This window comes from Triticum urartu, chromosome 6A, assembly GCF_056163025.1.
Source record: "Triticum urartu cultivar PI428250 chromosome 6A, HENAU_Tu73, whole genome shotgun sequence".
Lineage (NCBI taxonomy): Eukaryota > Viridiplantae > Streptophyta > Magnoliopsida > Poales > Poaceae > Triticum > Triticum urartu.
The window spans coordinates 12,680,639-12,752,727 of record NC_141878.1 but is presented as its reverse complement, the minus strand read 5'-3'; the positions used below and the strand labels follow the sequence as shown (position 1 = coordinate 12,752,727).

The 72,089-nt window shown below is 48.2% G+C and overlaps 1 protein-coding gene and 1 pseudogene across 1 annotated transcript; one reads left to right on the top strand and one right to left on the bottom strand.

Annotated features, from left to right (window-relative positions):
* Positions 1-39,360: 39,360 nt before the first annotated feature.
* LOC125531949 (protein FAR1-RELATED SEQUENCE 5-like) lies at positions 39,361-44,177 on the bottom strand. The gene is made up of 7 exons (XM_087529494.1): positions 43,741-44,177; positions 42,377-42,487; positions 41,813-42,077; positions 41,022-41,712; positions 40,487-40,938; positions 40,128-40,406; positions 39,361-40,029 (listed from the first exon to the last, which is right to left on the bottom strand). Exons 1-7 carry the CDS (start codon positions 44,175-44,177, stop codon positions 39,361-39,363), a joined length of 2,904 nt encoding a protein of 967 aa, XP_087385620.1.
* Positions 44,178-46,544: 2,367 nt separating this feature from the next.
* On the top strand, positions 46,545-48,797 carry LOC147963174 (uncharacterized; annotated as a pseudogene).
* Positions 48,798-72,089: the final 23,292 nt, after the last annotated feature.

The window sequence follows — 72,089 nt, the reverse complement described above, 5'->3', positions numbered from 1 at the left end:
GCCGATTAGTTTAGGTCTGCATAATCTGAAGTTCTGTACGTGTGATTACAACATCATGATGCTGGCCGCACACTATTTTACTCCTGTGACACAAGTTTCCGAAACGAATATATCGATCTCGAAAAACAAATCAACTGTGTATGTTCGTCAAAGGGGAGTATTTTGTACTACAAATATAATGCAGGGTTATCCAAGATTTATGTGGCAAAGTTAATCCTATGTTGATTCAAATGAATTAGTTCTTTGCGGGATTCGAATCACTAGAATTTTTTCTACACAACTTTTTCTAATTCTAAAGATTAAGACCTCGTGATCTTTTCTAAAGATTTCTTCGCATTTGATTTTGAAGGGCAATTTTCATCAGCTCAAACTTCTTACACGGCCATTTACTTTTCCCTGTCACATCAAACGTTTATTTAACGAATCTGGAGTAGCTACATGTCACTTTAATTGTGTGTTTTCCTAGGTTCTGACAATGTTACAAATCAACAATTTTCTATTTCTCTTGTATGACAAACAAATAAACCTGGTCTAACCACTTGGTATGAGCCTGTTTGCTATCTCAAAGAACTATCAACTGTCCTCGCAAAAAAAGAAAGAAAAACTATGAACTGAAAAAAAAAATAAGCCTGGTCTTGATCAGGGAAGACACCATTTTTTCAAATATATAAAATAATGTAGGAAACATACATGGGCAGGTGGCGCTGCCTACCCCCGACCTCGCCCACTTGGCCATGTGGGGCCCTGGTGGCTCCCCTCCCGATGTCCTTTGGCCGTACATTCCTATTTGAACTAGAAAAATAATATAAGAAATTATATTTCTCTCGTATATGACAAACAAATAACAACCACTTGGTATGTGTTGTTCTCTATCTAAAAAAATCAACTGAAAAAATAAGCCTGGTCTTGATCAGTGAGAACAAAGATGTGTTTTGTGCATAGTAATACATGTCTCATTCACATCATAAAGGTCAAAGTACAAGTCAAGTAACGACCGACATAACAAACCGAAAAACATAATAGAACATCTCTGAGCTTGACACCACGCCTGTCACCTGCCTCCGGTACCACCACAGCAGCCACCAAAGAAAAGAATAACGGATCACCTCCTCACCCGAGCTCGACGCGGCTCCATGCTGATATGCAGCTTTGCGGACCTTCAAGGTGGCTCACCAAAAGTGATGCCCTTGCCATTAAACGAATCAGACCGGGGCAACACCCCGGACATGCCACCAAACTCCAGATCTGGCACCTTAACACGACGAAGACGTGGAAGAAGAAAATCATGCCTACCATCCACGAACCACGAACCCAGTACACGTTCCGTCTTCCAGATGTCGTTGATGCATACCACAATCTGCATCCGCTCCTGAAATACCTCCCAAGCTCCGCGTCGGTGCTGAAGCAAACGTCGTCGCAATGGCGGAGCCCGAGGATACAGGTCGACCACGAGGATGCCATCGTCGCCACGTCATCCTTGCTGAAAGATTGGTTTTTAAATCAATTCCCAACCATAGGACCGATGGCCTCGTCGGGGAAGGATCCGTAAAATCTTTATGCAGTGTCGTCATCGTCGCCGCCAAAGCCAAGACGATGAACAACCTGAAAATTTAGACTACGAGAAAGTAAAAATGATCCACACGCATGGATCCGAATACCCCCTCACCACCGACGAGCCGGTGGAGGGGAGCCGCCGGAAGACGGCATTGGAAGATTGGCCTCTCCTGGTGGCGGATAGGGTTCCAGCCGCCAGGGATGAGAGGAAAAACAAGGCTTGCCGACACGGGGTTAAGATCCACGGTAGTTAGAACAAAGATGTATATGCTGCATACATGTGCCAGTTTCCCTGGACGAATGACGTGTGCACGTACAGTACATGTACACACGTAAAGCTGCGTTCGGCCGCCTGTAATGTGCATGCATGCATGCATTTGGGAAGAGTCTCGAGACACGTGCCTCATCGATGAAACTATTTCTTTCTCTGACGTCCTCCTTTGCACCGGGCGCTTCACCAACCAACACGCATGGCACGATCCATCAACTAGACGTGTCGGGGCCGTCCAAAAACAATCAGGTGCGGCCCCGGGCCAAAGTCGGCGTGCCTACAGTGAGCCACTTGTACATATTGAATATGCGCAACTAGATGTGATCTTTTCTAATCCAGTTTTCTTTTTCTAATAAATTTTCTATGCGCAACATATTGAATATCCCACCACTTTTCTGAAGAACAACAAGCAAGAAAATAAAGGTTTCACCCACGATGGGAATATACTACTACTATAAGTGTCGAGTGCACAAGTGAGACGAGAGGATGGACAGTGATGGGGACTTGTCGTTGGAGCGGCTGCTATCAAGTAATGTTGCCTCGTCGTGATCATGGGGTGCACCTCCACGGGCAAGCAGGCAACGCCACCACTGAAATGCATGCACGGTGTCCTGCTCCCGCCCATGGCCCAGCGCCATGCATGCATTATTGCAAATGTTCGTGTGGGTAAAAGAATGACAACATCGTTGGTCTAGTCAAATTGCAGCCTCTTTACTGTAGTCTTTGGAGTTTTTTCCTTCAAGTAGGGATTGACATCATGAAGAAGGTGTTTTCAAGAGATTTTTTCTTCAAGTCATAGTAGTTACTTTGTATTTTCTAGGATTTTAGGTGCAAATCAGTGTACCGTAATGGTTATGAGTATAAATAAAGTTACAGATGTTTTCTAATAAAATAACTAGTATTTCAGTGATCCATCGATGTCTCCAAATTCTCAAAAAAGAAAAACGATGTCTCCATGACAAAAAAAAAATCAGTGTACCGTCTGCAGCAGGCTATCGTGACCTCCTCTGTGCTAGCGCCTGCAGCTACATGTATTTGTCTTTTTTGTATACATCACATATTAACATATATGTTTATGAAAATTTACACATGTATACTACAAACATATGTCTATGTGTATATTTTTTTTCAAAATTTTTTGAAGTGTGAAAAAGTATTTTCGCTGAAAGAAAAATAAAGAGCTCTGGAGCGGTGTTGCTGCTTCCACTTTTCGGCCATCGTGACCTCTTCTGTACTAGCTCCTGCAGCTACCTTGCTTTCTTCATCAGTACATATAGGAATAGATAGCTCTAGCTAGATACCTGATTCCTTGTATTCGTGTATGATTCGCGAGGCTGGCCAGGCTGGAAAGTAGAGTACTGGTACTCTACACTGATCGGTATGTACAGTGCTGCCAGTAGAGGTACGTACAGTAGGATAGGATGGGCTTGTATGCACTCCTTTTGAATGGTCGACGTGCTTGCTACGGCTGAGAACACCCATGTGTACGTTGCTCTGTACATCCATTCCTACGTACCCATTCGTGGTACGTGCATCGGTGCATGACAGCATGAGTGCATCCCTCCCGTGTACAAATCAATTCTCTGGCTCAGAGCCATCTTCTTGGGGTATTTGGACGTGCTTGCAGACTGCCATCGCACTGTGACTTTTTCCAGCAGCAACACGTATCGATGTACTTGTCAACAACAAAAAAACATATCGATGCTAGCTCATGGCTAGACGGTGATTCACGAATATGGCTACGTGTGTAGCTGGCAAGCTACACATCAGTGCTCACAAATCAATACCAGCACACATTACTCTTCACTTCGGGTTTTCTCTTCGCTTCTATCAGTAGCGTTGGCCTATTATCAAAGCGGAGGTTAGGACATCTCCCACGATGGACCATCAAACAGCCCGCAACCGTCCCGGCCGAACGGTTTGGACACAATTTGTTATTCAACAGGGTAACTTATCGGTCCGTGAACCAGTTCGGGCATCTGAAATTCCACAAACTCGACGCAAAGTATGGGGGCTTTGCGTGCGTTCAGACCGCTGCCATACGACACCCTGTCCCCACCCCAAAAACCCTCTCACTCGCCCTCTCCCGCGTGAATGCAACTCCCCGACCCACTCCACATTCATGCTGGAACAGAGCAAACACAGCCGTTCAATGAAGCCGTCATTAAAATGGCGTGCCGGCCTAGAGCGCCAACCGTGCCGCGTCCCTGTCTGGACATGTGTTTAATGTCGGAGAGACTTGACCGGACAGCAGACGAGACAACACGTTACTCTACGCATTCAAACTGGTTGCCCTTTCGTCTGTCTACTGGCATTAGACAAACATGGCGCCCAAGAAACCCATTACTATGCCAGCATTGAAACAACCTACCATTTGGCCCTGATCGGCTCCCGCTATTTATGTGTGGCTAGGCGCGCGCCGCACCACCTCCGCTCTGGATCCTCCTATATGCACCATTTCCGCCATGACCGTGAGCTGCAGAACGATGTGGGAGAGCCTCTCGACGGAGCACAAGCAAAAGCTGGTCATCATTGCGGCCAGCTTCACAGGCCCGTCCTACTCAGAGGATGGCTTGCCGGCAAACTTGCCAGAGGTCAGCAACAGCGATGAGACGATGGTTGAGGAACCCGAGGATGAGCCCACGCCACCACCCGTGCAGGTCCATGTTGGTTTCACCTTGGAGTAGGCGCGGGCGCACATTCGTCATGGCCGAAGACTAGTCGGCACTGTCAGTGTTGTTCTTTCGCCAGGAGCAGGAGGATCATCACGACAATCTTCAGCTCCTCGACGAGCACCGGCTCATGAAGGGACAAACCATCGACGAACAGGCCAACGACAACGTCTTCAATCTGTAGCGCCCACGACATCCGCCGCGAGTGATGGCGACTGCTCGTCCTACGGGTGCAAAGGGATGCCTTGTTCACAAATATCGACACGAAGGTAGACAAAGAGGAGGCGCAAGTGCAGCACGTCGCAAGCTCCGCGTCGGTCGCGCCGCCCACGCGGTTTGAGCCGACCACGAGGCAGGCTGTTCACATGTGGTGGATCCGGGCGAGGAAGAGTACGAGGTGGCACATGGACGCGGCCATGTCTGGTGGCCCCTATGGGCGTGTTCCGCGTTCTATTCTTCCCCTCCCCTAACTTCACTTCCTGGGGCTCACGATCATTGAGCTTGCCACATACGGCGACGACAGGATGCGGCACTCAGACGCTCCACTGCCGACGAAGATTTATATTAGGTTAAAAAAGTGTTCTTTACTTTTGTTTAGTTAAAATATGTTAAGAAGTAATGAGGTGTGCGATTGGTCAACGTCGAACCGTTCCGACCGAGAGGCCGTCGACATGGCCGTTAACGGCCATTTGCCCGCGCCATCGCCAACTCGTCACGTGGGCACTTTGCCGTGTCAATACGGTTCAGAAAAATGTTAGTGGTTTTTGCCACTGTCATGTGCCGTGTTCGATGCAAAGTGTTGGGCAAATATGTCGCCATGGTTTTCTGCTAATGATGCATGCATTATGGTTGGTTTTTGAGGACTCTAGAATATACCAACGGTATCCCCTAAAAATAAGAGAATATACCAGCGGCAGGGTCCAGGACGAGCAGGAAGGGGACGACGGCGGATGGGCGGATGCATGGCGAGCGAGGGGACACCTGCCATTGAAGCGGCGAGCGGTCACCAAATATCTTGTAACCTTGCGTGGGCGTACTGATTCACTCAATAATGGGCTGCACGGACCGCGCCACGCGATTGCAATGTATGCATGTCCACACCATGCGTGGACCATGCATGCCTGGACCAGATCATCATTAAGTTGATGCGTAGCGGCAACAAACATTAATGTGGAGCACTGTGCGTGTCCACCTCGATGAGCTCTAGCGTAGAGCCATGGAGCTGCTGCGTGTGTGTGTGTGTGTTTGTTGGATGAGGGACCGCCGGCGTCCGGCTCTGCTCTGCTGGTCTGCTGCACGTACCACCGCGCTGGACGTACATACCAATATGTCTCGCCAGTCGGGTCCATGCGTGTGTGCATATGTACCCCTTGGCCCTGGCTGCGCTGCGCTGGCTGCATCCTGAAATATCGGATCCAGCGGAGTACACAACTTGGATGGCATGGCATGCTATGCCATGCAGCGTACTACGTGCTGGCCATACATGCTGCAGCTTGCTGCCATAGGATGGGGCGCCCGAAGATGGCCGGGGCTGCCGACACGATCCGTCGAGCTATCTATACCCTACCTACCGACCGCGCGCGAGAATGCATCCCTGCGTTAATTAACTGGTTGAGCGACGGCCCTTCCACCCAACACTTGGGATCAATCCATCATCGCCCGCAGCTTCACTTCACTTCTGTTCAGGTGTCAAGCTAGCTGGAAGCCTGCGGGTCAGTCTGTTCTAGCGCCTTATTCTTTTAATCCTTGCATTACTCTCTTCTTTTTGCTACTTGTCCTAACTTGAACGGGTTGAAACGAAGGAGGACGACCGACCAAATCACGATCTACTGAAAGTAGAAATTGTGGATCGAGTGCACGCCGTGTCAAACGATCCTACTGTGCCATCCCAAATCATGCTCTTCACCGACTTGGATTTGGTTCTCTTGCGAAAATCACAAGTTGCAGAGATGAGAATAACGCTGGCATCCGATCCAACCTAGTTGTAAGCAAGCCGCCAAAAGCAGCCAATTGTTCGTGACGCTCCCCACAAGCTTCTCTTATCTACTTGAATGCAAATCCGAAAAGAGGAAGTCACAGCGCATTTTATTTCTATAAATAATGGAAGACACGTGGATGGTATCGATCAAGAGACATTGCAGAAGGATGTTAGTGAATTAAAATTCAGACGGCTGTCAAAGAATTCCCAATAAATGGACTGTACATGCACCCAAAAGATCAACTCCGATGAAGACTACGATCGATCGAACGATGTACGCGTGAGTGGATGAGGTGCAAAGTTAGCTAATTTGGAAGACATGGCTAACGAACTGGCCATGCATAGTTTGACAGCCGACATAACACCAGTATGCGATTGCTATAGCACTAGCAATAGTACAAGGTGACGTTACTAGCTCGATGTGACTCGTTTGCCAGAGAAACATACAAACGATGAATTGACGCTGGGTCGTGGGGCCATACACAGATCGATTACATTCTCTCTTTTTTTTTTTGAGGATCGACATATCGATTCCAATCGGGGGGCGTGGCGTGGGGCCGCGTAAATGGGCCGTAGGTGGCTAGGGGCTGACGGCAACCGCTCAGGGGCTCCCTCGCAGTCTGTGGGCCGACGCGTAGACCCGACGCGTCCGTTTCCCCCCTCCAGGTGCCGGCGGCGGCGCCGTCCGTGAGGGGGGGCGCACCCCGGAAACGTGTGCCGGGCGTTTGCAACCGCCACAACACTTTCAGACTTGTGAGAGGCCGCCCACGCAAGATTTGGCGGCATGCTATCCCCGGAGGCCGCCGGCCACAGTCATAGACGCGCGAAGAGCAATCCGCGTAGAGGGAATTTTTCGGAAACTTCTGCATCACCAAAAAATATGAAAAATTATCATCATTCCTATAGCACATGTGCCCACGTCGTGCAAAAAAACTCATGATTTTATCGCGCTCCGAGTATTTAATAATATTCACGCCGCATCATTACCGCAAAACGTCTACTACCATGTCATCGCCGTCCGTGAGGGGGGGGGGCACACCCCGGAGATGCGTGCCGCCTCTTCGAACATGCCACCACACAACCCCGCATGTATGAGGGCCCGGTGCGACGCTCCGGTGGCATTGCTACCCCCCAGGGCCCCCGTCCCGCCTAACCCTGTAGCGTTTGACCACGGGATCTAGCCCTTTAACTTTACACGGACGGGCTTTGAGCAGTGGACCTCCCCACCCGGTTGTGTTAGGTCAGCCCATAGGAACACTTTGGAGCAACATCCGGGCCAGACCCGCAGCAATATCCCCTCCGTGTAGACCCGACGCGTCCGTTTCCCCCCTCTAGGTGCCGGCGGCGACGCCGTCCGTGAGGGGGGGGGCACACCCCGGAGACGCGTGCCGGGCGTTTGTAACCGCCACAACACTTCCAGACTTGTGAGAGGCCGCCCACGCAAGATTTGGCGGCATGCTAGCCCCCGGAGGCCGCCGGCCACAGTCGTAGACGCGCGAAGAGCAATCCGCGTAGAGGGAATATTTCGGATACTTCTCCATCACCAAAAATTATGAAAAATTACCATCGTTCCTATAGCACATGTGCCCACATCGTGCAAAAAAACTCATGATTTTATCGCGCTCCGAGTATTTAATAATATCCATGCCGCATCATTACCGCAGAACGTCTAATACCGTGTCATCACCGTCCGTGAGGGGGGCCACACCCCGGAGACGCGTGCCGCCTCTTCGGACATGCCACCACACCACCCCGCATGTATGAGGGCCCGGTGCGACGCTCCGGTGGCATTGCTACCCCCCAGGGCCCCCGTCCCGCCTAACCCTGTAGCGTTTGACCACGGGATCTAACCCTTTGACTTTGCACGGACGGGCTTTGAGCAGTGGACCTCCCTACCCGGTTGTGTTAGGTCAGCCCATAGGAACACTTTGGAGCAACATCCGGGCCAGTACCACAGCAATATCCCCTCCGTGTAGACCCGACGCGTCCGTTTCCCCCCTCCAGGTGCCGGCGGCGGCGCCGTCCGTGAGGGGGGGCACACCCCGGAGACGCGTGCCGGGCGTTTGCAACCGCCACAACACTTCCAGACTTGTGAGAGGGCGCCCACGCAAGATTTGGCGGCATGCTAGCCCCCGGAGGCCGCCGGCCACAGTCGTAGACGCGCGAAGAGCAATCCGCGTAGAGGGAATTTTTCGGAAACTTCTGCATCACCAAAAAATATGAAAAATTACCATCGTTCCTATAGCACATGTGCCCACGTCGTGCAAAAAAACTCATGATTTTATCGCGCTCCGAGTATTTAATAATATTCACGCCGCATCGTTACCGCAAAACGTCTACTACCGTGTCATCGCCGTCCGTGAGGGGGGCCATGTTGGGGAACGTAGCAGAAATTCAAAATTTTCCTACGTGTCACCAAGATCTATCTATGGAGAGACTAGCAACGAGGGGAAGGAGAGTGCATCTACATACCTTTGTAGATCGCTAAGCGGAAGCGTTCAAGTGAATGGGGTTGATGGAGTCGTACTCGTCGTGATCCAAATCACCGATGATCAAGTGCCGAACGCACGGCACCTCCGCGTTCAACACACGTACAGCCCGGTGACGTCTCCCACGCCTTGATCCAGCAAGGAGAGAGGGAGAGGTTGAGGAAGACTCCATCCAGCAGCAGCACAACGGCGTGGTGGTGATGGAGGAGCGTGGCAATCCTGCAGGGCTTCGCCAAGCACCACGGGAGAGGAGAAGGACTTGGGAGAGAGGGAGGGCTGCACCAAAGGCAAAAAGGGGTGTCTCAAGAGGCCCTCCTACCCTCACTATATATAGGGAGCCCAAGGGGGGGGGGGGGTGCGCCAGCCCTAGGAGATCCAATCTCCTAGGGGGCGGCGGCCAGGGGAGGTTTCCCTCCCCCCCAAGGCACCTAGGAGGTGCCTTCCCTCCTTGGGACTCTTCCTTAGGGTTCCCCCTTCACCCTAGGCGCATGGGCCACAAGGGAAGTGGCGCCCCAGCCCACTTTGGGCTGGATCCCTTCCCACTTCAGCCCATGGGACCCTCCGGGATAGGTGGCCCCACCCGGTGGGCCCCCGGGACCCTTCCGGTGGTCCCGGTACAATACCGATGACCCCGAAACTCGTCCCGATGGCCGAAATAGGACTTCCTATATATAAATCTTTACCTTCGGACCATTCCGGAACTCCTCGTGACGTCCGAGATCTCATCCGGGACTCTGAACAACATTCGTTAACCACATACAAACTTCCTTTACAACCCTAGCGTCATCGAACCTTAAGTGTGTAGACCCTACGGGTTCGGGAGACATGCAGACATGACCGAGACGTTCTCCGGTCAATAACCAACAACGGGATCTGGATACCCATGTTGGCTCCCACATGTTCCACGATGATCTCATCGGATGAACCACGATGTCAAGGACTCAATCAATCCCGTATACAATTCCCTTTGTCTAGCGGTATTGTACTTGCCCGAGATTCGATCGTCGGAATCCAATACATAGTTCAATCTCGTTACCGGCAAGTCTCTTTACTCGTTCCGTAACACATCATCCCGTGATCAACTCTTTGGTCACATTGCGCATATGATGATGTCCTACCGAGTGGGCCCAGAGATACCTCTCCGCTTACACGGAATGACAAATCCCAGTCTCGATTCGTGCCAACCCAACAGACACTTTCGGAGATACCTGTAATGCACCTTTATAGTCACCCAGTTACGTTGTGACGTTTGATACACCCAAAGCATTCCTACGGTATCCGGGAGTTGCACAATCTCATGGTCTAAGGAAATGATACTTGACATTAGAAAAGCTATAGCATACGAACTACACGATCTAGTGCTATGCTTAGGATTGGGTCTTGTCCATCACATCATTCTCCTAATGATGTGATCCCGTTATCAACGACATCCAATGTCCATGGTCAGGAAACCGTAACCATCTATTGATCAACGAGCTAGTCAACTAGAGGCTCACTAGGGACATGATGTTGTCTATGTATCCACACATGTATCTGAGTTTCCTATCAATACAATTATAGCATGGATAATAAACGATTATCATGAACAAGGAAATATAATAATAACCAATTTATTATTGCCTCTAGGGCATATTTCCAACAGTCTCCCACTTGCACTAGAGTCAATAATCTAGTTCACATCGCCATGTGATTAACACTCACAGGTCGCATCGCCATGTGACCAACATCCAAAGAGTTTACTAGAGTCAATAATCTAGTTCACATCACTATGTGATTAACACTCAATGAGTTCTGGGTTTGATCATGTTGCTTGTGAGAGAGGTTTCAGTCAATGGGTCTGAACCTTTCAGATCCGTGTGTGCTTTACAAATCTCTATGTCATCTCCTAGATGTAGCTACCACGTTCTATTTGGAGCTATTACAAATAACTGTTCTACTTGGAGCTATTCTAAATTGTTGCTCCATTATACATATCCGGTATCTCTACTCAGAGCTATCCGGATAGGTGTTAAGCTTGCATCGACGCAACCCTTTACGACGAACTCTTTTACCACCTCCATAATCGAGAAAATTCCTTAGTCCACTAGTTACTAAGGATAACTTTGACCGCTGTCCTGTGATCCATTCTTGGATCACACTTGTACCCCTTGACTGACTCATGGCAAGGCACACTTCAGGTGCGGTACACAGCATAGCATACTGTAGAGCCTATGTCTTAAGCATAGGGGACGACCTTCGTCCTTCCTCTCTATTCTGCCGTGGTCGAGCTTTAAGTCTTAACTTCATACCTTACAACTCAGGCAAGAACTCCTTCTTTGACTGATCCATCTTGAACACCTTCAAGATCACGTCAAGGCATGTGCTCATTTGAAAGTACTATTAAGCGTCTTGATCTATCCTTATAGATCTTGATGCTCAATGCTCAAGTAGCTTAATCCAGGCTTTCCATTGAAAAACACTTTCCAAATAACCCTATATGCTTTCCAGAAATTCTACGTCATTTCCGATCAACAATATATTCATCAGAAATTCTATAGTGCTCCCACTCACTTCTTTGGAAATACCAGTTTCTCATAAACTTTGTATACACCCAAAATCTTTGATCATCTCATCAAAGCATACATTCCAACTCCGAGATGCTTAATCCAGTCCTCAGAAGGATTGCTGGAGCTTTGCATACTTATTAGCATCTTTCAGGATTGACAAAATCTTCCGGTTGTATCACATACAACCTTTCCTCAAGAAAATCGTCGAGGAAACAATGTTTTGACATCCTATCTGCAAGATTTCATAAATAATGCAGTAATCGCTAATATAATTCCAACAGACTCTTAGCATCGCTACGAGTGAGAAAGTCTCACCGTAGTCAACTCCTTGAACTTGTCGGAAAACATCTTAACGACAAGTCGAGCTTTCTTAACGGTGACATTTACCATCATTGTCCGTCTTCCTTTTAAAATCCATCTACACTCAACAGCCTTACGACCATCAAGTAGTTCTTCCAAAGTCTACACTTTGTTTTCATACATGGATCCTCTCTCGGATTATATGGCCTCAAGCCATTTATCGGAATCCAGGCCCACCATCGCTTCTCCATAGCTCGTAGGTTCATTGTTGTCTAGCAACATGACTTCCAAGACAGGGTTACGTACCACTCTGAAGTAGTACGCATCCTTGTCATCCTGCGATGTTTGGTAGTGACTTGATCTGAAGTCTCATGATCAATATCATAAGCTTCCACTTCAATTGGTGTAGGTGCCACAGGAACAAGTCTTTGTGCCCTGCTATACACAAGTTGAAGTAACGGTTCAATAACCTCATCAAGTCTCCACCATCCTCCCACTCAATTCTTTCGAGAGAAACTTTTCCTCGAGAAAGGACCCGATTCTAGAAAAAATCCCTTATTGCTTTCGGATCTGAGACAGGAGGTATACCCAACTGTTTTGGGTGTCCTATGAAGATGCATTTATCCGCTTTGGGTTCGAGCTTATCAGCCTGAAATTTTTTCACACAAGCGTCGCAGCCCCAAACTTTTAAGAAATGACAGCTTAGGTTTCTCTAAACCATAGTTCATACGGTGTCATATCATCGGAATTACGTGGTGCCCTATTTAAAGTGAATGTGGTTGTCTCTAATGCCTAACCCATAAACTATTGTGGTAATTCGATAAGAGACATCATGGTATGCATCATATCCAAATAGGGTGCAGTTATGATGTTCGGACACACCATCACACTATGGTATTCCAGGCTGTATTAGTTGTGAAACAATTTCCACAATGTCTTAATTTTGTGCCAAACTTGTAACTCAGATATTCATCTCTATGATCATATCATAGATCTTTTATCCTCTTGCCACGACGATCTTTCAACTTCACCCTGAAATTACTTGAACCTTACAATAATTCAGACTCGTGATTCATCAAGTAAATATACTCAATATCTACTCAAATCATCTGTGAAGTAAGAACATAACGATATCCACTACATGCCTCAGCATTCATTGGACTGCACACATCAAAATGTATTACTTCCAACAAGTTGCTTTCCAGTTCCATTTTACTGAAGCCGGGGCTTTCAGTCATCTTGCCCATGTGGTATGATTTGCATGTCTCAAGTGATTCAAAATCAAGTGAGTTCAAACGGTCCATTTGCATACATACCAATAGACATGGTTCGCATGTCTCAAACTTTTCAAAAACGAGTGAGCCCAAAGATCCATCAACATGGAGCTTCTTCATGCGTTTTATACCGATATGACTTAAGTGGCAGTGCCACAAGTAGGTGGTACTATCATTACTATCTTTTGGCATGAACATGTGTATCACTATGATTGAGATTCAATAAACCATTCATTTTAGGTGTAAGACCATTGAAGGTATTATTCAAATAAACAGAGTAACCATTATTCTCCTTAAATGAATAACCGTATTGCGATAGACATAATCCAATCATGTCTATGCTCAACGCAAACACCAAATAACAATTATTTAGGTTTTAATACCAATCTCGATGGTAGAGGGAGCGTGCGATGCTTGATCATATCAACATTGGAAACACTTCCAACACATATCGTCAGCTCACCTTTAGCTAGTCTCCGTTTATTCCGTAGCTTTTATTTCGAGTTACTAACACTTAGCAACCGAACCGGTATCTAATACCCTGGTGCTACTAGGAGTACTAGTAAAGTACACATTAACATAATGTATATCCAATATACTTCTATCGACCTTGCCAGCCTTCTAATCTACCAAGTATCTAGGGTAATTCTGCTCCAGTGGCTGTTCCCTTTATTATAGAAGCACTTAGTCTCGGGTTTGGGTTCAACCTTGGGTTTCTTCACTGGAGCAGCAGCTGAATTGCCGTTTTATGAAGTATCCCTTCGTGCCCTTGCCCTTCTTGAAACTAGTGGTTTCACCAACCATCAACAATTGATGCTCCTTCTTGATTTCTACTTTTGTGGTGTCAAACATCACGAACATCTCAAGGATGATCATACATGTCCCCGATATATTATAGTTCATCACGAAGCTCTAGCAGCTTGGTGGTAATGACTTCGGAGAAACATCACTATCTTATCTGGAAGATTAACTCCCACTCGATTCAAATGATTGTTGTACTCAGACAATCTGAGCACAAGGTCAACAATTGAGCTTTTCTCCCTTAGTTTGCAGGCTAAGAAAATCGTCGGAGGTCTTATACCTCTTGACGTGGGCACGAGCTTGAAATCCCAATTTCAGCCCTCAAAACATCTCATATGTTTCGCGACGTTTCAAAACGTCTTTGGTGCCTCAACTCTAAACCGTTTAACTGAACTATCATGTAGTTATCAAAATGTGTATGTCAGATGTTCGCAACATCCACAGACAACGTTCGAGGTTCAGCACACTGAGCGGTGCATTAAGGTCATAAGCCTACTATGAAGCAATGAGGACAATCCTCAGTTTACGGACCTAGTCCGCATAATTGCTACTATCAACTTTCAACTAATTTTTTTTCTAGGAACATAACTAAACAGTAGAACTAAAGCGCGAGCTACGACATAATTTGCAAAATCCTTTTGACTATGTTCAGGATAATTAAGTTCATCTTTATGAACTCCCACTCAGATAGACATCCCTCTAGTCATCTAAGTGATTACATGATCTGAGTCAACTAGGCCGTGTCCGATCAACACGTGAGACGGACTAGTCAACGTCGGTGAACATCTTCATGTTGATCGTATCTTCTATACGACTCATGCTCGACCTTTCGGTCTTCTGTGTTCCGAGGCCATGTCTGTACATGCTAGGCTCGTCAAGTTAACCCTAAGTGTTTTTGCATGTGTAAAACTGTCTTACACCCGTTGTATGTGAACATAAGGATCCATCACACCTGATTAACACGTGGTGCTTAGAAACGACGAACTGTAGCAACGGTGCACAGTTAGGGGAGAACACTTCTTGAAATTGTTGTAAGGGATCATCTTATTTACTACCGTCGTTCTAAGCAAATAAGATGTATAAATATGATAAACATCATATGCAATCAAATAATAGTGACATGATATGGCCAATATCATATAGCTCCTTTGATCTCCATCTTGGGGCTCCATGATCATCTTGTCACCGGTATGACACCATGATCTCCATCATCGTGTCTTCTTGAAGTTGTCTCGTCATCGACATGCAAGTCGTGATTCCCTTGACAAGAACATGATCAATCTCATACATCACATATATCATTCATCACATCCTTTTGGCCATATCACATCACATAGCATACCCTGCAAAAACAAGTTAGACGTCCTCTAATTGTTGTTTGCATGTTTTACGTGGCTGCTATGGGTTTCTAGCAAGAACGTTTCTTACCTACACAAAACCACAACGTGATATGCCAATTGCTATTTACCCTTCATAAGGACCCTTTTCATCGAATCCGATCCGACTAAAGTGGGAGAGACAGGCACCCGCTAGCCACCTTATGCAACTAGTGCATGTCAGTCGGTGGAACCAGTCTCACATAAGAGTACGTGTAAGGTCGGTCCGGGCCGCTTCATCCCACGATGCCACCGAATCAAGATAAGACTAGTAACGGCAAGCATATTGAACAAAATCAACGCCCACAACTACTTTGTGTTCTACTCGTGCATAGAATCTACGCAATAAACCTAGCTCATGATGCCACTGTTGGGGAACGTAGCAGAAATTCAAAATTTTCCTACGTGTCACCAAGATCTATCTATGGAGAGACTAGCAACGAGGGGAAGGAGAGTGCATCTACATACCTTTGTAGATCGCTAAGCGGAAGCGTTCAAGTGAATGGGGTTGATGGAGTCGTACTCGTCGTGATCCAAATCACCGATGATCAAGTGCCGAACGCACGGCACCTCCGCGTTCAACACACATACAGCCCGGTGACGTCTCCCACGCCTTGATCCAGCAAGGAGAGAGGGAGAGGTTGAGTAAGACTCCATCCAGCAGCAGCACAACGGCGTGGTGGTGATGGAGGAGCGTGGCAATCCTGCAGGGCTTCGCCAAGCACCACGGGAGAGGAGAAGGACTTGGGAGAGAGGGAGGGCTGCACCAAAGGCAAAAAGGGGTGTCTCAAGAGGCCCTCCTACCCTCACTATATATAGGGAGCCCAAGGGGGGGGGGTGCGCCAGCCCTAGGAGATCCAATCTCCTAGGGGGCGGCGGCCAGGGGAGGTTTCCCTCCCCCCCAAGGCACCTAGGAGGTGCCTTCCCTCCTTGGGACTCTTCCTTAGGGTTCCCCCTTCACCCTAGGCGCATGGGCCATAAGGGAAGTGGCGCCCCAGCCCACTTTGGGCTGGATCCCTTCCCACTTCAGCCCATGGGACCCTCCGGGATAGGTGGCCCCACCCGGTGGGCCCCCGGGACCCTTCCGGTGGTCCCGGTACAATACCGATGACCCCGAAACTCGTCCCGATGGCCGAAATAGGACTTCCTATATATAAATCTTTACCTCCGGACCATTCCGGAACTCCTCGTGACGACCGAGATCTCATCCGGGACTCCGAACAACATTCGGTAACCACATACAAACTTCCTTTACAACCCTAGCGTCATCGAACCTTAAGTGTGTAGACCCTACGGGTTCGGGAGACATGCAGACATGACCGAGACGTTCTCCGGTTAATAACCAACAGCGGGATCTGGATACCCATGTTGGCTCCCACATGTTCCACGATGATCTCATCGGATGAACCACGATGTCAAGGACTCAATCAATCCCGTATACAATTCCCTTTGTCTAGCGGTATTGTACTTGCCCGAGATTCGATCGTCGGAATCCAATACCTAGTTCAATCTCGTTACCGGCAAGTCTCTTTACTCGTTCCGTAACACATCATCCCGTGATCAACTCTTTGGTCACATTGCGCATATGATGATGTCCTACCGAGTGGGCCCAGAGATACCTCTCCGCTTACACGGAGTGACAAATCCCAGTCTCGATTCGTGCCAACCCAATAGACACTTTTGGAGATACCTGTAATGCACCTTTATAGTCACCCAGTTACGTTGTGACGTTTGATACACCCAAAGCATTCCTACGGTATCCGGGAGTTGCACAATCTCATGGTCTAAGGAAATGATACTTGACATTAGAAAAGCTATAGCATACGAACTACACGATCTAGTGCTATGCTTAGGATTGGGTCTTGTCCATCACATCATTCTCCTAATGATGTGATCCCGTTATCAACGACATCCAATGTCCATGGTCAGGAAACCGTAACCATCTATTGATCAACGAGCTAGTCAACTAGAGGCTCACTAGGGACATGGTGTTGTCTATGTATCCACACATGTATCTGAGTTTCCTATCAATACAATTATAGCATGGATAATAAACGATTATCATGAACAAGGAAATATAATAATAACCAATTTATTATTGCCTCTAGGGAATATTTCCAACAGGCCACACCCCAGAGACGCATGCCGCCTCTTCGGACATGCCACCACACCACCCTGCATGTATGAGGGCCCGGTGCGACGCTCCGGTGGCATTGCTCCCCCCAGGGCCCCCGTCCCGCCTAACCCTGTAGCGTTTGACCACGGGATCTAGCCCTTTGACTTTGCACGGACGGGCTTTGAGCAGTGGACCTCCCCACCCGGTTGTGTTAGGTCAGCCCATAGGAACACTTTGGAGCAACATCCGGGCCAGACCCACAGCAATATCCCCTCCATGTAGACCCGACGCGTCCGTTTCCCCCCTCCAGGTGCCGGCGGCGGCGCCGTCTGTGGTGGGGCACACCCCGGAGACGCGTGCCGGGCGTTTGTAACCGCCACAACACTTCCAGACTTGTGAGAGGCCGCCCACGCAAGATTTGGCGGCATGCTAGCCCCCGGAGGCCGCCGGCCACGGTCGTAGACGCGCGAAGAGCAATCCGCGTAGAGGGAATTTTTCGGAAACTTCTGCATCACCAAAAAAAATGAAAAATTACCATCGTTCCTATAGCACATGTTCCCACGTCGTGCAAAAAAACTCATGATTTTATCGCGCTCCGAGTATTTAATAATATTCACGCCGCATCGTTACCGCAAAACGTCTACTACCGTGTCATCGCCGTCCGTGAGGGGGGCCACACCCCGGAGACGCGTGCCGCCTCTTCGGACATGCCACCACACCACCCCGCATGTATGAGGGCCCGGTGCGACGCTCCGGTGGCATTGCTACCCCCCAGGGCCCCCGTCCCGCCTAACCCTGTAGCGTTTGACCACGGGATCTAGCCCTTTGACTTTGCACGGACGGGCTTTGAGAAGTGGACCTCCCCACCCGGTTGTGTTAGGTCAGCCCATAGGAACACTTTGGAGCAACATCCGGGCCAGACCCACAGCAATATCCCCTCCGTGTAGACCCGACGCGTCCGTTTCCCCCCTCCAGGTGCCGGCGGCGGCGCCGTCCGTGGGGGGGGCACACCCCGGAGACGCGTGCCGGGCGTTTGCAACCGCCACAACACTTCCAGACTTGTGAGAGGCCGCCCACGCAAGATTTGGCGGCATGCTAGGCCCCGGAGGCCGCCGGCCAGGGTCGTAGACGCGCGAAGAGCAATCCGCGTAGAGGGAATTTTTCGGAAACTTCTGCATCACCAAAAAATATGAAAAATTACCATCGTTCCTATAGCACATGTGCCCACGTCGTGCAAAAAAACTCATGATTTTATCGCGCTCCGAGTATTTAATATTATTCACGCCGCATCGTTACCGCAAAACGCCTACTACCGTGTCATCGCCGTCCGTGAGGGGGGCCACACCCCGGAGACGCGTGCCGCCTCTTCGGACATGCCACCACACCACCCCGCATGTATGAGGGCCCGGTGCGACGCTCCGGTGGCATTGCTACCCCCAGGGCCCCCGTCCCGCCTAACCCTGTAGTGTTTGACCACGGGATCTAGCCCTTTGACTTTGCACGGACGGGCTTTGAGCAGTGGACCTCCCCATCCGGTTGTGGTAGGTCAGCCCATAGGAACACTTTGGAGCAACATCCGGGCTAGACCCACAGCAATATCCCCTCCGTGTAGACCCGACGCGTCCGTTTCCCCCCTCCAGGTGCCGGCGGCGGCGCCGTCCGTGAGGGGGGCACACCCCGGAGATGCGTGCCGGGAGTTTGCAACCGCCACAACACTTCCAGACTTGTGAGAGGCCGCCCACGCAAGATTTGGCGGCATGCTAGCCCCCGGAGGCCGCCGGCCACAGTCGTAGACGCGCGAAGAGCAATCCGCGTAGAGGGAATTTTTCGGATACTTCTCCATCACCAAAAATTATGAAAAATTACCATCGTTCCTATAGCACATGTGCCCACGTCGTGCAAGAAAACTCATGATTTTATCGCGTTCCGAGTATTTAATAATATCCACGCCGCATCGTTACCGCAGAACGTCTAATACCGTGTCATCACCGTCCGTGAGGGGGGGCACACCCCGGAGACGCGTGCCGCCTCTTCAGACATGCCACCACACCACCCCGCATGTATGAGGGCCCGGTGCGACGCTCCGGTGGCATTGCTACCCCCCAGGGCCCCCGTCCGGCCTAACCCTGTAGCGTTTCACCACGGGATCTAGCCCTTTGACTTTGCACGGACGGGCTTGGAGCAGTGGACCTCCCCACCCGGTTGTGTTAGGTCAGCCCATAGGAACACTTTGGAGCAACATTCGGGCCAGACCCACGGCAATATCCCTCCGTGTAGACCCGACGCGCCCGTTTCCCCCCTCCAGGTGCCGGTGGCGGCGCCGTCCGTGAGAGGGGGCACACCCCGGAGACGCGTGTCGGGCGTTTGCAACCGCCAAAACACTTCCAGACTTGTGAGAGGCCGCCTACACAAGATTTGGCGGCATGCCCGTCCGGTGAAAGTCAAAGTGCTAGATCATCGGGTCAACTGGGCTTCGTGGTGGCCTTCCGGGTGTAGCTATGCCACTGAAACACCGTAACGGGTCCTGATGCGTGTGTCAAAGTGATGTTGCATGCGTAGACGCCCGTCTTGGGTCACCGGGGTGTTGCCTCCCTCCACGGACGGCAGTACCGCCATCACTTAGATCATCGGTCAACTGGGCTTCGTGGTGGCCTTCCGGGTGTAGCAATGCCACCGAAACACCGTACCGGGTCCTGATGCATGTGTGAAAGTGATGTTGCATGCGTAGACGCCCGTCTTGGGGCTCCGGGGTTTGGCCCCCCTCCCCGGGGGCTAGATCACCGCGTCAACGGTGCTAGGATATAGTCCGGTCGGGTGGCGTGCAGGTACGACCGAATATATTTTTAATTTTTTACTGTACTTTAGAATGGTGCCGAACTTGTCACATGGATAGCTAGTTTATGTATAAATAATAATTAATTTAGTAAGGATATTCCTAAAATAAATTAAATTTAATGTAAAACAGGTATGCCGACGGTATAACCGTCGGCATAGTTCAGCCCCACCTATGCTGACGGTTACACCGTCGGCATACCGCCCATCTTATCCAACCGGCGTCTCACACTAAAAAACCAAAAAAACCTTATCCAATCGTCCACCTTATCCACCCTTGATCCAGCCCCGCCGCCGCGCGCTCGATCCACCGCATCACGTCGTCCCCGCCCCGCACCCACTCGGCCCCCGTTCCTCCCTGCCCCGCACCGCGTGCCCCCGCTCTGCTCCGCCGCCGGCCGTCCCCGCCCCGCACCGCCTCCGGCCGTCCCCGCCCACCCCGCATCGCCACCGTCCGTCCCCGCCCGCCAACGCCCCCGTCCCCGCAGCGGCCCCGTCGTCCTCGTCCCCTCCTGCTGCTGGTGAGCTGGGCACGCTCGCGGCCGCGACCGCTGCTCCGGCGGTCCGGCGCCCCCTCCACGGCCCTCCTCTTTGCTGGTCCGGCGCCCCCTCCCCAACTTGAGCAGCAGCTCGCCCCGTCCCCACCCCGACCAGCCGGCCCTCTCTAAAAGTGAGGATTTTTTCTTTTTTCTTAGTTTTGTACCTCCCTATGATTGTTGCTGTGTTCTAGTTCGATTTGTGATCGAGTTAGTGACGACCTCTTGTTGAAAGAAGTTAGTGGCAAGATGCAAATGCAATATTATTGACTGTCCTAATAAGAGAAAATGATGCAAATGTGATTGTGTGTGGTATATTATGTGTTTTAGTAGAGCTTGCAAACAGTGAAATTAGCATTCGAATTTTGTCCCACATGCAGGTGGATAGTTTGCAAAATGTTGTTTGCAGGTGGATAGTTTGCAAAATACTGATCAATGGATGACATTAGCACTATGATTGTTTTTCCAACTCTTAAGTGTCAAAGTTGTATGTGATGCGATGATATATATAATTTTTGCACGGTGGAATTAGCATTCTTTGTTGTGTCGCATCTCCATGATAAAGTGGTTTTTTCTTCATGATGGTCTTGCAAAATAATGATGAAATATTTTTTGACACTTCATGGTCTTGCTAAAAAAATAGTAATTTGTGCAAAATTCGTAAGTTGTTCATCAGGATTTAACATTTCTAATACTTTGAATGTGAAACTTGAAGTGGATGAATTTATTTTGTATTGCTCATCTAGTAAATAAAGCGATGAAGGTATTGGTCCGTGATCTATGTTTTTGACACTTTATGATCTAAGTTTATTTGTCGGTAAAATTTACAGGCTTTGGTGGTGTTGCATATCTTTGGAGTCATCGTCATCTAAGGCATTGATCCGTGATCTCGTCGCTGTTTGACTGCTTCCTCTACAGTCGAGGGTGAGCTGCGAATCCATCTTAATAATCATGTCACTTGATTTACTTTTCTTGTCAAGTCGCGTAACCTAGGCGTCTCCCGTCCGAAATGCTTGCATCGATAAATATGCATTCAATTGCATATTTATCGCCGCAGCTGTTTCGGATTGTCCAGCATTTTCCACGGACAGCCCGAGGATCTGTAGATTGGGTACGTTGTCCATGCTCTACCTTGTTCCGAGACAGGATTTCGGCGGCACCTCCCTGTTGTTCTCCGGAGCATATTCTCTCGGCTATTAGCCGAGACGTGTATCTGGAGAACAGCGGGTAGGTGCTGCCGAAATTTTGTCTTGGAACAAGGTAGAGCATGGACAACGTACCCAATCTACACATCCTCGGGTGGGATTAGGACCCATCTTTACCTATTAGAGATGTAGGTGGATTCAGTGCCGTTTCTCGTCAACCCGGTAGAAAATAAAAATTGTATGTACTTAAAATTAACGAATCCTTAATTTTGTTTCCTGGCTCGTAACAAAGCAGAGGATGGAAGATAATCAGTGGATGTACAGTGGTTTTATCCGTCGGAATCGAGTAACAACAGAGTGGGTCGAGAAAACCGATGTGTTTTTGAAGGATATTTTCCGTCGTCCAATGAGAATTATTCCACCATGCCCCTATGCAAAATGTGCCAGGCGTCACAATAGAGATAAGGGAGAAATGACTAAGCACCTTCGCACGTACGGATATATGAAAGACTTTATCATGCCAATAAACTTTGCCGAGCGGGACCGTGGTAGAGAGGAGGTGATGCGACAACGCATCGGTGGTTTTGAGGACGACGGGGTTAGAGACATGCTAGATGATGTCTTTGCTGCAGAGGCGACACATGCAACAGCTTCAGAGAATGAACCAGAGGAGCCGGAGGCAACCACAAAGGCCTTCTTGGAGGTCTTGGCCTCGTCAAAGAAACCTCTTTATGCGGGTGCCAAAATCTCTCAGCTAGATGCCATCTCGCAACTGATGGCAGTCAAGGCTGAGTACGGTTGTACCCAAGCTTGCTTCGAAGCATTTCTGGGAGTATGGGCTAACAGCCTTCCTGAGGGTCATGAACTGCCGAAAAGCATGTACGCTACGAAGAAAATCATGAAGGCACTATCAATGAATTATGAGAAAATAGATGTTTGTCCGAAGAATTGCCTTTTGTTTAGGCACGAGTATGCGAATGACAAGTACTATAGGAAGTGCGGTTCCTCTCGGTACCTTGAGGTGGTCGATGAGCATGGTGAGAAGAAGCAACTAGACATCCCCGCAAAGATTCTTCGGTATCTCCATTTCATAGAAAGACTACAACGCCTTTTCATCACGGAGGAGTCTGCCAAAATGATGAAGTGGCACAAGAAAGGGATAAGGTACCATAAAAAAATCGTACATCCATCGGAAGCTGAAGCATGGAAGTCATTTGATGAATAATACCCCGGGGAAGCAGCTGAGGCTGGGAATGTCAGAATTGCGATAACATGTGATGGGTTCAATCCATATGGAATGTCTACCAATCCATACAGCTGCTGGCCCGTGTTTGTTATTCCGCTCAATCTCCCTCCCGGTGTCCTAATGCAATGCAAGACAATGTTTTGTCGCTGATCATTCCAGGGCCTGAATACCCGGGAAAGAATTTGGGAGTGTTTATGCAGACGCTGGTGGATGATTTGCTCCATTCCTGGTACTTCCCGAGGTTGACATATGATCGACATCTACAAAAAAATTTCTTGATGAAAGTTTGGCTGATGTATTGCATGCATGACTTTCCTGGCTATGCCCTATTCTGCGGATGGTGTACAAGTGGGAAGATTCCATGCCCAGTGTGCATGCAGGCTCTACGTTTAATTTGGCTGCAAAAGGGTGGCAAGTATGTAGCATTTGACCTGCATCGACAGTTCCTCCCTCCAGACCATCCAGACAGGGAAGACAAGAAGAACTTCACAAAAGGCCGGGTTGTCCATGAAGTAAACGAGATTCCAACATTTTCTGGGGTAGATGTTCTTGCTCAGCTAAAAGCTCTCAAGCCTAAAGGTGAAGACAAAGGCAAAGGCAAAGGCAAAGGGGAAAGCGAAGGCCAAAGCAAAGGCCAAGGCCAAGACAAATGCAAAGGCAAACGCTTTGAGGGATATGGTGAGACGCACAACTGGACTCACATTACCCCATTCACGAAGCTTCCCTATTTCAAGGACCTCAAACTTCCTTATAACATCGATGTGATGCACACCGAAAAGAATGTCGCAGAGTCCCTTTTTGCCACGATCCTCAACATTCCTGATAAGACAAAGGATAACGTTAAAGCTAGAGCCGATCAACAGAAAATTTATGATAGACCACGTCTGAACATGCGGCCTCCTTCAAGCGGTCGAAGAAACTGGTTCAAGCCAGATGCTAACTTCGTCCTTAAACCGCCAGACAAGAAGGAAGTACTTATGTGGCTCAAACACATTGTGAAGTTCACTGATGGTTATGCATCAAATATAAGTAAGGGAGTCAATCTTTTAACAGGCAAAGTGACCGGGCTCAAGAGCCATGACTATCATGTATGGATTGAGCGGATAATGCCGGTGATGGTTCGAGGCTATGTCCCAGAGCGTGTCTGGCGAGTGCTTGCGGAACTAAGCTATTTCTTCCGCACGCTATGTGCTAAAGAAGTATGTTCGGAGGTGATTGAAAAATTGCATAAGAAGGCACCGGAGTTGATATGCAATCTAGAGAAGATCTTTTCGCCAGGCTTCTTTACTCCGATGATACATCTCATTTTGCACCTAGCGAAGGAGGTATTGTTGGGGGGGGGCCTGTGCAGAATCATTGGCAGTACGGCCCTGAGAGACAGAACAAGCATCTCCGATCCAAATGTGGAAACAAAGCTAAGATTGAAGCTTCCATAGCTGAGGCAGTTATCCTAGAGGAGGTGTCAGACCTCAGGACATCATACTACCTAGACCACATTCCCACTCTGCATAATAAGGTGTCTCGATACAATACAGAAGAGCCCAAGTATAAACCCAAGCTCGATCTATTCGGTAGGCAATGTGGCAGGGCTGGGGGCTCGAAACCTTATAACATGCCAGCACAAGAGTGGGAGGACATAATGTTCTATGTCTTGCACAACATCATGGAAGTTGAGGAAGAGTGGATGAAGTAATACTGTTGCACCATTCCTTTATGCAGTTCGTTATGTTCACTTAGTCTTGGTCTAACACCGATTTTCTTATTTTAGTCAATTCCTACTGGAGGAGTGGACGGGAATGATTCCTCCTACTGAAGCGGAGGCACTTACTCTTCTCCGGAATGGTGCCCCTGGAAGGAAAATTTTTGTTGCTTGGTTCATGGAGAAAGTAAATTTTCACATTCCCCTAGTTCAACTTCTAGTTCAACATTTATTAGTTAATAGAACTAATGCACCCATGAATTTAAATAAACTTGTAGGGGAAAGATCCGAACACCTCTATGGATGAAGAATTGAGATGGGTGTCCATGGGTTTTAACGCTCGGGTCATGAAATGTGAAAAGTATGATGTGAATGGGTATCGCTTCCATACAAAGGAGCACCAGAACAGCCGGCCTGATCCCAAAACTATAAACACAGGAGTGTACACCCCAGGACAAAATGGACTTGAGTACTACGGAAGGGTAGGAAAAATATACGAGCTTACATTCGACCTTGGGCGCGAGGACCTAAGGCTAGCTGTGTTCAAATGCCGATGGTTCGACCCATATGAGGGGCTGAGACATACGCCTTCCCTTGGTTTGGTCGAAGTTAGACCATCCACTGTCTATGCAGGAGCTGATCTCTTTATTACGGCTACCCAGGCCACACAAGTTTATTATCTACCCTACCCATGCCAGAAAGAGTACCTAAAGGGTTGGGAAGTTGTGTTCAAGGTGGCGCCACATGGTAAGCTACCGGACCCGAACGATGAGGATTATTACTACATTAACCCCATGACATACGAGGGAGTGTTCTATCAAGAGCAACCTGATGATGTTGATGTGGCCCGATCCGATGTCGCTGCCCCGTTGGGTGTTGTTGATGTGGATCCAAACGATAATGATGCACGGAATGATGGCGAGGCCATTGTGAATGACCAAGACATACTTATGCTAGAGAAATTAAATGAAGACGTCGAAGATGATGAAGAACCTCCACCTACGTCAGACAACGAAGATGATATGCGTGATAGTGACAATGAGACCGATCGAGGCACCGGTTACAATAGTGATGATTCGTATGGGTTCTAGTAGATGTATGTTTCATGTCTTTTCTTATATGGTTTATTTATGAATGTCCTTTTTTATTCCTTTTTGTTATATCTTTTTCTTCATTGTTGATATACTAACTTTTTATTCTCTTTTCAATGCAGGTTCGCTAAGCATGGGAAAGGGCAAGGCCGATGGTAGTGGTTTGCTAAGCAAACTCGCCGCGAGGGTTAGTCGGAGTGGTCGACCCCGTAGTCTCCCCCCGACTAATTGACGATGAGTCCTCACAGGGAGGTCGAGGGAGAGGTGCCCCTAGAGGAGGAGGGGGTGGGGGAGAGGCCCAAAAGGACGGTTTCGGGGCCAAAAACTGCGCTTTGTGGCAGACATAGGGGGGTCGTCTTCGCGGCCCTCCTCTAGTGAGGTACCCTCTGAGGAGGAGGAGGAGGAGGAGGAGGAGGAGGAGGAGGTCCGGGAGGAGGAGTAGGAGGTCCGGGAGGAGGATGAGGAGGAGGCACGCGGGGAGGATGGTTGTGGTGGGGAGGATGGTGGTGGCAGGGAGGATGGTGGTGGCGAGGAGGATGGTGGTGGCGGGGAGGTGGGTGGCAAGAAGAAGGCTTGGCTGCGTGGTGGTGCACGACTCCCGGATCCTCCTGCTACCGAGGAGATGAAGTGGCTCATTGAGCCCACGGGGAAAAAGTAAGTGCCCCTTAATAATATTTTAAACACATACTATCATTTTTATTGTGCACATACTAATATTTTTCATTCTTTTGCAGCTCCTGGAAATATCCTAATGGTGCTCGTCTTCCAAACGGCATCATCACTATCCTGTTGAAGAAATATTGGCCGGGGATGTTCACTCCGGACCCAGTCAACCACCCGGAGCGCAAGATTTTGGCCACGTGCTGGGATCACTACGAAGCAGCATTCCACCCGGCCCATGAGACGGCTGCTAAGGCCGTGATATCAAACTTTTGGGTAAGTCCTCTTCAGAAGCACTAGTCTTGAGTTTCTTTCATAGTTTATCATCGAATCGTTTAACTCATCGCTTGTTCCATTCTGGTTTTATGATTGCCTCTAGAAATTCTATAGAGTTCTTGAGGAGCACAAGGCCATGGCCGATGAGTATGTGCTGCGGGCTGCGAGGAAGCAGACCCGTCAGATACAGTACGAGGTGCGCTGGGTGGCCATCTCACGGTATTATCACGACAAACATGGCGTGAAGGTGACCAAGGAAGAAGCTAAGGCACATGACCTTACCTTGGAACGGGAGCAGTACATGTTGGTAAGCATAACGGACTTTTCATTCCGACGTTTGTGGTAAATTTCATTGTTTCATGTTCACATGCCATTATGCTTCATTATGTAGGTGGCTCCTGATTGGTGCTATCGCCACCCTGAGGGATGGGCGGGATTGGTGGATATGTGGGTCGGCGCGGACACAGAGTTTGCTGCCAAGAGCAGCATAAACAAGGCTAATCGAGGACGTGACAGAACACACGGTCAGGGAAACCGAAACCACTGGCACACCAAGAAAATTCAGGTATATCTATGTACTTGAAACATTCTTGATCTTCTATTTGCCGTATGTTCTTATGTATGACTAACCTTTGTTTGGCGGTGCAGGAGAGAAATTGAAGCGGCCGCTCTCAGACATCGAGTCCTGGAGGCTCGCCCGTGTGCGGCCTAATCGCAAGGATGACGAGAGTGAGTACTATGGCAAGGCCGGGGAGAACCTGGAGTCCTACAAGAAGGAGTTTAAGAAGTGGAATCCTGACAAAGAAGACCCCATGTCTGCGGATTCCGACGAGAGGGCGGTGGTGAGCATAGGGCCGAGGAGTCATGGTCGGTCGGCGGTTCTGGATTCGGTGATCACCCCTTCTATCTCCTACAGACGGATCCGAGCTACCAACCCGAGGCCGAGCCCGCGCCCGAGCATGTCCACTGCACAAGCCATCCTAGCCCAGCGCAACTCTGTAAGTATTTTCCCTCTTATCTTCTTTCTTTCTACTTTTATTTTCCGCTTTGTTATGTATTATGAGTTGCATCATGTCATATTGTAGGCCTACATGGAGTTCCAACGTCAGCAGCTCTACGACTGGAACCAGAGAGTTGCAGCAGTCATGGAGCACAACAGTCGCATGACGCAGCTTATGTTTGCGTCTATGGCAACCGGGCAGATTCCTACAATGGAACCACCACCACCACCTCCTGGACCACAACCAGTGGTGCCTACGTTTGAACAATTTCTGGCAGACCACTACAATGTCACTCCGGTTAGTACATCACCAACCTATTCAACCACAACTTCTCGTTTATTCAATACAATCATATATTGCTTTACCATCTCTTTCCAAACATGCAGGGAACCGATGGTGGTGCTACTGATGGTTCCACTCCTGAGTCACGGAGCCCAGTCACTCCGGTCTGGCTTGGCGGCGGCGGTGGCGCTAGCGCTAGCGGTAGTGGTGACGACCTCGGCTTTGGCGGCCTCGGCTTTGGCAGTGGAAGTGGTGCCGCTTAAGCCTTTTATTGTGATCATGTTGGACTTGCGATGATGATGCTTCTATGTTGGACTTGCGATGATGATGCTTCTATGTTGGACTTGCTATTATGTTTATCATGTGGGACTTGTGATGATGATACTTTTATGTTGGACTTGTGAGGATGTTTATCATGTTGGACTTGCGATGATGATGAACTTGTGATAATTATCTTCTCTTTCCTGTTGTGATGATGATGATATATATATATATATATGTTGTTATTTGAATTGAAATGTAACAAAAACAGAAAAAAAGAAAATAGTGCATAACTACGCTGACGGTTAAACCGTCGGCATAGCCCCCGGCGTGTTACCAGCAGGCGACACGTGGCTGTTTCTGGGAAGCCTGGCGTGAGCTACGCCGACGGTTGGGCCGTCGGCATAGACCCACAAGCTATGCCGACGGGCCAACCGTCGGCGTAGTTGACACGTGGCAGCTTCTGGGCGACCGTGGCCTGGCGATACGCCGACGGTTAGGCCGTCGGCATAGCTTTTGAGCTATGGCGACGGCCTAACCGTCGGCGTATCGCCAGGCCACGGTCCCAGGTGTCAGGTGGCGCCGTCAACGTCCGTCAGGTGGAAAATGTTGCCGACGGGGTATGTATGCCGACGGTGGTACGGCCCCCGTCGGCTTAGCTCACTATGCCACGGTTTTTATATGCCGCCGGCCGACCTGAGGTACGCCGACGTACGAGTTGCCGACAGGGATATGCCGACGGGGGCCGTCGGCGTAGCACTTTGCCGACGGCTTTTGGCCCTATGCCGACGGTCATGGGCCGTCGGCAACGTATCAAATTCTGGTAGTGAAATATATCGCCATGGTTTTCTGCTAATGATGCATGTATTGTGGTTGGTTTCTGAATTTGACTCTGGAAGACCCGATGAATATACCAACGGTATCTCTACTACCTAAAAATTACGTAAGGCTCCGTTTCCCCCTTGCGTCGACCCACCCTTCCTCCTTCGTCGATTCCCCTCCCCTCGCGAGCGCTGGTTTCCCGATTTTTCTTTGAAAAAAAAAACACGAAATAACGAGCGCATGCCAGGCTGCCAGCCCAGTTTTCTGCCCCGTCGTGGCCCAGCCTTTCCCCACTCCCTTGCCACACGAGAATGCCCTAGCGGCTAGCGCTACCCTCGTCCGCCGCCGGCACCTGAGACATTGCCAACCTCCTCCCCTACGGCTGCGTCATCCGATGCGAAGGAGGATGACCGTCCTACGATCCAGCCACGGTCGCCCAAAATCTCGCTGGCATGAATCCGATCTCGGCCTCGTTCCAGGCTTCCAGCCGCCGCCTATTCTACATACGCCGAGGTGAAGATGCCCACCTTCTCACCCTCCTCCCCATACCCCCGCATGTCATACGGCGCCAACGAGGACGACTTCCTTTGATCCAGCCACGGTTGTCCCAGCAGCCGCCTGTAGAGGCTATTTTCCATAGGCCAAGGTGAGCATCCATATACGATGGCGCGAATTTAAGCTGGTCCCATGAGGACTTCGTACCTGTTCGTGCAATCTTCGTTGATTCGGAAAGATGGGGGCTGTTTGTTTTGCTAATTAAATCTGCCATTGATCATGCTAATTCTGGTTATATTTAGTTATATTGTAAACAACATGAACATGCTGCTCTTTTTTCCAATCAGAATACTTATGTGCGGACAGCTCGGGCATTGGTGGCTGTGTCGAATCAGAGCTCGGTCGTCGGCGGCAGGATGGCCGGCTGATTTGCGATTCGGCGGAGGGTGAGCTTCTCGTACCTGGGCGCATACGCTTGGGAAACACACTATCTTGACCGTGGACGAGCAACTTCACAGGTGATAAACTATGTTCATGATTTATGTGTTTACTTTCTACCACAATCGGTGAAATGTCTACAAGTTCTCAAGGCACTGTTTGGCAATTACAAGACACAGACACAAAAGAACAAGAGTATGCAAGGCAAAACTCCTTGGGAACACATGAGATATTCTAAATGTTCTCTTTTCGTTCTCAAATTTTCAGCAAAGAGGAAAGGTTGTGCTATAGACGAAGTCAGAATATTGCTAAGCTAATTCTTTGTGTATGCTATGGAGAGAAAAACATGAAGTTGATGAGTTGTATGAAGATGGAAAGGAAGCCAAGGGAATATACTGTGTTCAGCGGTGACCTTGCAGAGTGCATTTTGCTCCTGTGTAGACTTTCCTGAAAAGTTGCTATTCAATGTTTTTACTTTTGTGTTAGAGAAAAGATCACAGTGGGCACAACTGTAGAAGCAGCAATGCAATGTTTTGTACAGTTTAACCATGACTATTCTTCTCATGCAGATATGCGATGAACTAAATTATGTATCTTCTTTGCCCTTGAATTGGATAATTACCGTGGTTTCATCTTTTGACTTAGATATGCACAAGGAGTTGAATAATGCTTTTTTTATCATAATCTGTCCACTGAAAATGCATAAGAAAGTAAATATGAAGGACTATTTTATTAGTCCTTTGGTTGTAACATTAAACTAGGTTTTGTCAGTTCTTGAGTGATAATATTGTTCATGGTGGAACAAGGTGCCCCAGATTAATTAGGAAATGAGAAAGTTGCATTTTGGTGATCATTTTTTTCTCCGTAGCAATGCATGTGCATTTAACTATATACAATCTATATATGTCTATTTCAACTAATACAGATATTGTACATGTTTTATACCCTAACAGTAGGAGGGTAAAGAGGGCTTGATTGATTTATTTTTTAAAACATGACTTGAATATACACCAATGCATACATGATTGTTATTCTTCTGTTGTTGCAATGCACGGGCAATTACCTAGTCCCCTAAAAAACAGAATATTCCAACGGTAGAGTCGAGGACGAGCCGATTAGGCGGCAGGAAGGGGACGACGGATGGGCGGATACATAGCGAGTGAGGAGACACATGCCATTGAAGCGGCGGTCACCGAATGTTTTGTAACCTTGCGTGAGCGTACTCATTCAATAATGGGCTGCACGGGCCGCGCCATGCGATTGCATTGTATGCACGTCCACCATGTGTAGACCATGAGAGCAACTAGTTAACGAGCGCTTCTTTGGAAGCCTGACAACGATCAGTGTCACTTGGCGCTCTCAGTCATTCACCACATGTCGCGCTCTGAACGCTCCCTCTAGATTTTTGTTTTTATATTTTTTCGCATGGGTTTTCGGCTTTTTAAACGTTTTTTACGTTATGGTTTCCCACCGGTCTTTCTTAGCTTTTCGATTAAAAAATCAGAAAAAAAATTTGTGTGGAAAAACACGTCTTTTTTACTTTCGTGATAGTCACGGTTTTGCTTCGGCGAGAGTCACGGCTGTACTTATCGGAAATGAAAAAAAATGTGCTTTCTGTTTATTTTTCCTTTCGCGAGCATCACGGTTTTGCCTTCGCGAGAGGCACGGTTGTGCTTTAGCGAGAGTCACGGCCGTACCTCTCGGAAACGAACGAAAATGCGTTTTCTGTCTTTTTTTTCCTTTCGCGATAGTTACAGTTTTGCTTCTGCGAGAGGCATGGTTGTGCTTTTGCGATTGTCACGGCCGTGCCTCTCGGAAACGAAAAAAAACGTCTTTTCTGTTTTTTTTTCTTTTGCGAGAGGCACGGTTGTACTTTCGCGACAGTCATGGCCGTGCCTCCCCGGAAACGAAAAAAAACGCGTTTTCTCTTCTTTTTTTCCTTCCGCAAGAGTCTCGGTTTTTCTTTCGCGAGAGGCGCAGTTATGATTTCGTGAGAGGTACCGGCGTGCCTCTTTCGAATAGGGAAAAAAACTCGTGCTTCCAGTTCGATTTTTTTGTCCGGTTTTTTTCGTGCAAAAAGTTTGTCAAAACCTATCAACATGGTATCTAGTTTTGAAGATCTTGACGCAAGGAATCCAACGATAAAAGCGGTTCGATATTTGAACACACGATTTAAGAGATAAAATGTTTTGAATAAACGAATCTATAAAAAAAAACTCTCAGGTTGCGACAAGTGACACACATGCAGCACGCCAATTGTCGCAAGCCGGTGAGGTTGGGATTATCTTAGAACGAGTAATCCTCAACTAGTGATTTCGCCGTTGCGTGGACCAGATCATTAAGTTGATGCGTAGCGGCAACTAATAACAATAATGCGGAGCACTGTGGCGTGTCCACCTGTTTGTATGTGCTCTGGCGTAGAGCCATGGAGCTGCTGCGTGTGCGTTGGATGAGGGACCGGCGGCGTCGGGTTTTGTTTGTGCCGCCGTCCGGCTCTGCTCTGCTCCGCTGGGCTGCTGCACGTACCACCACACAGCACATACATACATGTATCGCCAGTCGGATCCATGCATGAGTGCGTGCATGTACCCCTGGGCTCTGGCTGCGTGGACGCTAGTACGTAACTTGGACAGGCCATGCAGCGTACTAGCTGCACCCTGAAATATGGGATCCAGAGGAGTACATAACTTGGACAGGCCATGCAGCGTACTAGTACGTCCTAGCCTCCATGCTGCAGCTTGCTGCCATATATAGCGTGGGGCGTGCCAAGAAGATGGCTTTCGAAAAGATCAACTCCGATGAAGACTACGATCTATCGAACGGTGAAGGTAGCTAAACTAGAAACACTTCAAAAGACATAGCTAACGAACTGGCCAAGCATAGTGTGACCGACGACATGGCACCAGTAGGCGATTACTATAAGCACTAGTACAAGGTGACGTTGCTAGCTCGATGGCGACTCGTCTGGCAGAGGAACATTACAAACGATGAATTGACACTGGGTCTTGGGGCCAAAGGACAGGCAGAGAGACAGATCGATTCCAATCGGGGTCGTGGCGTGGCATGGCGCGGGGCCGCGTCAATGGGCCGTGACGGCAACTGCTCGGGGGCCCCCTTCCTATCTGTGGGCCTCAAGCAGGCCCAGTGGGCCCCATTCACCTCTCGCACCTCACGTTGTTCCTCTCTCTGAAAAAGAAAAAGAAAAAGAAAGGAGAAAGATAAACATGTGCCATCTGCCTCCCCCGTGTCCTATCTATCTCGATCAATCGTCGTCCTCCTGCTTAACTATCGTGAGTGGGCCAGTAGAGTACTGGTGTCTGCATGCAGTCGTCTCTCGTGTTGTACGGGCATCCAGCTCCTTGATTGCTACACTCAGTACTACTAATCATGAACTTGCATGCATCGTTTGGCAATAACATAATCACGTGCGTGCGTGCGTACGTGCATGATTAGCCCATGCAATGAACTATGCGTCTATCCAGGGTCGTACCTCAGAAATTTTGGCCCCGGTGCGAAATGATAATCTAGGCCCCATATACAGGAAAACTAATCGAAATATTTTTCATTAACCATTGAGAAATATCAAAGATAAATCATGTCAAAAAAATATTTATTACTTTGAAATATTAAATTATCTTGTATTCTTAGAATCGTGCCTACGTCTATTAGACATCTTAGAAAATTATAAGCCAGCCGGATGCATACATTCATGAAAGAGCAGCAAATTAACTTAAGAACAGAGGAGTTCAAAACAAAAAGGGACAAACAACCTACAGTTGTTGAGTGTTGATGGATGCAGACCATGAAGCAACAACGGCGTATAGCGCTCCGATTGCTTTGCTCCTCGACCAAGAGAAACAAAGGAAACTCCGATTGCTCTGCTGAGGGATGAAAGAGAGAATGAAGAATCAAACTAAATCCACCCAATTTATAAGTGCGAGGTAGCACCGTGGCAGCCGAATAAATCAGCAGTTGTAGCCATTTTTTTTTTGAAACAATGTGAATCTATTGGAGAAAAATCAGAAAGAGGAGATCAGGAGACGAAGCATTAAGTTGCAGCGATTTGATTTGTGCCTGTCGCTGAGCAGAATTTTATGTGTTTGCGTACGCGACTGCTTCGACCGCCGTGAAGATGAGAAAGGAACATGACTGAGCCGGGGTTAAGGTCAGCAAGTTCGGCCGTGCCTTGTTTATTTAGTCTGCAATAATACCTGATTAGTTTTCTTAAGAACAAGTATCTGATTAGTTATAGTAATAACAATACTAATGTACTATGCTAAAAAAATTAGGGGCCCCAAGATTTTTTGGGCCCTGTGCAGCTGCTCCGGTTGCGCCTGCCCACATACGGGCCTGCGTCTATCTTCCAAGGCTGGCAAATTACTTAATCTAGTTCAGCCGCTAAACAAGATGTGGGTGGTTAATAATTAGGTAGAGTAGGATATATTTCAGCGGTAACTGCGTCTGCATGCTTGTGTACGCACGCACGGTACGATGGGTCAAATTAGGCACCTAGTACGTGACTACGTCCGTGCCGATCGTCCCCGTCAATTGACCGTGCGTCGCTCCGGTCGCTCGACCAAGAATTTAACTCCAAAGTCACGTAATGTATGTACGGCAGAAAAGTTGACCGCCTACGTCAGTGAAGTAACACGGATGCTGGGTGACAATCGTGCCGATTAATTCCTCTGGGTCTCAAGTCTGAGCGTACCGGAGGGGAGGCCGAAAGCGGCATGGAAATGGAAGCATGTACCGCAGCGACGGAGGGTGGTGTGAAGAAGACGGGGTCAGAGAATGCACGCTCTCTTGTCAGCAGATTGATTCTTTGAAACTCAACTTATGCGTCTACCTAAAAGATCGGTACAGCACTACTAGTACGCCTGTTTTGTATGTTATAATTCTATCCAGTTGGAGTATACGGTCTGAGTTTACCGGTCTTCCGTGGTACCTATATTCAGAGTCAAATTTGCCTTTATGTCACATAGCCATTTGAGGTTAGACGACTCTGCCAACAATGCCTTGCTACTCCCTTCTTTCCGGTTTTATAAGGCTCAATTCAAAAATCTCACCAACCAAAATAGATGATGAGTGGTGGAATATTTTTTTAGTTTACAAAAACACTCAATTAATGCTCTTGTTTTTCTTAAAAAATTATGTTTACGAATGCATTAATTGCAATGCATGCATAAAGTGCATGCATTGGTCAGTTTTCTCTTAATACTTGCACGCAATGATTTAATGCAACTTAAAGTCTGCACGTGTGATGGGGAACAACCAAATTAAGCCTTATAAAATGGAAAAACTAAAATTTTAAGATAAACCTTATAAACTAAAAAGGAGGGAGTAGCTAGCTTGCTCTAGCGCGCGATACTTGCATAAGTAGTAGTCCCATAATTATTTGCATGCATGCGGCACTAGCAAGCACGAGAGATTTTAGAACCAAACCGAGAGCCGTGCATGCCCCCGCCTCATAATTATTTACATGCATGCGGCAGTAAACAGTAGAGAATGCACTCGTTCCCACATTCATGAACGGATGAAAAGTTCAGAACATGTACTCCCTCCATCATATTTTAAAGGACGTATCTTCAAAACCAATTTTTTTACAATTAAAGGGAAATAGGGCGTAGGTTATTAATTAGCCCGCTGAAATTATTAATTAGCCCGCTGAAATTACTCCTTCCGCTTGCCTTCCTGGTGCGCATGCATGATGTGAACTGAAACTTTAGGTGAAGGTGTGAATCGGTTTTGTTTGCATTCATGGCTGTGCGAGGCCTTTTATTGGACGGGGAGATTACTATGCGTTTGTTTAGTGATTAATTAGGCACATATCCTTAACTACCGTAGCTCCAGCGCACCATTTATTCCTGCCGATACTGTGATGGAGAGAGTACATCTTTAAAGTAAATCTGTAATATTCCATTTATTCGTGGTACAATACCAGTATGTTTTAAACGAGGCCTGGTAAATTACAAAGATCAGGGAATCTTGAAGAGAATATATAGCTTTTCAAAGTACGTAACTGGTTTGTTGACAGCGTGAGCAGGCGAGTGGGTAGCCGGTGCTGTGACCGGAGAGCTGGAGGCCTTCCTGTCTTGCTGTGCTCTCACGGCCCATCCACCCATCTCTCTCTCTCTCTCTCTCTCTCTCTCTGACGGGACAATTAATTTTGACGTAGTATTTCTTGTGTCGCTGGACCTAGCCGACGAGATACTACAGTGTACAGTAAGTATTATATATAGTAGATCTTGGACTGGCACTACTCTGCCATTTGTGACTTTGCAGCACGTCGCAGCTCCAGAAACTAGCCGAGCCGTGGCTATCTGATCCCTCGCTGTGGATTTGTGATTCAGATTGAAGCAACGCGCGTGCCTCCGTCTGCATGCATGCAAGCTACAAATACTGTACTAGTAGTACTGTACTCTAATCTGTGAAGACTGAAGAGCCGCAGTGCGCAGATTGCTTGCTCCAAGTTGAGGAACAAAGCATGTGTGGTTGACGGAAAACTTGATCGTTGGGTTGGTCGCCTGTTGCGTTAATCCGCTATACGCATGTCACCTTTCGCTTGATGCCCGATGATGCTCGGTGTCTGTCTATACCAAACATTGCTGTGCATCCATTCGTACCAAAGCCACCTCAGCAGCAGAGCCCAAGCAGATATTTGGGTTGGATTGGGCAACTCTTGCATCGAGGATGACCTAGATTTCTTTTATGTCTCAATCACCATTATCCTCGGAAATGGTACTAAAACACCTTTTTGGGACGTCCCGTGGTTGCTTGGTCACAAACCCAAGGATGTTACCCTACTTATCTGATAGACCGCGAAAAGAAAGAGCTGGAAGCTGTGAGAAGCTACACGCGGAAACGCTTGGATGACTCACATCAAGCATGACACAGTTGTCTCCGCCGCCCACGTCCGAGAGCTTTTCTCGCGCTGGACACTTCTGCATGACTTTCACCTTGACGACCAAGTTGAGGATGACATTGTTTGGAAACATGTTGTAGATGGGATATACTCGGCGGCCACTGCTTATAAGGCGCAATTCCTTGGCCTAACGCACTCGCCGATTCACTACATGGTCTGGAAAGCTTGGTCTCTCCCAAAGGTCAAATTCTTCGCTTGGCTGGCCTTGCAAGACCGGATTTGGACTGCGGACCGGTTGGAGCGACGCGGTTGGGAAAATTGTGGGCTTTACCCACTTTGCAAGAAGGAGCAAGAATCAGGCATCCACCTTCTCGTCAAGTGTCGCTTCTCCATTCGGCTCTGGCGATCGGTCATTCACAAGTTTGGTCTTGCGCACATTGACACCTCCGATTGGCACCTTGAGGACTCTCTTATGCGTTGGAGGGATAGAAGAACCGACATGCGAAATCCAGAAAAAAGAGCGATGGCCTCCCTCACCATACTCGTCTCTTGGACTCTTTGGAATGAGAGAAGCGCGAAGGTATTTCGCCACAAAAGTTTGCCAGCTTCTATTATTCTTGAAAATATATTGCTTGAGGCCAACCTGTGGGTTACGGCGGGTGCTAAGAAACTAGGGCCGCTAAGAAACTAGGGCGTATTGTTGTACGAGAGTAATTGCCACACGTTTATTTGTAGGATCGCTTGCAACCTGCCAAACTCTATTCTTCTCTTATTTAATGGATGAAGCAAATTTTTTGCCTTCGTTTTAAAAGAAAAACATTGGTGTGCATGTTTTTACGGTGTAGGAGACCGAACTCCTCCTGGTGATGGATTTAGCGCTGTATATATATATATGTTTTGAAGGGAAACAACAGAGGCTAGCCTTGCGTCCTCGAGTAAGATGGTTTCGATGCGACGCCAACGCGCGGGTGGCAGCTAACTCTACTCGGGTCGGGTCGGGGTCAAAAGGTACAAGGTGCTGCTGCGTGCTGCACGCGACGCGGTGAGATGCGCGTACCGCATCCATCCATGCATGCTTCATGGATACATGAAACCACAAGTGAAGTACTGCATCTCTACCGTTGATTGTGATGGATGGGCGGTCCAATCCAATCCAACGGCGGAGCGGATCGCATCATTGGCATGGCACACACAGATGGAGGCTTTGTTTGGTTCATAAGTCCTAAAACTATTTTTAGTCCCAATTTATAAGTCTCAAGTCCCTAAAAATTTCTTATCTATTTGGTTCCTGGAACTTATAAGTCTCTATAAAACCATATTATAACTATAAGTCCCTCTTTAAAAGTCTTATTTCATAAATCACAAATGTCCATTTTAAGTCCCTATAAATCGTTTTTGTTTGGTTTAGATGAGATTTATAGAGACTTTTTTAAGTCCCTGTAAACAAACACCCGCAGAGTATAATAGCGATGGAACAGGCACGCAGCGCAGGTGGCAGCGAATCCATCCATCAGGAGGGAGGCCATCGCGTCGCGTCGGACGTGACCCACGTAGGCACGCAGGCACGCAGGCGTGCGGGCGCCCCCGCTGTACACGCAGTCAACTCTCCTAGCCACTTGCGTCTCTACGCGTGGCTCTGCATGGACTGGACCGACCCCCGCAGCGCCTCTCGGACCGGACCGACGGCGGCACGCTCCCGTCTACCCGATAAAACGATACGGAGGCCGGTCTGCAGGCAGCTCAGTATCACGCCCGCGGAGACAGCATCGTGATATGTGTTGTCAGTCGTATTTGATTAGCTAGGACCGAACGCGCACCCATATTTCACCGTATTCCTCAGCAGCCCGCAAGTGGATGGACAACACGGTACATGGGCGGAGCAGCATCTATACCCCCAACATGGGCTACTGTGTGTGGGGCTCGTGGGGTACTAGTCATTTGATGGGTTTGCAGGTTGCACTAAGAATCATGGAGGAGGTTATATGTAGAACCATCTCTTGGTAGAACTCTAATCACGGATATGCAGATAATCGTTGGTTCACAAATAGTTTAGGGTTTGAACAATTTTTTTTGGAGATGAGCTATGTGAAAAATAGAGAAACCCTGAGAAGGAAAACAGCTAATTCTTGTTCTTTTAGAACAGTCGGTCGCGTTTATTTCCATCTGGGAACTTGTATGTTGTTTTTAACTAATTTGTGAGTTTTAGAACAGCTAAATCTTCAAATATTACATTGAAGGGAAATAAGTCGTCAAGGGTACAAATTCTAATAGATAAATAATTCTAGGCTGGCCACATACACCAGCACTAATTCATAATTCGACAAAAGGACCATGGCGTCACAGGAAGCGAGGCTCGAACTGTTCCATCGCTTTGTCACATACATTCTTCCGGTGGCCCAGAACGCCGCATCTCGAACACTTTGGCAATTTCCGAGGCGCTTTCGGAACTCCAGCACGTTTAGGGCAGGTCGTGCTCTTGTGTCCCTGTAGCCTACAAATCGAGCAAAATCGCGATCTTTTGACATGAGATTCGTAGGGGGGCTTGTCCCTGCTTGTGGTTGGCCTTCCTAATTGTCGTTTGCGTGTGGGTTCCCCAACGCAAGAAGAATTTGATGGCTGAACGTTGACATCCTCATTCAGATTAGGCACGACATAGTTGATCTGTGGCGGTGCTAGCCTCTCCATTTCCTGATCTGCAACCTGGGCTGCTTCACGCTCCGCCAGTCCCATGCCATCTTTGACTAAACTCAATGGCAGTAGGGTATCACTAACTTGGTTCATCATAGCCATGAATACTTCATAGCAGTTAACATTGCTGTCATCCAACTGCACACACTCGAGGGCCTTGAAATACATCTTGGTGTGCCTGTATGTGGTCTGCTTCGGTGGGCCTTGATCTTTTTGGTACCTCAACAGATGCTCTGGAAGAACATCCCTTGCATTCTTTGTCCATCGTTTAACAATGTGCTTCTCCGGTACCTCTGCAATATCCAGGTGCACCATCACCTGCATATTGTACATGTTTTACTGAATGAAATTGACTTTCCTGATATACTTCTATATTCGGGCTGCATGTAACATTTAGGACATGCTATCGGACATACCTTAAGTGCATGGCAGCATATCATCCCAGCATGCTCGAAACTGCCACACTCGCATGCGAAGAAGGAATTGACAATGACTTTATAGTCCACCTTGCTCCACTTCTCACGCGTTGCTGTGTCCCGATATGTCAAGACATACACTTTGCCCCGTTCAAGCTCTTCAAGAACATACGTCCAGGATTTGTATAGAGCATCGCCAAACTGTTCGAACATTGTACGAGTATAAACCTTGCTAGCGTGTCTCTCCAAAGGGATGTTTAACTTCAGAACAACGCCGCCCTGCAACCAGAGTTAGACAAATTTCATTAGTAAATAAAGTGGCGTCAACATGTAACCGAGGGCGGTCATGATAGACTTACAACGGAGGTCCTTTTTTCCTGATAACTCTCCTTTGATTCCCTGTCGAACTGCAACTTCTCGAATTGCCTGAGGAATAGATGCATGGGGCACCCTGGCGGTACATACCCTTTTAGGAGATGGTTCGCACTCTCACTGTGTTGGGTGCTAGTCATCTTCGCGCACAACACGCCCATAAAATATGGTTTCGCCCACTTATGGCGCACCTCATATACCTGAGTTAGGAAAGGATGCTTTTTCAAACTATACTTGTCGAGCATGAGATGCCATCCTGATTCAAACTCATCTTTCGTTATCATGTGGTGCACTAGCTTGTGGAATTCGTTCTTGAAGTCCGACTTCTTCGACCATAGAGGCCCCATCGTTTCCTTCGCCTTCCGCAAGACATGCCATTTGCACCACCTATGTACTGTATTCGGTAGCTCCTCCTCAATTGCTATTTCCATTGACCTCGCTTGGTTTGCAAAATGAACAGAAATCGTGAGAAATTCCAAATGCCAAAACTTGCAACAGTACTACTTGTACTACGGCACTCACCTGTCAGTATAGTCCTTGGATGTTTTCCTCCAACCATGCGGACGAACTCTCTAAACACCCACTTGAATGTGTCGACTTTCTCATCTCGAACCATCACTCCACCAAATATTATGCTTTGAAAATGGTTGTTCACCCCAACAAATAAGCCAAATGGCATGTCGTATAAGTTGGTGCGGTACGTGGTGTCAAAGGTGATAACATCACCGAAGCAACGGTATTGGTCACATCCACGCCCGGTCACCCACATCAATGTCTTGATACGGCTCTCCTCGTCAACTTGCACTGCATAGTTGAATTCCGGATCATTAGCTTTCATTTCTGCCAATATCTCCATTGTTTTTGTGGCATCCCCATCTGATTGCTCCTTATTCATTTTTCTACAAAGATTTTTAAGAGACCTCTTTGTGAATGGCACATTTTCAGCAACTCCAAAGAAACTACCAATAATGTTGTACACCTTCCCCAGGCTGACATTGTTCTCACGGAGCTGCTTAATCAGATCCTTCATGTACTTGTCAATGTGTTTATGAGACTTCCAACGCATTTTCTCGCCACAGGTCAGTGACAGTTGGTGGTTATGATCTGCCTTGTGCTCACAGATGTACCATCCATGATCCGTTGGTCTCAGGAACCTGATCATAGCTGTGCATCCTGTCCTGATAGACCTGCTGTTCTCCTTGAGCGGTGCACCCTACAAAGCCAATTAACATGAAGTTATGTGCCAAACTTTTAGCCTGCAAGAAATCTACAACTGATTGTCAGCACTACAGCAATGGGGTGCAGTTACTAACCGCACAAGCACAAACTATCTCCTGCATGCACTTCCTCCGATCGACATTTAACCTGCTCTTTGCCAACCGCACGCCAAACCCAACCTCCCAAAAATACAGGTTGTAGAATTGGAATCCCTCATCAACCGAATCGAATGAAGTTCCAATAACTGGTTTGACTACAACACCGTCCTGTTTTTCAGCATAAGCTCTAAGTGCAAGTTCTAGAGCAGATTTTCTATCCGGGTTTGGCTCCCTCTCTGCTGGCGCCTTCCCAATCCGAACCCTTCATAAATTTTTTTTACCATGCACAAAATGCTTAGAGAAATTAAAAAATGTAAGTAACTGTAATGAACGTTTCGTTTTGTTGTACATTTTCAATAACTTAGAGAAATCTGAGCAACTTTATTGTCTATATAGTCAAATCTATTTTTCTCTTCCCCAGCAGTAACATCTCACATTTTTCGACTATCCTTTTCAATGAATAAATAGCACCATCTTAACCTACGTAGCTGTTATGCAAAATTCAGTTTCTGTGTGAGATTCAAGACTAATGGATTGCTGACGGAATAGATTCCAGTGTACCTTCTGGTCCACCCGGAGGTTGCCTCCGAGCACACATCATAAGCGCTGTCGCCGGTATCGTTCTCCCCCGCCGTCTTCGCACACCCATCGATTATATCTGGGCTTCTGGTCCTGGCAATGGGCAAAGCGGATACGGTTGCACTATTCCAGTGCGTGTATATTGCCACGTATAACTCGAAATAGCCTGCCATGATTGAATCGCATAGCACGTTCCCACGACGCAGATAACGAGCTACCTGATGCTCGGCCTCTGCGACGCCACTCTCCCCGTCTACCACCCTATACCCACCCTAGTAGTATATAGCACTGTATAGTGTACTGACGGAGTAGGCACAGAGGCATCGGCAGAGTTGGCAGGACACATTTCAATGCATGGAGCCCTCTCTGAGCCAAGTGGCACCTTCATCCTGCATGCATGTCACCACCACAATGAATGGCACAAGCCTATCCGCAAGACAAAACACACATACAAACACACGCGTCTGCTCCTCAGAAAAAAACGGTCCAGCCAGCACAAAAAACCATTACACAGCCACCCTTCTTCTGAGCCTATAATAAAAAAACTAAAAAAAGAAAGAAAAAAGAAGAAGAAATTCGAGAAACCCAAAGACAGGCGTACTGCTTCCCTTCCCTTGCGTTCCCGAGGCAGGCTTGCCGAGCCAAAGGCCGAGGGAAAAACGGTGGCTTGCTCCACACGTGCCATGCACGTGTGTGGTGGAGAGGGGAGGAGAGGGTCCTGTCCTGCGCCTGCCACCACATGCGTAAGGTGACGTCAACGTCTGTAGTCTGAGTACCATGGATCCAGGGAGGAGGGACCCTTTCCCACTTTCTTTTTTTCTTTTCTTTCTCCTTTTTCGTACCCTTTCTTTTTTTAAGGACGGGGCCGTTTCGCCTCCAGGCCCTTGCTCTCGACCGTTATTACTCAATCAGACAGTTAGCTTTGGGAACCAGATGAAAAGTTTCCCAACCAAGGAAAAGCAATTGGTTCCAACGAGTGTTTCTGCTGTGTTCTGCACTATTTGGAAATACAAAAAATAACGTTATTTTTGAAAGAAAAAACATTAATGATCCAACGCTGGGGCCAAACTACCCGAGCGGGTAGCGAACGCAGTGTGCAATCGGAGAATGGGCCACACAACCTGCAGCCCTGGTCGTACTTAACAGCATCTCCAGCCAGCCCCCCATGAATACCCCGACGACCATTTTTTTAGCCCCGATGGATAAAAAACGCCCCCACTCACGTCCTCAGATCCTTGTTTTTCGCAGGATTTGAGTAAAATTAGGCCCGGCGATCTCCCCCCAAACCCAGTCCCTCAGGGGCAGATGGGGACGCCGGCACTATTCTTTTGCATCTTGTGGCCCACCTGCAGCCACAACTCCTCCCCACCTTCTCTCTCCCCGTCGCTTTCTTCGCAGGGCCCCCACCTTCTCTCTCATATCCGCATCTCTTTCCTCGGCTGCTTGCCGCTGCCCGCACCCGCCGGCGCCTTATCCCCCCGACGCGGCCGTGTCCGGCATCCACCTCGTCGAGCTGTGCGGTGAGTTGCAGGTGGAGCAGCGAGCCGCGCGGCACGCAGTCCACCTCGTTGAGCGGCGGCCTGGTGTGTGTGTGGCTCGCAGCAGCGGAGGAGCCGTCCTCGTCCGAAGAAGAGGCGACTTTGATGGGGTCCCTGCGACGGAGCACAGGCGAGGCCAAGGCTCGTCGGAGCCCATGCTCCAGGGCGGCGGCCGGGGCGACGACGACATGACCAAAGATGCGGCCGAAGCGCAGACCCGTGCGGCTGCTCGAGACCGCGACCATCCCTGCTCGAAGGCGGACGACGCCGGAGGGGGTGGAGGCGGAGCCCAGGCTCGGCGGCGGCCACGGACACGACCGGGCGGAGCGCGAGCGCGGCCACGGCCTGGCGCGTGAGCCTGCGCACGCGCCGCGAGCAGGGCCTGCACCGGAGTGTAGCCTTGGTGTACGTGGCGCACCAGTGCCTAGTGTACCTGGCGCTCGCCCGCGGGGCGAGCTAGTCGGGCGGCGTCACGGCGGCGCGGCGTGAGCGCTTCTCCACCACCGCGCTGTGTGCTCCCGCGAGGGCCGCCACGATGTTGTCTGTAACCTACTCGACGAAATGCCGCTGGCCTCAACACTGCTTCTGGGGAGCCCAACGAGTGGAAAAATTTACACCCCCAGGCAAAAAGTTCGCCGGCAGCCCCTCAAGCGGCGAAAAAAATGCCTTCTAGGATGCCAAACGATTGAAGATGCTCTAAGATGGAACGTTTCAAAGACTTGGCTCATATCTCAAGGCATATTCAAATGATCGGGATGTTTATCCCTAGAAGTACACAGCGACGCTGGTGTGAAGCCGTGATCAGAGAATGCACGCTGTGTTGCCAGCTGATAGATCATAAAATGCACGCAGTTGGCCTGTTGTCTGTAGGTAGGCTAGCTAAAAGATCAGTAGATGTATGTCAACTCTAGCTGGACGTTGCGGCCATGCGTTCTCAAAGGAGTACGTATATACTAAGCACGGTAGCTTTTGCCTCAAATTTATACAGTATATATACCAATGCAAAGTAGGAAGCTGAGTTTGATTCAGCTACCAATGCGTTCCTAGCGGGCGATATCAGTAGATAGACCCAACAGAGAAGATCATTTGCGTCATTGCGTGCATGCAAGGATGGAACGTACATCACCTGCCTTGGCTCGTGATCGACGCGGCGGAATGGACGGCACGCACACAGACAGAGAAATGGAAAGAAATACTCTACTTGTAGTAAAATGATCAAGGAGCTGACATGCAGGTGCGAGCGAGTGAGTGAATCCATCAGGCCATGGCCGTCGAGTCGAACGTGACCACGTAGGTCGACTCCTAGCTAAGTAGGCGTGCGCCCTGGCCGTATATCGCGGTCAACGCTGTCGCCCACTCGGCACTCCTGCAGCTGCAGCCCCGTCCGGCCGGCAGCGCCTATCGGACCGGACCGACGACGGCCTGCTCCTGCATTCCAAATTCAATGCACAGAAGTCGATATATTTTCTACTCCCTCCGTTCCAAATTACTCGTTGCAGAAATAGATATATCTAAAACTAAAATACATATAGATACATGCATACTTGCGACAAGTAATTCGGAACAGAGGGAGTACTACTATTAAATACGGAGTAGAAATCAGTGCACGGACGAACTAGGCTTGGGCGGACACATTTCAGCTCCTCCCGGCCAAGTGGCGCGCTCATCCTGCACACATCGTGCGTGTGTGCATGCATGCATGTCAAACAAACCTATCAGCAGGACGAAACACATACAAGTCTACTAGTAGTACTAGTCTTGAATCAAATTCAACCACCAACCAAACTTTGGACAACACATGCATGCAGAAATGAAGGGAACCTTTTCTCGAAAGTGCCTTTCTGCTTCCGAGCTCATTTGAGCTCGGTGAACAGTAAAATCGAAAAAAAAAATCAAAAAATTCCAATTTTTTTTTAAAGAAACATTGACAAAAGTTCTAAGTGCTTGCAAAAATTCATCATGAGATCACATTCCTGTAAGGCGTGGCAAAAAAAAAACAAATTCAGTGCTCCGAAATGCTGTTGAAAGTAGCTTTTTCAGAGTACTGATTTTGTTTTTTTTGCCACGCCTTCTAGAAATGTGATTTCATGATGAATTTTTGCAAGCACTTAAAACTTTTGTCAATGTTTCTCCCAAAAAAAATTTGGATTTTTTGAATTTTTTTTATTTTACTGTTCACCCGGGCTCATTTGAGCTCGGTTGCAGAAACTCCGCGTCCACCTTTTCTTTCTTTCTCTCTTTCTTTCTTTTTGAGTTAAAAAAACTGCAGCAAGTTTGGAATGTGAAGAGTGGACCTTTTCTTTCTTTCCTTTTTGAGTTCAAAAACACTGAAGGAAGTATGGAATGCAAAGAGCGGATGCAGGGCGGGGAGGGACTCTTTCTCCCTTTATTTTCCTTTTTACACAGCTCTTTTTTCCTTCTTTTCCCAGGACGGCCATTCGCATCAAGGTCCTTGCCCCACTTCGTTATTGCTCATCAAACTGTGTTTGTTTTACTACTTCAAATAATCCGATGCGGCATCCCCTGTGAGGCGGCGGAGGCGTTACATGCAGGGAGGCCGAGGGCGGCAGTCAGGGCGGCGCCCCTGCTGCGCGGCGGCAATCGAAGCCTCCATGGCTGGCGGTGACCTGAGGTTGGGTGGTGGTGGCGCTTTATTCAGCAAGGGTGGCGGCTGCGAGCAAATGGGTGGCATTGATGGCTGCGGATCTAGCATCCTGCCCAGATCCGTCACGGTATGGCCTTGGCCGGCCGGTGGCGTGAGGAGGACCGGTGAGGGGCGGCTGTAGGCTCCCTGCCGTCGTGCCGACGGTGGCCCTCGTCTCCACGGCAAGGCTCCGTTCGGATCCACCCAGCTGTGAGATCGGGGGGACGCGACTTCCGGTGAAAATCTTGCCGACTAGAGTCATGGCGGACGATGGTAGCGTCTTTGACGTCGTTCCCTTCTTGAGGCATTGTTGTTACAGGTCGTGGCACCCCACTCGTGTTGTTCTGGGGGAAACCCTAGATCTAGGTCTACCAGATCGGACGATGATGCCCATTCGTTCCTTCTCTCGTGTGTCATGTGTTGCAATGTCAACTTGATATACACTTTTTTCTCTGATTTTGTTCACGATGCTTGTGTGAATGTCTAGTTATGTATCCTCGACTTGTCCTTACGCTTGTTAATGGAGATGTTTTAATTTATCGATGGCTTGTGCATAAATTCGCTTGTCCATGGAGATGCTCTTGTAACTTGTTAACTGGGCTGTGACTTGCTTGCATCTCAATAGACATTTTATGCCAACTGTTAACGTATAACTTTGTATAGCTAATCTCGCGTATTCCATTTGCATATGGTTGTACATATACACGTATAGGGTTTATTTCTTGGTCTCCAAGACTTGTAAGTTTGCTATAAATATATGAGCCGATCGCCCCTTGAGAGGCGTCCCAGGCCGTCCATGTCGCCAGCGTCAAGACGCATGTCCCCGTCATCCTCGACCTCCAGAAGTCCAACTACGCCAAGTGGCGTATGCTCATCACCGTCCTCGTTGGTAAATACGACCTCACCGGCCACATCTCCGACCTCATGCCGCCGGATGCCCGCTCGGCGGACTGGCAGCGTCAGGACTTCGTCGTGCGCTCGTGGATCTACGGCTCCATCAGCGAGGACATCCTCGACACAATCATGGCCCAAGATCAGACCGCGTACGAGGCCTACGCGCTGATTCGGAACCTCTTCCTCGACAATCAGCTCACCTGGGCCGTCTACCTCGAGGCGGAGTTCCGGGCCCTCGTCCAAGGCGACCTCACCATCACCGCCTACTGCCATCGCCTGAAGGCCCTCTCCGATGCGCTCGCGGACGTGGGGCAGCCCGTGACCGACCAAACCCTGGTCCTCACCTGTCTCCAGGGGCTCAATCCCCGCTTCTCCGACATCACCACCCTTGTCACGATGCAGGTTCCGGCCCCCACCTTTCTGCAGTCTCGCTCCATTCTTCTCCTCCGCGAGAACCAGCTCGCCAACACCGCCCCAGGCGGCCTCATGCCGTCCCAAGTCGCCCTATACGGCAACACCACCGGCTCCTCCACCGGTGGCAATTCCGGCGGCAATGGCGGCCAAGGCGGCCGCTGGTCCAAGAAGAAGAAGAACGGCGGCGGGAGCGGCGCCAACTCCAACCATGCCTACCCTGCCGCCGCGCCCGGGCCGTGGATCTGCTTCAACCCCTACACCGGGCAGACACAGCAGATGCAGCCCACCTGGCGCCCCTACGGCGCTCCGGCTGCTCCCGCCGGGGGCGCGGCCTCCTCGGGCCAGCCCCACGGTCCACCGCCCCGGCACCGCCATCCCGTCAGTCCACCTGGGTGCCCCCAGGCCAGGTCGCATACACGACCCAGCTGGCGCCCCTGCATGGCCAGGCGTGGGGCACCAACCCGCCTCCACCCGTGGTGCCCTACCACCCTGCCGGCTCCGCCCCGGCTCCTGCATGGGACTGCTCCGCCCTCGTCGCCGCCCTCAACGCCACCGCTGGGCCCTCTGCCGCCGGCTCCTCCACGCCGGGTGCTTGGGTGATGGATTCCGGCGCCACCTCGCACATGGTCTCCGACCCCGGTATACTCTCCACTTCCTCCCATCCTCCTTCCTCTCTTCGAGTCACTGTCGGCAATGGTGTTCCCCTTCCTATCACCGCCACCGGCCACGTCACTCTCCACACACCTAGTCACACATTTTATCTCAACAATGTTCTCGTTGTTCCAGATATTATCAAAAATCTCCTTTCTACTCGTCAATTTACAATCGATAATTCTGTTTCTGTGGAGTATGACCCATGTGGTTTTTCGATCGAGGATCTGCACACTCGGCGCGAGATCATTCGCTGCAGTAGCCCCGGACTGCTCTATGAGTTCAACGCCAACACCAAACCCACCACCTCCCCGTTTGGACTCGTCGCCACCACCACCACATCGGAGCTATGGCATCGTCGCTTAGGACATCCCGGTCGTGACTCTATGTCACATTTATCTTCAACATTTGCTATTCCATGTCATAAAAGTACTCAAGTGTGTCATGCATGTCAACTTGGCAAGCACGTGCATTTACCCTTTTCTAGATCATCAACAGTTTGTGTTGCTCCGTTCCAATTACTTCATTGCGATTTATGGACCTCACCTGTTGCTAGTAATTCTGGTTTCAAATATTACCTTGTCATTGTTGATGACTTCTCTCATTTTATGTGGACGTTTCCCCTTCACCGGAAATCCGACACATGTGATATTCTCATCAACTTTGTTGCATACGCACACACACAATTCAACCTCCCCGTCATATCCTTCCAGATCGATAATGGTACCGAGTTCGTTAACTCTACCTTCATCGAGTTCCTTGCATGCAATGGTATACACCTCTGCATGTCCTGCCCATACACCTCCCCTCAAAACGGCAAGGCCGAACGAGCACTTCGCACGCTCAACGACATTACCCGCACCTTGCTGTTCCAAGCTTATATGCCCCCTGCGTACTGGGCCGAGTCCCTTGCCGTTGCAACCTTCTTGCTCAACCGTCGTCCTAGCCAAGCCTTGGACTTCCGGATCCCGTATACCCTCCTCTATCAAAAACCCCCCCCTCCTTCTTCGACCTCCGTGTCTTCGGGTGCCTATGCTACCCTAACCAGTCCGCCACAGCACCTCATAAACTCGCCCCTCGCTCCACCGCATGCGTCTTTCTTGGGTACCCTACATCGCATCGCGGCTATCGGTGTCTCGACCTAACAACACGCTGCATCATCATCTCGTGACATGTCATTTTTGACGAACACACTTTTCCTTTCGCCACCACTCGAACCACTCAGTCTCTGGACGATCTCGATTTTCTTCTCGACTTGGTCGCCACGCAGCCTGCTCCCGCGGTCGTCGTGCCTCCTGCAGACCAGCCCAACATGGTGCCGGACTCCTCGGCCCAGCCCGCCATGCATGGCTCGGGGCCTTCCACCCCGACGTCGATCGCCACAGCGCCCGCCTCACCCGCACCGCTCTCGTCTGCGTCACCACCCCCGTCCCCCTCTCCACCATGTAACGCCCTCGATGCGGCTATATCTCCCACGTGTCGAGGCACAACTTAGAGGCATAACCGCATTGAACGCAATGTCGCAAGTTAGGCAATCTTCACAACATCCCATGTAATATAGATAATAAAAGGGGAGATACATAGTTGGCTTACACTCGCCACGTCAATCAAAGTACATAAATAGCATTACATCAAAGAGACACTCATGGCCCGACTACGGTGCCAAAATAAAAGATAACCCAACATGCGACACGGTCCCGATCACCCCAACTGGGCACCACTACTGATCATCAGGGAAAGACACGTAGTATCAGCGTGAGTCCTCGTCGATCTCCCACTTGAGCTCAAGTGCATCATCTGGAGCGGAATCATCAGGCCCTGCATCTGGTTTGGAAGTAATCCGTGAGCCACAGGGACTCAGCAATCTCGCACCCTCGTGATCAAGACTATTTAAGCTCATAGGTAAGGCAGGGTAAATATGTGGAGCTGCAGCAAGCGACTAGCATATATGGTGGCTATCCTGTTCGCAAAAGAGAGCGAGAAGAGGAGGCAAAGCGCGAACGAGAAACTAGAGAGCAACCTGCGCAAGCATTACTCCAACACCGTGTTCACTTCCCGAACTCCGCCGAGAAGAGACCATCACGGTAACTCACACTGTTGATTCATTTTAATTAAGTTAAGGTTCAAGTTATCTACAACCGTACATTAACAAATTCCATCTTCCCATAACCGCGGGCACGGCTTTCGAAAGTTCAAATCCCAGCAGGGGAGTCCCAACTTAGCCCATGACAAGCTCTCACGGTCAACGAAGGAATAGACCTCCTCCCGAGACATTCCGATCAGACTCGGTATCCCGGTTCTTCAAGACGCTTCGACAAGTTAAAACAAATCCAGCAACACCGCCCGAATGTGCCGACAAATCCCGATAGGAGCTGCACATATCTCTTTCTTAGGGCACACTCAGATTGTCCTAGGTACGGGTAGGCCAGCCCAGAGTTGCCCCTGGTGGCCACCAGCAGCTGACAGGTGGACCAACACTTAGAGGAGCACTGGCCCCGGGGGGGTTTAAAATAAGATGACCCTCGGGCTCCGGAAACCCAAGGGAAAAAGAGGCTAGGTGGCAAATGGTAAAACCAAGGTTGGGCATTGCTGGAAAAGCTTTAATCAAGGCGAACTATCAAGGGGTTCCCATTATCACCCAACCGCGTAAGGAACGCAAAATCCGGGAACATAACACCGATATGACGGAAACTAGGGCGGCAAGAGTGGAACAAAACACTAGGCGAGAGGCCGAGCCTTCCACCCTTTACCAAGTATATAGATGCATTAAGATAACATGGCAATATAATGATATCCCAACAAGTAAAATAGTGTTCCAACAAGGAACGGTCTCCAATCTTCACCTGCAACTAGCAACGCTATAAGAGGGGCTGAGCAAAGCGGTAACATAGTCAATCAACGGTTTGCTAGGACATGGTGGGTTAGAGGTTTGACATGGCAATTTGGGAGGCATGGTAAGCAAGTGGTAGACATCGTAGCATAGGAATAGCAAAAGAGCGAGCATCTAGCAAAGCAAAGTTAATAGTGATTTCGAGGGTATGATCATCTTGCCTGCAAAGTTGTCAGAGTTGACTGGATCCTCGAAAGCAAACTCAACGGGCTCCTCGTTAGCGAACTCGTCTCCCGGCTCTACCCAAACAAGACAAACAAGCAACAAGGACACAATCAACCACGTGCAAGGCTCAAACAATATGATGCAAAGATGGTATGCTATGCGGGATGCACGCTAGTGCAGAACCGGGCAATAGCACCGGTTCGTAAGGCCCTTTAGTGCCGGTTCCATAACCGGCACTAAAGTGTGGTCACTAAAGCCCCCCCTTTAGTACCGGTTCAGCACGAACCGGTGCTAAAGGGCAACCACGTGGCACGAGCCAGCTCCGGGGGCCGGGAGCCCTTTAGTACCGGTTGGTAACACCAACCGGTACTAAAATGTTTGGGGTTTTTTTGGTTTTATGATTTCTTTTTCATTTAATTTTGTGTTTTCCATTTTAATTCTTTTTCGTTTGTTGGTATTTTACGATACTACACATTGTACACGTTATGCATATATATATATATAGAATTTCTAGTAGAAACAATCATATATATATCATCAATGTCTCACAAACCACCATATTAATTCACACATACACACATGTATAGCTATATACAATTTCTCCTACATATGCATGTTGCCTTCGGAGCCAGTGGCATTAGCCTAATTGGTGCCTTCGGAGCACGATGACAATTGGAAGTGGTTCATGACCTGGTCAATGGGGGCGGTAGCGGGTAATAGTATTCTCCCTTCGGATTTATGACCTGGTCGAGCAAAAATCCCGCTATTTCCTCTTGAAGTGCTTCTACGCGCTCCGTTTCTAGGAGCTTGTCCCGCACCTCTTTGAACTGTTAAGAAGGAGACCAATATGCATGTGTATTAGTTGTGTGACTAGATATCGATAATGGTGTAAAAATTGTGAATAGTGTTCTGACAAGCGTACCCATTCCTGTCTTTGAGATCTGCTCCTTTCGGACGCCATCATGCGAATGTTCTCACAAACGCAGAATGCACACAGATCAGTCCCATGCGCCTGCTTCAGGGCCTTTATTACGAGAATGGAATTTAATTTGATCAGATAATAATTAATCAAGCATGATAATTAAAGAGATGGGAGCTAGCTAGCTAGCTAGTACTACTTAATTACTTACCTTGGGTCGAAACCATTTCAGCTGTCGTTTCCATTCGACTTCCGTGACGCTGATGAACCTTGCCCAAGCCCTGCCCGCCGACAAAGAAAATGAATAAAGGGGTTATTAAATAGTTCATATCATGAAATGACGAACTAAATAGGCCGAGATATATAGTTAATAATGATTGAAATTACCTGTTGACTATCCCAAACAAGATGTTATAGTCACTATTTGCTTTGAGTAGTGAGTCCAGTATTTGAACTGTTCCGGCGTCAACTTTAATGATACACAAGATCCAGTGAAATCTGCATGCACACACGTTTGCATGTCTTAATTAAGCGGGCATATGTAAGCAAAAACATGTAGCTAGCTAGTAAGCAAAAACAGAGAATTTGTAGTACAAGAAAGTGTGACTCACTGGAAGTTGTAAGGAAGTATTATATCTTCATTGTATTTGAGGCGCTTCAAGAACTCTAGCATGCTGTCCTCTACCTGCTTTTCATAATGCTTATTTATTTTCCATGTGTATTCATTAACGGTGTTTGGGTCAATGAACCCAATGCCATAACGTCCACCTTTTCTCATTTCATACATCTTCATCCTGCATAATACCACAGAAAAGAATATAGTGAGGATAATTACAGGTAATGATTGATCAAAAGGATCACTACAGCTAGCTTGAGACTTAAATTACAGAAAGAAATCACTTACAGACAATAGCAACTGACGATAGATTTGTCGAGTGCATCTTGATTGTATAACTGAAACAGTTCAGAATACTCAACGGTCACAGCATTCTCATGGTAGTAATGATCCTTCTTGACTTGCACCATGAGGGACTCTCGATCTGATCTCTTGGTAATGTCCATGTACCATTGATGCAATTCATACATTCTCGTTGGGAGCTTCTTGACCTCTTCTGGCTTGACCAAAGGTTGGCCCCGGGCATATTTCCGTTTTATTTCCTCCTCTGTAAGCACAGGAATGTCCTCGATCTCGAGGAGTTGTCCAACAGTGATGTTGGGAGTTTCAGCCTGCATTATATGCTCCTGGGTTATTACCACATCGCCCACCTCGGGAACGTAAACTGTTTGCCCACAATAATATTGGGCGCGCCTACTGTCACGTGTTGTTCGCGGCACAACAAGCGGGGGGGGGGGGGGGGTCGATTGCGCCGTCTGTTCTCCCAGCTGGGCAACAGTTTTCCCGCATTTTTTGACAGCTGCTTGTTGTTTGCTCGAGCTCGAGCTCACCTTCTTCTGTAGACGTTGTCAATGTAACTTCCTGATGTGGCGCTCATAGTCTGTGTCAACAGGCTTAGGAGCTGGTGGTTGAGCCATACGAATGAAGTGGTCAACTACTTCCACAGGCACTTTCTCCCTTGGCGGCGGTGGCGGTTTCGGTCCAAAATGGGCGTCGACTTCTGCTCGCACTATGGCATTGGTTTGCTCCTCGGTCCTGTCGTAAGCCCTCTCAGGAAGAGGAGTAGTGAGGTTTGGACCATATTTATATCGCTTGCCTCCGCCTGTACTTCCTGTACGATGACCTCGACTCGTACCGCTACACACCATAGCTGCGGGGTGTCTCTTCTGCGATTGCAGAGGCGGCGGAGATGGCTGACGGGGCTGAGTTGGACGAGGAGGAGTGGCCTGAAGCTGTGCCGGACTTGCAGTGGCCTGAGGTTGTGCTGGACTTGGAGGAGGAGTGGACGTCTGACGCTGTGTCGGACTTGGAGGAGGAGTGGCCTGACACTTTGCCGGACTTGGAGGAGGAGGAGTGGCCTCACGCGTTGGTGGACTTGGAGGAGCGGGAGTCTGCTGACTCGGTGGCGGACTTCGACGAGGAGTCGGGTGACACGGTGTCGGTGGCCTTTGAAAGATGATGCAATCCTTTCTCCATAGGATGATACGATGTTTGGCATCTCCGAGTGTGTGCTCCTCGTCACCTCCAGGAATGTCAAGCTCTAGCCCCGAATATTAGTCCACCACCTCATCAACCACGACACGAGCATAGCCTGCTGGAATCGGGTTGCAATGGAAGGTTGCATCGGGGGAATTTGTATAAGCAACGCCGTCCGCCACCTTCAAGGATATGTTCTTAATTTTGAAGTGTAGCTCACAGTTAGTGTTCTCCGCGATATCATCCATGGGGTATCTATCCAGCATTGCGTCAAACGGGGCGGAACCCACATTGCTTCTCGGCATGGATGGGGCGGTGGTATCCAATGCTGGATCATCTGCTAGCTGCTGCAGCTGCTGAGACCCCCTTTGCTGCCTAAGTGAGTCGATCTGCTCCTGCTGCCGCTGGAATTTGATTGCCAAGTCCGGGTGCGCTGATTCTAGGCCTTGAAGGCGTTCATAGTCGAGCTTCCACTGCTCCTCCTCCATCTTCCTCTTCTTCTCCTCCGCAATCTTCTTTCTCGCACGGGTTCTGTAGTCGGCGTTCCAGTCCGAAAACCCCTCATACCACGGAATAGCGCCCATGCCTCGTGTTCTTCCCGGGTGTTCAGGATTTCCCAGGGCACGCGTAAGCTCGTCGTTCTCTTTGTTGGGCTCGAACAACCCGGATCGAGCCTCTTCTATTGCAACAAGTAGCTTATCTTCGGCTCCGTCCAGACATGCCTTCTTGGAAACTTTGCCTGTCTTCGGGTCCAACTCCCCCCCATGCGCATAGAATCAAGTCCTGCACCTGGGGGGCCAGCTCAATGTTTCTGGAGTGACACTTGCATCCAGCACCTCTTTCTCAGACTTATCCCACTTAGGCATTCCCACCGCATAGCCACCTGGCCCCAGCTTATGGAACTTATCCTTTTTTGCGGCATTGGCCTTGTTTATTCTTGACCGTTCCTTAGATAATTATGAATCCTTGAATTTCACGAAATCGTCCCAATGAGCACTTTGATTCTCTAGTATTCCCTCGAATACTGGAGTCTTCCTTCCTCCCTTGACGTACTTGTCCCATTCACGATTCTTGTGGTTCTTGAATGCAACCGCCATCTTCCTAAGAGTAGCGTCCTTGACTTTCTGCACATCTGCTTCTGTGAAATGATCTGGTAGGGTGAAATGTTCCATGAGAGTATCCCAAAGCAGACTTTTTTGTTTGTCGTCAACAAAAGTAAGATCTGGACGTGGCTTTGCTGGCTTTCTCCATTCTTGAAGGGAGATCGGGAGTTGGTCCTTCACAAGAACTGCGCACTGACGAACGAACTTGTCCGCAATCTTCTTAGGCGCTAATGGTTCGCCATTAGGTTTGATTGCCTCGATATTATACTTTACGCCCTCCTTCAACTTTTTGTTCGGGCCTCGTTTTGTCCTGTTGCCTGAAGATTTGCTCGATCCGGATGGCTGAAAGAAGAAAGATCGATTCGTTAATATATCTTCAACTCATTTAAAACATGTGCCAGATGCCTGCTTATATAAATATATATACCTCTCCGGTGTTGTCATAATCGTAGTTCATGACTTCATCAATTCGGTCGTCACGATCGAATATCATATCACCCTCTCCGGTGTTGTTTAGAAATTCGGAGCCATCATAATCTTCTTCATTCTGATCATCATCTGGCCCGCGTATTATATCGAACATGGTCTGTTCTCCCTCTCTGTTGGTATTGTCCGCCATAGCTTTTATTTAACTATGCCAAAAGAAATATAAAACAATTTAGTATTCAAATTACATCGTCTCGAATAATAGATATAATCTCGAATACATCGTCTCGAATAATAGATATAATCTGGAATACATCATCTCGAATAATAGATATAATCTCAAATACATCGTCTCGAATAATAGATATAATCTCGAATACATCGTCTCGAATAATATATAATCTCGAATACATCGTCTTGAATATTATATATCGAGTATATCACTGGCTAGGTAGCTAATAAAGATCGAATACTACAGAAGAATCTAGGACACTCGCGGTTCCTGCAGCGCGGGCGGTGGACACCCAAAGAGAAGGAACCCTCACAGGATCATAGCGGAAGTGAGATCCCTGAAAAAACTGCCAGGTATTGGAGAACCTGCCGCCCTCTAACGCAACCATGTAGCGATGGACGTGCTCGTCCTCCTCCCTGACACGGCGACGTACCACCTCCGGCGGGGCCGGCTCCCTCCGCACAGAAACTGGCCCACGCTAACGCCACCAAATGAGATCAGGGTCGACGACCGGACCAGAGGCCGGGTTCCTCATCAAGCGGCGCGCCCGTCCAGGCAGCACCTCCTAGTGCCAGCCCGGTGGAGCCCTGTCCCGGACATGGGTCAGTCGGACGTCGTCGCGGACAGGTGGACGGCGAGGATGCGGGCCGGGCATCGTCGAGAACAAATACTAGCTATATGCCCGCAAAAAGTAACATTTTTTTAATGATTGGATTTTGATAACTAAAATTTCTAACATTTCTATATAACTAACATTTCTAATATTTCTAGAACTAAAAAAAAGAAAATTTTCTAACTTTTTTAAAACTATTTCTATAACTAAAAAACAGAAAAATTTCTAACAATTCTAACTTTTTTATAACTATTTCTATAACTAAAAAACAGAAAAATTTCTAACAATTCTAACATTTCTAACTATTTCTAAAAAACAGAAAAATTTCTAACAATTTCTAAAAAACAGAAAAATTTCTAACAATTCTAACTTTTTTATAACTATTTCTATAACTAAAAAACAGAAAAATTTCTAACAATTCTAACATTTCTAACAATTCTAACAATTCTAACATTTCTAACTATTCTAACATTTCTAACTATTTCTAAAAAACAGAAAATTTTCTAACAATTTCTAAAAAACAGAAAAATTTCTAACTATTTGTATAACTAAAAAGCAAAAAATGTATGTGTGTGTGTGTGCTCACCGGCGAGGCGAGAGGCGACGGGGGGCGGCGACGGGGATGGCGACGGGCGCGGCGACGGCGGGGATGACGACGACGGGGACAGGGACGGGGCGGCGATGACGGGGACGGGGACGTACGGGCCGGGGCGGCGACGACGACGGGGACGTACGGGGCGACGACGACGGGGACGGGGACGACGCGGGACGGGGCGGCGGTGACGACGGGGACGACGGGGCGGCGACGACGGGGACGGGGCGGTGACGGGGGCGGCGACGAGAGATGGAGACGTACGGGGGGCGCGGCGGGCGACGGTGCAGAGGAGAAGAAGCAGATGAGAAACTGAAATTTTCATAAGTGTTGTTTATATAGGAGGGGCCTTTAGTACCGGTTGGAGCCACCAACCGGTACTACAGGCCTGTTTTGGCCAGGCTAAGCGGCGGGAAGCGACCCCCTTTAGTACCGGGTGGTGGCTCCAACCGGTACTAAAGGCCCCCCCTTTAGTACCGGTTGGTGCCATGACCCGGTACTAAAGGGGGTGCGCTGGCGCAGGTGCGGTGCGGCAAGTTTAGTCCTACCACGCTAGCCGAGGGGCGACCGCACTGGTTTATAAACCCCAGTGCGGTAGCTCTCTCGAGCTCCTCTCCAAAGCAGGCCTACTGGGCCTACAAGTTCTGTGCTGCCCTGTTGGCCTACTAGGCCTTTGCGGGCCTGCATCCTGGCCCAACAACAGGTTGGGTTTCTAGTCGTATGCCGGCCGCTTTGGCCTAGTAGGCGGGTTTTTTTTAAATTTTTTTTGCTTTATTTATTTTTGAGTTGTTTTTTTTGTGTATTTAGAGTTTCTTTGTGAATATTTTTGCTTTAGGTACAAAAAATTACAAACTTTCTGTTAGTGCCCGTAGTTTTCAAATTTGAATAGTTTAAATTTTGAATTATTTGAAATTAGTGTGAATCACTAGTTTGTGAATAACTTAACTTTAAAAATCAGTAAAGGCATGAAAGAATTTGTTTGCACATAAAATTTCTTCGCGTTTCAAATGCCAAAACACATAATTAACTACCCTAACTATTACAGAGATTCCCTTCTCGGTGTGAAACACAGAAGAAAGTGATGATAGTGAAGTCGATCACATCCCAGATCACATCTTCGCGTGTGTCCCTTTGCGCTGTAACCATGGAAAATCTTCATCATTTAACGGGATGCTCGGGTCAATATTCACTGTGAATGGAGCAATTTCATCAAACTTTTCATAATCTTCTAACTTGTCTGTCTTGTCATCCACTCCCACGATGTTTCTCTTCCCAGAAAGAACTATGTGCCGCTTTGGCTCATCGTACGATGCATTCGCTTCCTTATCTTTTCTTTTTCTCGGCTTGGTAGACATGTCCTTCACATAGAAAACCTGTGCCACATCATTGGCTAGGACGAATGGTTCGTCTGCATACGCAAGATTGTTGAGATCCACTGTTATCATTCCGTACTTCGGGTCTTCCGTTACCCCGCCTCGTGTCATATTGACACATTTGCACCGAAATAAAGGGACCTTCAAACCACGTCGATAGTCAAGTTCCCATATGTCCTGTATATAACCATAATATATTTCCTTTCCCATCTTGGTTTCTGCATCAAAGCAGACACCACTGTTTTGGTTGGTGCTCTTCTTATCTTGGGCGATCGTGTAAAATGTATTACCATTTATCTCGTACCCTTTGAAAGTCATTATATTCGAAGATGGTAACTGGGACAGCAAGTACATGTCATCTTCAATAGAGGCGTCATGCATGGTACGTTTCTGCAACTAGCTGGCAAAACTCCTGGTTTGTTCACGTGTAATCAATTCATCAGACCGCTCCGGGTGTTTGGAGCGTAGCAAATTCTTGTGTTCATCCATATACGGAGCCACCAAGGCGGAATTCTGTAGAACTGTGTAGTGTGCTTCAGTGAGAGAATGTCCGTCCATACATATTATTTGTTCCCCTCCTAGCGTGCCTTTTCCATCCAGTCTGCCCTTATGCCGCGATTCAGGAACACCAATCGGCTTAAGGTCAGGAATAAAGTCAATACAAAACTCAATGACCTCCTCATTTTGACGGCCCGTGGAGATGCTTCCTTCTGGCCTAGCACGGTTATGAACATATTTCTTTAAGACTCCCATGAACCTCTCAAAGGGGAACATATTGTGTAGAAATACAGGACCCAAAACGTTAATCTCTTCGCATAGGTGAACTAGGATGTGCGTCATGATGTTGAAGAAGGATGGTGGGAACACCAATTCGAAACTGACAAGACATTGCACCAAATCATTCTCTAACCTTGGTATGATTTCTGGATCGATTACCTTTTGAGAGATTGCATTGAGAAATGCACATAGCTTCACAATGGCTAATCGAACGTGCCTCCTCAATGCAACCGGAAGCAGTTGCATCATAATCACGTGGCAGTCATGCGACTTTAGGTTCTGGAATTTTTTCTCTGCCATGTTTATTATTCCCTTTATATTCGACGAGAAGCCAGACGGTACCTTAATACTGAGCAGGCATTCAAAGAAGATTTCCTTCTCTTCTTTGGTAAGAGCGTAGCTTGCATGACCTTGATGTATGCCGTCTTTTCCGTGCATACGTTGCTGGTCCTCTCGTGCCTTAGGTGTATCATTTGTCTTCCCATACACGCCCAAGAAGCCAAGCAGGGTCACACAAAGATTCTTCGTCACGTGCATCACGTTGATTGCGGAGCGGACCTCTAGGTCTTTCTAATAGTGCAGGTCCCAAAATATAGATTTCTTTTTCCACATGGGTGCGCGTCCGTCAGCGTCATTTGGAACAGGTTGTCCACCAGGACCCTTTCCAAAGACCACCTTCAAATCCTTGACCATATCATCTACATGAGCACCAGTACGGTGGCGAGGCTTCGTACGGTGATCCGCCTCACCTTTGAAATGCTTGCCTTTCTTTCTTACGGGATGCCTGCTCGGAAGAAATCGACGATGTCCCAGGTACACATTCTTCTTACAATTAGCCAAATATATACTGTCGGTATCATCCAAACAGTGCGTGCATGCGCGGTATCCCTTATTTGTCTGTCCTGAAAGGTTACTGAGAGCAGGCCAATCATTGATGGTCACGAACAGCAACGCCTTTAGGTCAAATTCTTCCCCCATGTGCTCATCCCACGCACGTACACCTGTTCCATTCCACAGTTGTAAGAGTTCTTCAACTAATGTCCTTAGGTACACATCAATGTCGTTGCCGGGTTGCTTAGGGCCTTGGATGAGCACTGGCATCATAATGAACTTCCGCTTCATGCACAACCAAGGAGGAAGGTTATACAAACATAGAGTCACAGGCCAGGTGCTATGGTTGCTGCTCTGCTCCCCAAAAGGATTAATGCCGTCTGCGCTTAGACCAAACCATATGCTCCTTACGTCATCTGCAAACTCCTTCCCGTACTTTCTTTCGATTTTTCTCCACTGCGACCCGTCAGCGGGTACTCTCAACTTCCCGTCTTTCTTACGGTCTTCTCTGTGCCATCGCATCGCCTTGGCATGCTCTTTGTTTTGGAACAAACGTTTCAACTGTGGTATTATAGGAGCATACCACATCACCTTGGCAGGAATCTTCTTCCTGGGGCGCTCGCCCTCGACATCACCAGGGTCATCGCGGCTGATCTTATAGCGCAATGCACCACATACCGGGCAAGCGTTCAAATCCTCGTACTCACCGCGGTAGAGGATGCAATCATTAGGGCATGCATGTATCTTCTGCACCTCTAACCCTAGAGGGAAGACAGCCTTCTTTGCTTCGTACGTACTCTCGGGGCAATTCGTTGTCCTTTGGAAGCATATCCTTTATCTTTACCAGCAACTTTCCAAATCCCTTGTTAGATACACCATTCTCTGCCTTCCATTGCAGCAATTCCAGTGTGGTGCCCAGCTTTTTCTTGTTACCTACACAATTCGGGTACAACAATTTTTTGTGATCCTTTAACATGCGCTGCAACTTCTTCTTCTCCAAATCACTTGCACAGTTTCTCTTTGCATCGGCAATGGCCCGACCTAGATCATCAACGGGCTCATCTGATGCCTCTTCTTCAGCTTCTTCCCGCATTGCCGGCTCAGCTTCTTCCCGCATTACCGGCTCAGCTTCTTCCCCCATTGTTGTATCATCATATTCAGGGAACCCATGGCCAGGATAGCTGTCATCGTCCTCTTCTTCTTCATTGTCTTCCATCATAACCCCTCTTTCTCCGTGCTTGGTCCAAACATTATAGTGGGGCATGAAACCGGACTTAAACAGGTGGACGTGAATGGTTCTTGACGTAGAGTAATTGTGACCATTCTTACAGCGAGCCATGGACAAGGCATAAAACCATCCGCCCGCTTGTTTGCCTCAGCCGCAAGCAGAAAAGTATGCACGCCCTCAACAAACTAGGGAGAGCATCGGTCATCGTACATCCATTGCCGGCTCATCTTCATTACACAACACCGAATAGACCAAATTAATACAAGTTCATACATAAAGTTCATACAACACTTAAATGCAACAAACAAATAACTCTCTAGCTAAAGCATTTAAATGCAACAACAAATACGATCAAGATCGCAACTAAGGTAACAATGGATCCAACAGCATAATGATACCAAGCCTCACTATCGATGGCATATTTTCTAATCTTTCTAATCTTCAAGCGCATTTTCTCCATCTTGATCTTGTGATCATCGATGACATCGGCAACATGCAACTCCAATTCCATCTTCTCCCCCTCAATTCTTTTCAATTTTTCTTTCAAGTACTCGTTTTCTCTTTCAACTAAATTTAACCTCTCGACAATAGGGTCGGTTGGAGTTTCCGGTTCACATACCTCCTAGAAAAAATTTCTATGTCAACTTGATGGGCATAATTTGTCATAAACACGAAATGCAACTAGTTTTAAAAGAGAATATATATACCACATCCGAATCATAACAAGGACGAGGGCCGACGGGGACGGATATCAAAACCATGGCACTATATGTATAACAAACAACGTACGGGTAAGATAATTATACGAGTAACTATATCTCCAAATCACACAAACATCAATTATTATATAAAATTTCATGAACAAGAGGCTCACCACAAGGTGGTGCCGGCGACGGGACGGTGCGGGTGATCGACGGTGGTTACGACGGAGATTTAGAAGGCACTAAGTAAACCACACCTACATATCCAAACTAAGTGTTATTTTCGACCTCAAATTGCATATAAATCAAATACTAGCACATATATATATATATATCCTCCCAAATTACTAAACTCACAAATTAATCACTATATAAAGCATTGCAAGAGCTAATCTAGCAATGAGAGATGAAAGGACAAAGTTGCTAACCTTTGTGATCATTTGAATGGATGGGGGCCTTCAAATCTTGACAAATTTTGGGCAAAATGTGTGATGAGCTCGAGAGGAAGAGGGGAAGAACAGAGAGGAGAGGGGAAAGGGGAAGAACAGAGCGAGCTCGGGTGGACGAAGGGTTTATGTAGGACGACCTTTAGTACCGGTTCATGCCAAGAACTGGTACTAAAGGGGCTGGAGGGGCCCCAGTCTGACAACATCCTGCCACCACTCTCATTAGTACCGGTTCGTGGCACGAACCGGTGCTAAAGGTTTGCCACGAACCAGTACTAATGAAAGCGGCCCAGCTAGCCGTTGGAACCGGCACTAATGTATACATTAGTGCCGGCTCAAATACAAACCGGCACTAATGTGCTTCATGTTTGACCCTTTCTCTACTAGTGGCAATATGTGATGCATATGCAAGATTTGACAAGGAATGCATGAAACTGGCCTTAACTTGGAAATCCAAGTGTGCCACTGGAAAGATGATATGAAATCGCTTGAAAACGATATAAAGAACGCCGGAATCGGAGTTACGGTTTAGAAATGGCAAGCAATTCAAATATGTCCACGTTCTGCGATTTACAGCAAGTAGCCAACTAAATGCAACAAGATGAACATGCTACATCACCCAAACATGGCATCAACATACATGGCAGGGATCCTTACATGATGCTTAACAAAAGACTAGCACTAAGCTACGGCCAATCCATCCATTAACAGGTTCAACCAAGCATGGCAAAAATGCATTTGGTAAACAGATTTCAGACTTAGTGAAATTAACACTTGTCTGGAATTTCAGATCAGATAGCACTCTTTGGAGCATGAAAACTATATGCTACAGGACCTGAACATGGCAAAGTAAAGCATGGAATGGAGGTACTCAAAGATCTTAACAAAAGTCCCTTAGTGACCTTGAGCGAAAAGAGATCAGAAAATACAATTGAAAGCATGTGAACATGGCAAAAACATAATCAGTTCTCAGACTTGGTGAAAACTGGAGCATGCTGAAACAGATATCAAGTAGGCATGTTTACGAGCTCGATGCACTCACTACAGAGCAATTCATGACAATCTAAGCATACACCCATCAAGAATACACAAAATATAAGCTAGACATGGCAAGAACAATAACATAGCATGCATGGATCAACTACAACATCCTCGGCAAAATTGGTAACAAGTAGACAATCTGCCCAGATTCACGAAATGACAAAAGTAGAGCTCGATTGACTCAAGCTAGGGTGCTCCATAATTGCAAACAAAGGCATGGATGGATAGAGCACTACAATATTAATAAAACATCCTTACTGATCATCCTCAAAAGAGGCACGGATCATTAGGAAACAACATGAACATATGGCATAATGAGATAAACAGATCAAGGACTTAGTGGAAATGCTAAGTCCCTGAAATCAGCATTAACGAATGCTCCACTTTGCAAGATTGTGCTAGTCACCACACACATCACAAAAATGCATGGGTTGCACCTCTGGATAGATGGCAAAACATATAACAAAACTCATGTAGAGCTCAGGGGCATATCATGCACACATTAATCCTGGCAAAAATGACAAATATCTAATTGGAGCAGCAGTTCTGACAATTAACTCAAATAGCATTCTTCTAACAGCATTTCGGGCATCAAGATGAACTCAAATGAAAATGATGCAGTGAGATGAAATGAGGTGCTCTCTGAGACGAACATTTTGATATGCTATATGCCCAAAACGGAGCTACGGATGAGGAGTTACGATGCGATGAACATAGCCAAAATAATTAGAGACTTAAGGAAAAACTGAGAGGTCAACCCCTAGGGTTTCAGATCTGGATCGCCGGCGCGCGAACCGAGGTCGGCGGCGGGCTCGCTGGAGAAGGGGCAGGGTGTCGCCGGAGTAGAGGATACCGCCGGATCCGGTCCTCTCCTAGCCGGATCCGGTCGGGCGGCAAGGCGACGAGGTCGGCGGGGTCGGCGACGGCCGGGCGCGCGGTGGAGCGGCGAGGTGGCGGCTGCCGGCGCGGCGGCGCGGCGGCCGGAGTCGGGGAGGAAGCGGCGCGGGAGGATCCGAGCGACGGGGCGCGTGACTGGGCCGCGGGGGCCCGCGGCGGGCCGGCGGAGGAGGCGGCGATGTGGGCACGGGCGGCGCCATGTGGCAGCGCGGGATTGGCCCAGGTGGGGCGGCGGACGTGTCCGGCGCGGCGCGAGGTGGCGGATCTGGGGTTAGGGATGGAGGGGATCCGGGATTTTCGAGGAGGGGTCTTTAAATAGGCATAGAGGGAGCTAGGAGTGTCCAAATGAGGTGCGGTTTTCGGCCACGCGATTGTGATCGAACGCTCTAGATGATGGAGAGGGTTTTGGTGGGTTTTGGGCCAAAATGGAGGGGTGTTGGGCTGCAACACACAGGAGGCCTTTTCGGTCCCTCGGTTAACCGTTGGAGCATCAAACGAAGTCCAAATGGTACGAAACTTGACAGGCGGTCTAGCGGTAGTAAACCAAGGCCGCTTGGAAAGTCTCGGTCCAATCCGGAAATGTTTAATCCCCACACACAAAAGAAAGGTAGAATTGACCACCGGAGGAGAACGAAGCGCCGGAATACAAAACGGACAACGGGGAAAATGCTCGAATGCATGAGATGAACACGTATGCAAATGCAATGCACATGATGACATGATATGAGATGCATGACAATGACAACAACACACGGAGACAAAAACCCGAACCCGAGAAAATAAAATAACTTAAGGCCGGAAACGGCAAGAGTTGGAGTACATATTGGGAAAATCATATCCGGGGTGTTACAACACTCCACCACTACGAAAGAATCTCGTCCCGAGATCTAGGACTGAAAGAACGCCGGGTATTCTGAACGGAGGTGATCCTCGCGTTCCCAGGTAGCTTCACGGTCAGAATGGTGTGACCACTTGACTTTGAGGAATTTGATTGACTTGTTGCGAGTCTTGCGTTCAGTCTCTTCAAGAATAGCAACGGGGTGCTCACGATAAGAGAGATCTTCTTGGAGCTCAATGTCCTCGAAGTTGACGGTGCGGTCAGGAGTCTTGAAGCACTTTCGGAGCTGAGAGACATGGAACACGTCATGAACATTTGCAAAGTTTGAAGGAAGCTCGAGTTGATAGGCGAGATCGCCTCTCTTGCTGACAATCTTGAAAGGTCCCACGTATCTAGGGGCAAGCTTCCCTTTGATACCGAAGCGATGAGTACCTTTCATTGGAGAGACGCGGAGGTAAACATGATCTCCGATCTCGAAAACCAAATCACGGTGCTTACTATCATAGTAGCCCTTCTGGTGGGATTGGGCTGCTTTGAGGTTATCTCGAATGACTTTGCACATCTCTTCTGCCTCTGTGATTAAGTCACTTCCCAGAAGTTGACGTTCACCGGTTTCGGACCAGTTGAGAGGGGTACGGCACTTCCTGCCATACAGAATTTCAAATGGGGCCTTGCCCGAACTTGCTTGAAAACTGTTGTTGTAGGAGAATTCAGCATAAGGAAGACAATCCTCCCACTTCAAGCCGAAGGAGATCACACAAGCCCTGAGCATATCTTCAAGAATCTGATTGACACGCTCGACTTGACCGCTGGTTTGAGGATGGAAAGCTGTGCTGAAGCGGATGTTGGTGCCCATGGCCTTCTGAAAAGAATCCCAAAACTTGGAGGTAAAGATGTTGCCACGGTCTGAAGAGATCACTTGTGGAATACCGTGCAGAGAGACAATTCGAGAGGTATAGAGCTCCGCCAATTGAGCTGCAGTGATTGACTCTTTGATAGGCAGAAAGTGAGCCACTTTAGTGAGTTTGTCGATGACAATGAATATAGCATCATTGCCACGTTTGGACTTTGGAAACCCAGTCACGAAGTCCATCTCAATGTGGTCAAACTTCCATTCTGGAATGGCAAGAGGTTGGAGGAGACCAGCTGGCCTTTGATGTTCTGCCTTCACTCTTCTGCAGACATCACATTCATTCACGAACTGAGCAATCTCGCGCTTCATTCGAGTCCACCAATAAGCCTGCTTGAGGTCCTGATACATCTTCGTGCTCCCAGGGTGGATGGAGAGGAGAGAATTGTGAGCCTCATTCATGATCACTTTATGAAGGTCACCTTTGGGCTCAACAATACGATCCTCGAAGAAGAGAGTATCCTTGTCATCAAGGCGGTAGCACTTATACTTGGGTTGACTCTTGGCAATCCCAATCTTCACCTTTTTCACCATAGCATCAAGAAGCTGAGCTTGGCGAATCTGGTCTTCCAAGGTAGGAGAGACTTGAAGGTTGGCGAGGAAACCTTGAGGAACAACTTGCAGATTAAGTTTGCGGAAAGCTTCACAAAGCTCGGGTTGATAAGACTTGAGAATCAGACTGTTGCAATAAGCCTTCCTGCTCAATGTGTCAGCAATTACATTGGCCTTGCCTGGAGTATACTCGATACTCGGATTATACTCCTGAATCATTTCGACCCATCGAGTTTGCCTGAGGTTGAGATTAGGCTGAGTGAAGATGTACTTGAGACTCTTGTGATCAGTGAAAATGTCCACTTTTCTTCCCAATAAGAGATGTCTCCAAGTCAAAAGAGCATGCACAACTGCCGCCAACTCAAGGTCATGAGTGGGGTAGTTCTTCTCGTTGGGCTTCAACTGGCGAGAGGTATAAGCCACAAATTTTTTTCTCTTGCATCAACACTGCGCCAAGACCTTGGAGAGAGGCATCACAAAAGACCTCGTACGGCTTGGATTCATCAGGAGGAGTCAGAACTGGAGCAGTGACCAATTTCTCTTTCAAAGTGTTGAAAGCAATGTCACACTCCGGAGACCAAACGTACTTGACGTGCCTCTGGAGAAGATTTGAGAGAGGCTTCGCGATCTTAGAAAAGTTTTCCATGAATCTTCGACAGTAGCTTGTGATTCCGAGGAAGCTACGGAGTTGCTTCACGTTCTGAGGTGGTTCCCAATTCACAATTGCAGACACCTTCTCAGGATTCACCGCAATGCCCATGGCAGAGATGATATGACCAAGATAAAGAACCTCATCGAGCCAAAATTCACACTTGGAGAACTTAGCGTAGAACTTGTGTTCCTCAGCTTATCGAGTACCAAACGCAAGTGCTTGGCATGATCTTCCTTGTTCTTCGAAAAGACCAGAATGTCGTCGAGATAGACCAAAACAAAGTCATTGGTGTAGGCGTTGAAGATGAAGTTCATCATGCGAGAGAACGTCGGAGGAGCGTTAACGAGGCCAAAAGACATGACAGTGTATTCATATGAACCAAAGCTTGTCCTGAAAGCCGTCTTGGGAATATCTTGCTCACGGATTCGAATCTGATGATAACCCATACGGAGATCAAGCTTGGAGAATACTTGGGCACCTTTGAGTTGTTCGAACAGCTCGTTGACGTTGGGAAGTGGGTATTTGTTCTTGATAGTCTTCTTGTTCAATGGACGGTAATCAACACAAAGTCGGTCCGTTCCATCCTTCTGCTTCATAAAAAGAACACCACAACCCCACGGAGAAGAACTAGGTCGGATGAGGCCCATTCTCTCTTGAACATCGAGTTGCTTCTTCAGCTCCTTCAACTCTTCAGGTCCGAGCTTGTAAGGACGCTTGCACACAGGTTCCGTACCCGGCTCAAGATCGATGACGAATTCAATTGGCCGGTGCGGAGGCATTCCTGGAAGCTCTTCTGGAAAGATGTCTTGATATTCGCAAACGACTGGGATTTGCGAGATAGCATCCAGTTCACCCTTCTCATTGAGAGAAAACAGACGCATGGTATCATCACGAGCGGCAAAGACAATTACATCCTCAAACGAATGAGTCAATTGAATCTGCCTGGCTGCACAATCAAGATACGCCTTGTGCTTAGAAAGCCAATCCATTCCAAGAATAAGATCAATATCCGAGTCACCAAGAACCGTTGGAGAAGCCAGAAATTTGTAGTCACCCAAGGTGATAGTAACATCCGGAACGATGGAGTCAGCATGCATGCGCTTACCGGGAGAGACAACTGCTAACGGACTAGGCAAAACTTGCGAAATCAATTCATGCCTAGATGTAAACGGTCTCGAGATGAAACAATGCGATGCACCAGTGTCAAAAAGAACTTTAGCTGGAATATCGTTAACAGGAAGGTTACCCATGATGACATCTGACGAATCCTCTGCCTGAGCTGCATTCATCAAGTTTACCTTGGCGTGCTTGTGGTTATGCTTGACCACAGCTGTACTTGCCGATCTCACAGGAGGAGGAGGAGGGAGACGCCTCTGATTGAAGCATTTGTTGGCATAGTGACCCTTCTGTTGGCACTTGTTGCACGTGACCTTTGAAAGCGGACGGTGATACGGAGCACCTGATCTTGGAGCTTGAGATGAAGTCTTGTTCTGAAAGCCAGGGTTGGGTGGGTGGGAAGATCCACTGCGACCTTTGCTCTTCTGATACGGCTGACGAAACGGAGGAGGAGGAAGCAAATACTTCTGCTGCTTGGCCACTTGAGTAGAGGAAGAAGGAGTACTGTCTCTGACTCGCTTCTTGGAAGCATCACACCTCAGTTGAGTGGCCTCTTGCTTCAATGCCATGTTGTAGAACTCATCGTATCTCAAAGGCTCAAAGAGAACAAGAGCTAGCTGGATTTCTTCTCTGAGACCACCCCTGAACTAGTATATCATGCTCTTCTCGTCAGGGACGTCCTTCTTAGCAAAGCGGGCGAGCTTCTGAAACAACTTGTTGTAGTCATACACAGACAAAGAACCTTGCTTCAGGTTGCGGAATTCCTCACGCTTGCTTTCAACCACGCTCTGAGGAATATGATGAGCTTTGAAATCTTGACGGGATTCATCCCAGGTAATCACATGGCCTCCTCTGGAATCCTTGTACTGCTGGAACCATTCTGCAGCTTGATCTTTGAGTTGGAAGGAAGCGAACTTGACGAAGTCCTCAGGCCTGACGTTGCTGCACTCGAAATGCTTGCACAGATCCCCGAGCCAATCGTCAGCATCTGTTGCCTCAACACAATTGCTGAAAGTCTTTGGCCCGTTATCAAGGAACTGGTTGAGTGTAGCAAAGTGATTCTGATTGTTGCCTTGGTTGCCTTGGTTCGCTTGATTGCGCTCTTGAAGAATTTGCATGATCAACTGTGTGTTTGCATTGATTGCGGCCATCACAGCTTGCCATGCCTCCGGAGGAGGAGGAGGAGGTGGTGGCGGATCTTGATTCTGATTCTGATTGGTGCTCTTAGCGGGAGCCATCCAGAAGAGGGTGACAACCGTTAGCACATTGACAGATCAAATGAAGCTGAAACAAATGGGTTGAAATTGCAACATATAGTCTTCACATCCGAACATAAGAACGAAGGCATTCCACTTGAAATGGTCACATATCCATAAATTGAGAAGCCACTTAGAATTTAGGTAGAGGAATAAATCAATAAGGTACGGATCAAGAACGAATACTCGGTAAGAAATCCCAATCTCAAACCCAATATCCGTGGAAGAAGAACTAGAGCTACAAGAATTCCCACCTATGAAACTCCCGAACCTTTCCGGTTATGCAATCAGGTGTTGGGGATACAGGGGAAGCATAATATCTCACCAAAATCTAGCAAATCCTACATCCAGCTGTATCCATCCTTCAACACATAACCGAGAAAAACTTCGGAAACCATCTACCTCAACCTTCGAAAAGCATCTGTTATACAAGTTATGGCGATACTCCCGAACTCCCGCCCCAGTACTGGGTGGCGTCGAGGTTATCTCACCAACGAACTGCATAAAAGAGATTTTCGATGCCGGTGTACTGAACTCAGGTATTCCAGAACTGCAATGATAAAATTGTGACGACAACACCTCGGAGCTCAACTCCCCGGGACACTGCCACAACCCCTAAAGACAGGAGGCACCAAGAACAATGTTCTTGTCACAAAACCATCGGAACGATTCCAAGATACCCACGTGATCCTAAATTTTTTTTAGTGAAATTTGAGAAGAGAAGAGTCAAAACTCTACGTCAGGATGCCTTACCAGAGCGATGAGGAGACTGGGGAGTAAAAAGAATTCCTAAACTCTCTGATATATAATTCCTAAATGACTCAAAACATTTTTCTAGACTCAACAATGGCTGCTAAAAACGATCAAGCAATGGGGGCTCCTAAGGTCGGGGAAGGCTATGATTACCAACTTGTAACGCCCTAGATGCGGCTATATCTCCCACGTGTCGAGGCACGACTTAGAGGCATAACCGCATTGAAAGCAATGTCGCAAGTTAGGCAATCTTCACAACATCCCATGTAATATAGATAATAAAAGGGGAGATACATAGTTGTCTTACACTCGCCACGTCAATCAAAGTACATAAATAGCATTACATCAAACAGACACTCATGGCCCGACTACAGCGCCAAAATAAAAGATAACCCAACATGCGACACGGTCCCGATCACCCCAACTGGGCACCACTACTGATCATCAGGGAAAGACACGTAGTATCGGCGTGAGTCCTCGTCGAACTCCCACTCACTACAGGAAACAGGTAATTTGCCGTCTGTGAATTCCAGACGGCAAAGACCTAAATCCAGACGGCAAAGACTTTGCCGTCAGTAAGAAGACGGCAAACTCAGACGGCAAAGATAAGTCGGCAAAGAATACTTTGCCGTCAGCATTTTATAAGGAAGATGGCAAAGATTCGCCGTCAGCCAACTTTCTCTTTGCCATCAAGCTTACTAGTAGCAGACAGCAAAGAAAACCATCTTTGCCGTCAGCTAGACTATTTCTTTGCCGTCAGCCTCATACATCCCATACGGCAAAGAGTCTTTTATTATTTTAAAAAATATAGGTAGCAATAGTCCAGTTACAGAGGCCCTAGATGGTCAAAGGCGTAGGATTTTTTTGCTCATTATAAAAACAGCTAATAACAAGGCGTAGGCAAAATCTTCACTTGCGTTTGGTAGTTTGACAATCAATCATTCAATAGTCTGACAATCATCTATGAAGACAAAAAAAATCAGATTACACAAGGCTGCCAAGTTAACCCCGAAGCTTGCATGGCCACCTTTCAGCCACGACGGGCATAAGCCGATGCAGCCAGCGCTGGCCGGTGGAGTGAGGCGTTGATGGGGAGGAGGCCACTCCAGTGTGTAGCAGCTTGTGGTGTCACGGCCAGTCGATGGGGAGGA

Excerpts from the sequence above, each read along its gene's own strand:
- LOC125531949 (XM_087529494.1), bottom strand. The coding sequence starts at position 44,177 with ATGGTCGCGGTCTCGAGCAGCCGCACGGGTCTGCGCTTCGGCCGCATC. Across the intron at positions 40,407-40,486 it reads AGGAAAAAAGGACCTCCGTT|GGCGGCGTTGTTCTGAAGTT; the intron begins GTAAGTCTATCA and ends CTCTGGTTGCAG. Across the intron at positions 40,030-40,127 it reads TATGCTGCCATGCACTTAAG|GTGATGGTGCACCTGGATAT; the intron begins GTATGTCCGATA and ends TACAATATGCAG.